The 51,844-nt window shown below is 42.1% G+C and overlaps 1 gene segment (V, D, J or C); it reads right to left on the reverse strand.

Moving 5' to 3' along the window:
• Positions 1–212: 212 nt before the first annotated feature.
• On the reverse strand, positions 213–21,604 carry LOC132806817 (Ig heavy chain C region, membrane-bound form-like). The segment is given in 9 exon segments: positions 213–584; positions 724–851; positions 3,681–4,010; positions 4,458–4,766; positions 6,727–7,038; positions 10,143–10,451; positions 20,622–20,662; positions 21,026–21,344; positions 21,474–21,604. Coding segments are annotated over 9 exon segments (1,806 nt in total).
• Positions 21,605–51,844: the final 30,240 nt, after the last annotated feature.

The following is a 51,844-nucleotide window of genomic DNA, read 5'->3' on the forward strand; positions in this document are numbered from 1 at the left end:
GGATGAAACACAACCAAACAGAACAAGTGAAAGTATTTGGCTGGGAAAGGAGTAGGATGTGGGAAAATGTTTGATTACTGGCTGGCCTTGAAGAAAGAATTAAGCAAACTCAAGGTTAGTGCATATTCATTCGAGATTTATTAACCATTTCAGAAAGCATTTTTATCCAAAAAGCTGATGTAAAAGCTAACAGAAGTGAATATAATGGCTGGATGCCACATTGAGATGAGAACACATGCGCTGTGAGGTGGGAATTTTCTGTACATCAGTAACAGAACATCAGTACATCAGGGAATACAAAGGCTCATCAGAAAGGGTAGGCAACCATTCTGAGTAAGGAACAAATAAAAACAAAACAAATGGGCTTCAAACAACAGGGAAGCTACAAATTCTTCCAACCACAACCATTTCAAAGATATAAAGTAAAAATGAAAATCCATCAATTATTGTCTCAGTTACACACTGATAAACTGAAGTGATCTCACTGTGAGAGTCAGCAACAGGACAGATTGTAGATTGGGAATTCAGAGACCTTGATAAGCAGATCAGGAACATCAAAGGGGTCCACAACTCATTCACTTAACCTGGAAAAGAGAGATAAAGCAATGACACAGATATTTATGATCAGGGACTTTCAGATTTAATGTTTATTCAATGGCACACTTAGAAATTTCACAAAACATATTGGGCTGTTTGGCATGAGAAAGATGTGATTACTCTCACCTTCACCAGAGTGACGGCAGCGCTGTAGAAAATACTCAGGAAGAACAAGGTGATGAACGTGGAAGCAGTTGTCCAGATGTTGCTGTTATCATCCTCATAGTCTTCAATCCAAGTGCGATCTATTGAATCTATGAATATAAAGCCGAGAGAACGCATTTAGATCGTTTATTGATCCAGATCGATCTATGTGTATCCAAGTCATGTAATTAGAGACCATTACATCTTCATAAAGCATTCAGGTATTTCTCAAGTGTGACTCTTATCTGTATCCATCAGTGCATTATTGGCTCTCAGCAAGAAATTACAAATACTGACTGCACATGTTCTTTCTTCATTGTCCATGTCAGAATGTTTTAAATTAATTTTCTTTTAATCTATTATTTAAAGATATTATTATTTGAGGAATGCTTATTACGAATGATTATTTTAATTATATCATTATATTTTAAATATAGGCTGTGACAGCACTTTAGTTGAAAATTGTGGCCATCACTGAATAAAAGTTCAAATGTGATTCTCACCTTTATGTATTAGAGACCAATTGCTTGGCAAATCGTGAATATAAGTGACATCACAGTCAGGACATTGCTTCATATTTTTGTTTGTAGGATCTGTATATTTAGGAATAAGTTTTTGTACGTGTCCCTTAATTTATTTGACCTACTGCTTGGTGTGTTTGGTTTCCCTTTAATGGTTGTGTATGTGGTTGAGTGCCTCTTACTTCACTCTAGCCCATGTTGGGGTCTGTGCATGAATAAACATATTCCTGTTCCTTTACTGCTAGTGTTCTCATGTGTTTGTGCACCGAAATTTTGGTCTTTTCACATTGTGTAAGCATCATTATGCGAATATGCCACTTCATTGTTGCCTATGCTTATCTTGAAATGTCTTTGTGAGTGTTCACTTTTCATTAGTGCTATCTAAAATGTGTGCTTATGTGTCTGTTTCAGGTCCTACCTAAACTAGGTTATTTTCATGTTATGCTTAATAAATGTTAGCATGCAACGTCATGTTTTGATGGATGTTTATATTTATATGATGATGTCTGCTTGTGTGGCAATCTTTCCCAAACCATCTCCTGAGAAGCTTGTTTGTGTTAGTGTTTGTGGATGCTTGCTGATGCTTGTGCTCATTATCCTTATTTAATAAACGCCCCTCTATTTATTGATCTATGCACTTGTGTGTCTGCATGTGAGACTCGGAATTTGTGTGTACGTGTGACATTGTATACATGCTGATCAATGTGGTTTAAAAATAACTAATTAAGCTGCCTCTGTCATCGTATGTTTGTGATTCTGAAAATGGGAAAATAATTATATTAATGTTTATCTCTGTGCACTTACGTGCCTGTTTGAGTTGACATGTGGGAGGACATTTTTTGGAATTTGTATCTGTGTGTTCATGCGTGTATGTCTGTACGCATTGTGCTGTATGAATGTATATGTATTCATGCCCATTTGTGTGTTACCGTGTGTCTATATTTCTCATGGTTATGTGTGAGTACCTCTGATCATTTGTTCAAATAATTTTCTTTTGGTGTATGTGAGTTTTTGTATGAGCTTAGGTGAGTGTTAAAGTACCACTTGCATGTGTGGCTCTGTGCGAGTATGCATGTGTGACATCTTATCTGTATGCACATTTGAGTGTGCACATCAATATGTGTCTTTAGGTGAGAGCCCATATATGTGTCATTCCGTGTGTATTTGCGATCATCTCTCTGTATCTGTTCTTATACCAGACTGCAATTTTTATTATTCTAATTTATTGTTCTAATTTTAATGGATTGCCTATAATTAGATTTGACCTTGGTGTTGTAGGAAACATTTCCCATCGTCGTGAAGAGATAAGCGTTTTATGAGCAACTCTTCTCTTGCAGTGATAGAATTTCTGTCTCTGAGAGAAAAGGCGTGAGTTCAAATCCCCACTGCCCCAGAGATAACATTTCTGAATATGTTTATTAGAAAATGTCTACTTGTGTTCTGTATGTGAAACAAAATGATATCAGGTATTCGAATACCAGAATTGATCCCATGTGCTCCAGATAACTGAGACAAAACTACAGAATTCAAACCGGGACAATGCAAACACCAGTTTTGGATTAGGGGAATCAATGTTAATCATTTGTTAACAGAGCCCAAGCATGTCCAACATGTTTCAAAGGTATTATTTTGCATGGAAATGTTAAATCTTTGGACAGTAAGCAAGAAGCTGACTGTTCCTGTTAGTAACGGGGTTACGTTACAGAGGACATCTACCATGAAAACTCTGCACAGGGAGCAAGAGGACAGACCATTCATCGTTCCCCTCCCCTCTGCTCCACGACAACTTATCTGTCGATTCTCTTTGGTGTGAAAGTGAAGCTACATTCTGTCAACTCATGCACTGGTGCAAGATCCCTGGCAGTTCCCCAGAAACAACGGTTACATTCAAACTGTTCTGCACTCTTTACGATTGGTATGTTCCAATCAAATTTAATTTTAAAGTGTTTTAAATTTACATTTCCAATTGGTGCAATGTGGCAGTTTAAAACTGACATGAATTTTATAAGAATGTCCAATCAGGGGAATCAAGAACACCAAGTTCAAAACTCATGCTCTACCCTGGACATAAAATGGACATTGTCAGATTTTGTCACAGAGGGATTTAGGATGGATAAGGTACTTGGCGGAATCCTGCAATGAGTGAGCTTTACTCTGTCTCTGACCCAGGGTGTATCTGAGCAGAGAACATTAACTGCACAAGACACTTATCCTAGACCTGTTAATAACCCACTTTAACTACACAGATGGAATGTAAGTCAGAGTGAGAAACAACTCATTCAGTATTTAACTCACAACTGGAGGAAAAAGAAACTTTATTACTTCTGTTGAATTATTAAATGCAACTTTGAGATTTTTATTGACATGAATTAACAGTGTCCATCAGTGCAAGTGAAATGTTTACGAAACTCGGTTTACCGCTGGATTTATCGACTGTTCTGTTGATGATCTTCAATGGAATCGCTTCATGTCCCACCACACAGGAGTAAGAAGCACCGCTGGCCCACTCCTCCGCTGTAATGGATAACAGGCTGTACATGAAGAAGGAAGTGTTGTCACTCTCTGCCATCACCTCGGTGTTCTTGTAGTTACTGGGATTCACCGGCTTGTCATTGCTTGTCCACTTGACGAAGATCTCTCGGGGGGAGAAACCTCTCACTAAACAGGTGAGGGAGAGAAACCTCTGAGCGGAGATTTCTTCTGTTGGTGGCAGGAGGACCGACACTGATGGCTCCAGCGGATTAATCACTGCAGAATATTTGAGACAAATATAAATCAATCAAAAACATCCTGAACCAATATCACAATTTGACTCAATATTAAAATATGCCATTTTTAATTTGGGATTTATTCACTTTTGTTTTCTAAAAGAGTACACATTCTATTCAGTAAAAAAAGTAAAGTTTAATGTGAAAGTTGCCTCCATGTTTCCAACCCACAACAAGGGCATTCTGTCCAATTGTCATTGCTGATGGTGACATCACAACCCAGGCTTCTTCCCACCTTATCTGATTTAATCAGAATACAATATCCTTTGGTCCATCTTTTTCTTAATCAGCTACTTAGGTATCCTGCCTTCAGATGCATCATAAATGCTCCCAACGGTGTTTGTTCATTACCAATCAAAGCCTGCCATTGATGTAACTGGATCTGGATTACACATGGGATGCTTTGTGTTTTAATCTCACCGCTCACCTTTCTCCTTGTGGATGGAGTCTCTCAGCGGAGTCGGTAGATTTTGATGGTTCACCACACATTCAAAAGTAACACCACTCAGCCAGGCTTCAGTAGAAATGTCTAATTTGCTGATCACGCTGTCGGGATTCTGTCCAGGCTGGTCAGCAATCTCTGAGCTCAGAGGCTTCTTATCTTGTTTCCAGGTCACGCTGACTCCAGGAAGAAAATTGGACACAACGCAGGTTAACGTCACCGTCGCTTCCAGTAAGACTTGTTCGATTGGCGGTGGGAGGATTTTAACGGTGTGAGGGTGGCACTCGGTATCTTCTATGAAACAAAAATCAAAGTCAATGAAAAATGCCCCTTTATGATACAAACACCTAATCTTCAGATTACTTCTTCACAGGGTGAAGATACCACCTTCAAAATGGCAACTCCAACCATTGCTGAAACAATGCTTACTCTTGTTGATGTATTTTGATTTGTGAAAGCATTTGTGATTACCTGTGACATACCCTGTGTAATTATTCCAAAAGAACACTGGCTTTGTAACAAGTGAAAGCTGTGAAAAAAGTAAAATCATCGAAGATACCATTATGTAACCCATGGAATTACCTTTCTTTCAGAGTTTGTCTCTCACTTAAGACCATCTATAGATACTTGTGACAAGAGTAATCTGAATATAATGAGTTCATTTCCATGTTCATAACCCTTAGGTGCAAGTGCTGCTGGTCACGCTGACTGCCAAATCACATCCCAAATTTTGGACAAATTATAAGAAATAATAATTATTCTCTTTGCAGAGTTATAAAGTGCTACAGGAGCAGTGAATATCCATGGAAATTCTGTTCATTGTATTTAACGTGATCAAAAATACTTTGCGTTATTGGTGTGATGTCATTCTCTAATTTATGTCATTGTTCCTCGTGGGCTGAGTTTGGAGTAGATCTGAAAACAAGGCACTGAGTACAGCATTGGATATCGAGAAGGACACCCATCTCCTTAAGTCTTTCCCTCCATTCAGTTAGTTCATGACTGGTCTGTACTTTCACTTTATTTACCAAGCTGCATTTTTTAATTTCTTCATAGAGCAGGGGAGAAAAAAAACCAAACAAAAGTCTTAAATTAATCTACAAACGTGTTGGAAATGTGCACTAATTTTATAGACATCCACTACCCACTGTGTAAACATCGCCACCCCAAACCAGGCTAAATCAGCCTGTCTCGAGTTCCTCGTTCATTCATCCCTATTGTAGCATTCTTACCAGAATTTATTCTCCTGCCTCATCCACTAATTACAGAGAGCATCTTAAAGAGGCTCAGTGGGATCACGTTTATCCCAGTTCATCAAATGTGATACCCACTTGGTCTGTGGTCTGATCCCATAAATGAAATTAAAGAGCTCAGTACCAGATAAAAATCGATGTCGTACAATGTCCAAGGCCAACAGGTCATTCCTGAGCAGGGAGTGAAGCATTGAACGCATTTTGATTTATTTTCAAGTTAGGGTCACTGCATATTTTAACCACGTCATTTTGAGAGCACAACATCATAAGATAGAGGATCAGAATAAGGCTGTTCGGCCAATCCAGAGTTTAGATCAGAATGATGCTGGAAAAGCACAGCAGGTCAGGCAGCATCCGACGAGCAGGAAAATCGACATTTGGGCTCAAGCCATTCTATGGTCTTCTCCCCACAATAAACAAGAACCGATCCATCTCTGGCTTGAATATACACAGCCCTCTGCAGCAACAAGTTCCACAGATTCATCACCCTCTGGCTGAAGAAATTCCTCCCCATCTCAGTTCTAAACAGTGCCCCTTTGACCCTGAGACTGTGCCCTTGGATCCTAGTCTCGCCTACCAGTCAAAACATCTATTTACATTCACTCGACCTCAGTCTCTCAGTATTTTCTATGTTTTAATTAGATATCTCTCCAATATCCCCCTCCACCCCCAAACTTATCCTTGAAGCCACTACCAGGCAAGGATTCAGCACTCTGAATGCCTCTCCCAGCATGGTCAGGCAACAAACTATTTAACAAACTATTTCACAAAGCTCACTGTCTATATATCTACCTTCAACAGAGAGGAAACATGCTTTTCTGACTTGCCAAAATGTTGAATTATGAGCAATGCTAATGTAACATTCAAACTGAAATGAGATACGTGACATGCTGGGAAATGAGAAGCTGTACCGTGCTGTTTACTACGCCTGATAAATTAGTGTGTTTGATTCACATCAGAGTTCAGAGTGATTTGTAGCTCTCCCAGTATGTGTCTCTTACCCTGGAGTGCGGTGATGTTTTTACTTTGAATGTTCTCTTCGTGAGTGACCTGGCAGGTATAGACTGCGCTGTTGTACCATTCACCATAAGGGACCATCAGCCGACTCGTCACCGAGAAGTTCCCGTTCGCCTCACACACGGGAGACGTGATGAAGCCGGAATCCAAGCGTCGGCCATTTTTCAACCAAGTCACGTTGATTGCCTTCGGATGGAAATCGATGATTGAACAAACGACAGTTGCAAACTTGCTGCTTGCGATTTCTTCACTGGAGCTCACAGTTAGGAGAAGAGTTGGTGGGAGAGGACCTGTACCTTTAGGAAACACATCGCATAAATTATCTGATGAATTTCATAACAAATACAATCAGTTCTCATATATCAAGGTTTCTTGTGATTAATGGATACAAGAATCATAATTGTGCAGAGTGCTGGAGAAGCTGGGATCCACACAGAAAGATCATCAGGACAATGTGAAAGGCTAAAATTATAGGACACAGCAAGGGAGTCAAGGAGGCATAGAAACTATAGGCCAGTAACATCAGAAGGGAGATAGCAACATTGGATGGTATTCGTTTTAATGACAGAGTCTGATGATCAAGGCAGATGAATTACCGGCATAAATGAGGAAATGATGCTGTTGCTATCACGGAGACATATTGAGAGTGGGGCAGGAGTGGCTATTCAATTTTCCAGGATTTAGTGCCTTCAGGCGAGACAGGGAAAGATGGAAAAGGATGGGGGCAGGGTTTGCGGCACGGAATGTTGCTTCTGTCACAATTCTGACAAGAGTATTTTAGGCTGTAAAGAGAAATGAAATCATAGATACCTCCTCGAACAAAGGCAAATGGACAGTACTTCAAAACCAAAATACAGCAAACATAACTACTGGGAGAGCACGATAGGCCTTACTATAGATCCAAAAGACCAAGTGCAAATACATGGATAAATTTCAGAGATATGTAAATTAAATAGGGGAATGAGAAAAGAGGTTTTTAACTTCCTCAGCATAGGCTTGGATATTCATTTTGTCTAACGTTTAGAGGGAGCACAATTCTGAAAATGCCCCCAGGAGAATATTTAAACAAAGTATGTGTTAATACAGAGAATTTTAATCCAGACCTTGCAAGAGAGGGGTGAACCTGAACTTAACTTTTGGGAATGAAGTCGACCCAGTGGGTAAAACATCAATGGTGGTGCACTTTGCAGACAGTGATCGTAAATCAGTTGGATTTCAGATTGTACTGCAAAGGAATAGAAATTGGCCCAAAGTTCTGAAAAGGGGAAGGACAATTTTAGTAAGATCAGGTAATGACTTAACCAGAGTGGACTGGAAGCTGACACTTATTGGTAAATCTGAGTCAGAGCAGTGTGAAACATTTAAGAAAGAGACAGGAAAATCATAGGGAGGACATTTCCCAGGAAGCCACTGAATGGGACCAAGAATGTAACGTGCTCTGGATACCAAAGGGCATGGAGGGTGAGATAAGGAGAAACAAGGGAGGCTTCCTGTCTATACTGGAATCTCAAAACAATAGAAATTAGTATGGAGTACAGAACGCGCAAGGGGGAGTTTGAAAGAGAAAGGAATTAGAAGAGCAAAAGGGACCATGAGAAAATAATAGGAGTCAAAATAAAGGAAACTATTTTTAAAAGTTACAGGCTCATTCATAATAAAAGAATTATTCGGGAAACAGTAATGCCCATTAAGTGTTATTATTGGAGTGGAGCCGGAGGATTAGGTTGTGGTCAAAACGAATGTGTTGTGTCAGTGTTCACTAGTAAGAGGGACAATGTGGGGACAGAAATCATGGAGCGGGGTTGTGATGTACTTTCAGAAATTAGGGCACATGACGTAATGTTCTGTGTTGTCTTGCTAAATGAAAAGTGGTTATATTTCCAGGGCAGATGAAAAGTATACCAAGCGGTTGAGCGATGCAAAGGACGAAATAGTTGGGTCGCTAACAATAATTTAGAATTACTGTCTGGCCACAGCAGTTGTGCCAAGTGAGTGTAGATCAGCCAACGTTGCACTGTTACGCAGGACAAAGGAAGGGATAAATAATGAAAACACAGATCTGTCAAGCTAGTCTCAGTGGTAGGGAAACTATTGAAAAGTGAAATTAGTCTTCATTTGGAAGATAAATCAACAATTTTCAGCACGGTTTTATTGAGAGAAGTCATGTGTAACAATTTGATAGTAGTTTTCAGAGAGATAACTCGATGTCCAGATGATAGCAATAATCAGAGCCAATGGGATCCGAGTTAATTTGACAGATTGGATCGAGAACTGGCTGAGTGATGGGAGCAGGGGATAATAGTCATCGGGTGTCTGGGTGACTGGGAATCTATGTCTCCTGGTGTTCTGTAGGGATTGGTGTTGATTTCCATGTTATTTCTCTTACATACCAATGATTGAGACTCAAATTTAGGAGAATTAACCAGTGAATTCACAGATGAAATGAAAACTGTCATGTTGGTAAGTCATGAGCATTATGGCTTTAGATTGCAGGAGGATAGAAAAGGGTTGGTTGTATGTGAAGAGAAGTTGCAAATGGAAATTATTCTGGATAAATGTAAGGTAATGTAATTCGGCAGAAGAATCTGTGAGGTATGACATTTTGAATGGTGGAACCCTGGAAAGGCCTGAGGATCTTTGGTGCATGTACCCACCGATCCCCTATAGTACTGTGTCGTCTGGATAAAGAGACTAAGGAGGTGGGAGGATATTTGCTTTTATTAGCCTAGACATTGACAATGAAGAATCGGGAGATGATACTGGAACTGGATAGAACACTGGTTAGGCCATACTGAAGCGTTGTGTGCATGTTATCGAAGGAATGTGATTACACTGAAGGCAGTATTGATGAGATTTGCCAGGATCTTGCCTGGGTTGGAGGGTTTTAGTTATGAAACTAGATGAGATAGACAGGAGTTTTCCTTGGAGCAGAGGAGAATGAGGGAGAAGATTATCATGATGTCTAGAATTATTTTAGGCATAGACTGGGTAAACTGGATGAAACCTTTCCCCTTGATGGAGAGATCAATGCCTCAGGGGCACAGGGTGAAGGTAAGGCCAGGAGGTTCCAAGTGGATCTCAGGGGAAAACAAAATCAAACAGAGGGTGGTGTTAGCCTGGAGCTCAGCACCTATAAGTCATGTAGAGACTGAGCCCCTCATAATAAGTATGAAGTATTGAGATGCATCCTTGCAAGGGCAAGTCACACAAGGCAATGGATCATGTGCTGGCACATGAGACTGGAATAGTTAGGTGGCTGTTATTGATAGGCGTAAACTGGATGGATCAAAGGGCCTTTTTCCTGTACTGTATAAGGTGATTCTGTGAAAATGGTTATAAATAATGCCTTATTCATATTAATGCCAGATGCTCTGTTTATCTCAGTTCCCACAATACGTACCTGGACATGGCATTTCTTTGCTCTTGTGTGACCCGTTGTGTTGAACCTCACAGTAGATTTTGCTGGGGCAATCTACCGCTGACCCGGGCAGGGTTAACTGGCTGCTCAGGGTGTAGGTTCCCTTCTTGTTTCTCACTGATGGGTAAGTCTTCAATCCACCATTCGTGATTAGCACCCCACCTTTCTTCCAGGTTACCTTGGTGACGTCAGGGGAATAGTCCATCACCAAACAACCAAAGATTGTCGAACCGGTGCTGTGCTCCTCACAGGAGGAGACCAGGCCATAAAGCGTAGGGGGAGATGGTGTCTCTACAATAGAATGACCAATTGAGCATGTTAGTTTCTGTTAATTTGACCTTATCAGTTACTCAAATGTATCCTCAGCTGTAACCGTTTGCCAGTATGCTCCCGCTGAAGTCTACAGCATAACTGGAGTTTATTTTTGTTTCCTACCAGTTGCTGATCATGATCATTGGTTCCATCTTGAGAAACATGCCCTCGACCTTGACCATTGCCATATAATTTAGGAAGAAGAACATCCTGATCCCACCCCAGTAACTGTTTGAAGATCTCACCAATTGACACTTTCATTGGATTGCTGTGAAGAGCAGAGAAGTTTCACAAAATACAAACCAAGGAAATGCAGGTTCATTGAAATTCTCCAGTGTGTGCAAACAGGCCATTTGGCCCAACAAGTCCACACCCACCCTCTGAAAAGAAACGCATCCAGACCCATTCCTCTACCCTATTATGCTACGGTTAACCCTGACTAATGCATCTAACCTCCCAATCACTGAACACAACATTCGCAATTTCCCCAGCTTGTACAGATTTGGACTGTGGGAGGAAATGCACACAGATATGGGGAGAAAGTGCCAACTCCACACAGACAGTTACCCGAGGCTGGAATGGAACCAGAGTCCCTAGCACTGTGAGGCAGCAGCGCTAACCATGGAACCAGCGTGCCGCCCCACTAGGTACCGTGCTGCTGGAAATACCCAACAGCTGGCAGTACCCCTGGAGAGAAATCAGAGTGAATCATAGAACATAGAACATCACAGTGCAGTGCAGGCCCTTCGGCCCTCGATGTTGCGCTGCCCTGACATACTAATATGAAGCCCATCCCACCTACACTATTCCATGTACATGCATAGGCCTGTCCAATGACAACTTAAATGTACTTAAACTTGGCGAATCTACCACCATTGCAGGCAAAGCACTCCATACCCTTACTACTCAATGAGCAAAGAAACTACCTCTGCTATCTGTCTTATACCTATCTCTCCTCACTTTAAAGTTGTGTCCCCTCGTGTTTGCCATCCCCATACTTGGAAATCAGGTCCAGTGAGCCTTCCTCACTTCTCAATGCAAGACAAAATGTTCTCTCTGGGAGGAAGGTCACTGCAGCAGCAGCAGCAGCAGCACAGGCAGGAGCTGAGCACTGGGACGGGGAGGATGGCTGTCACGGCTGAACTCAGGCCAATTGTCTGGTAGTTGAAACATCTAATTTACAATGATCTGAATTCTGGAGGCCTCTGAAAAATGGAGGACCATTAAAGTTCAGAGACTTTGGAGTGTTACAGCTAAGTATTTATGTAAATATGATTTGAGAAATGAACAAGTAATCTTTAACTTTAATAACTATCAAACTGATACGCAGTTCACCACCAAACCTCATCTCTCAGACTAACCACTGCACTTACTCTGCCTAGACCTAAATTTCCACTCACATTGACAAACCCCACCCTGCTATACACCCATTCATGCCCGGAACACACAACCCCCTATCACACAAAACACATCCAAGGCAATCCATATTGACAGTGTAGCTGAGCAGAGAGATCTCGGTGCCCATGTACACAGATCCCTAAAAGTTGCCAGCCAGTTTGATAGAGTTGTTAAGAAGGCATACTTTGTGCTGGCTTTCATCGATAGAGGGACTGGGTTTCAGAACCACGAGGTTAGGTTGCAGCTGTACAAAACTCTGGTGTGGCTGCACTTGGAGTATTGTGTACTGTTCTGGTCGCCACATTATAGAGAGAATGTGGAAGCTTTGGAAGAGTTCAGAGGAGGTTTACCAGGATGCTGTTTGGTATGGCGGGAAGGTTTAATGAGGAAAGGATGAGGGTCTTGAGGCTGTTTTTGTTTGAGAGAAGAAGGTTGACTTAATTGAGACATAAAAGATAAACAGAGGGTGGACAGTGAAAGTCTTTTTCCTTGAATAGTGATGGCTAGCAGGAGAGGACATAGATGACAGATGTCAGAGGTTGTTTCTTAACTCAGAGAGTAGTAGGGGCATGGAACGCACTGCCTGCAACAATAGTACACTCGCCCACTTTAAGGGCATTTAAAAGGTCATTGGATAAACATATGGATGAAAATGGAATAGTGTAGGATAGATAGGCTTCAGATTTTTACACTGACCTGTGGAACCATCGAGGGCTGAAGGGCCTGTACTGCACAGTAATGTTCTATATTCTATATTCCAGATGGACATATGATCTCAATTCCTTTCAGTCATTTACACTCCTGCCACCCTGTACCTGGTCCATGGTGAACCTGGCCCTGACTGGACCTGACACCATCATTTCCACAACCTCTGACAAAAGCCCACTACCCAAGACATGACCTCAGCCCTTGATCACTGACCTCTCATCTTACCCAAGACAACCTGTGCACATTGCATCCTAGCTCCTTTGGCATCTGTGCTTTACAACCTACCATTTTGCCAGACTCTGAGCTTTGCATTTTGACAACACGTCCACCTGTCACTTCATTACAGTGACCTTCCACCCCCTGAAACATCCTGGCACCCTGCCCATCTCTACACTAACCAGCCTGGCATCCTGCCCACCTCTCCATAAACCAGCCTGGCAAAGACAGACCTCCTGCATTTCAGCTCAAACTACCCCTCACCTACCAAGCACAATTCGACCAAATTATCCTGTGACCATTACCATTTCCCTTGATGCCACCTTGCCAGACAGAGTGCACGCAAGCTTACCCAGCAGCCAGCCTACCAGCCCAAACTCTCCCACATGCCCAATCTAGCCCCTCACTTGCTCACCACCTTCCAACTTTGAGCCTATCCACCATAAAGTCAGTGAGACATAAAGTCGTAGAGCACCGAAACAGTTCCCTTGGTCCAGCCCATCCATGCTGACCAGAGTTCCCAAATTAAACTCATTCCACTTGCCTGCCTTTGGCCCATATCCATCCAGACCTATCCAGTTCCTGTAGCTGTTCAAATGGCTTCTCAATGTGGGACCTAGCTCTGCATTTACCACTTCCTCTGGCAGCTCATTCCAATGTTTTGGACAATTACAACATGAAGCCCTAACTCCTGCACTCAGTGCTCTGACCAATGAAGGTATGTGCGCCAAACACCTTCAACACACGAGGTACTTGAGACAACGCTTTCAAGAATCTATGAGTCTTGAATCTATGAATTTCTGTGGTGGAGAATTCCAAACGAATTCACCATTCTTGTGTTGAACAGTAAACAATCAGGTTCAATGTTATCAGTGTGTTGGGAAGATTGATGAGCAGCAAGATTAATGATGATCCCATGAATGGAATAGCCTTCTAGAGAGGCCGAGATGCCTTCTTCAGCTTCCATTTTGCATGCTGACATGTCCCTTCGGCAGCATATTCCAAAATTGTGATCCTTGAGGATAAGGGCACACATGCATGTGAAGCTTTCCTCCATATCAGACTTCAACTTAACTCTCAACTATTTCCCTGCCCGTTTCCTCTTCCTCAATCACAGCCATGGGACTCACTTCCAAACAGCGCTGTGAATATGCTAATACCATACAAACTTCAGCAATTCAAATAGACTGATGACAACTGGTTTCTCAAGGCGATATAAAAAGTCTGACACTTCCACACCTGTCTCGAGATTCAAACAACCACTAGAAGAATTGAAAATTATTTGAGGCACTTGTGTGTCTACACAAGATGACATGATTTCCTTTTTTTAAAAATCACACAACACCAAGTTATAGTCCAACAGGTTTAATTGGAAGAAAACTAGCTTTCGGAGTGACGCTCCACTATCACCTGATAAAGGAGCGTCACTCCAAAAGCTAGTGTGCTTCCAATTAAACCTGTTGGACTATAACCTGGGGTTGTGTGATTTTTAACTTTGTACACCCCAGTCCAACACCAGCATCTCCAAATCATGGTTTCCTTTTGAGTGATTTGACTGTGTTTTCACTGAATGAACAGAGCTATTTCTTAATCATATAATAGGAATGAAGCTTCCCTCATTTTTAGCAACTGCTGAAAATGTATTGCTGGAAAAGCGCAGCAGGTCAGGCAGCATCCAAGGAGCAGGCAGCATCCAAGGAGCCCTTCCTGAAGAAGGGCTCATGCCCGACACGTCGATTCTCCTGCTCCTTGGATGCTGCCTGACCTGCTGTGCTTTTCCAGCAACACATTTTCAGCTCTGATCTCCAGCATCTGCAGTCCTCACTTTCTCCTCATTTTTAGCAAGGCAATCACACATTATATTTCTTGATTCCAGGGAAGTATAGTGTTAAATTAATGAAATATGATGATTGGGATGTTTCAATTGGAAATTGTCAGATATTTAAAGTTTACTTTCATGAGCAATTAATCCCAGCCTCATTGTGTCACAGTACTCACAGGAATGTCTTTCAGAAATGGTGTCTCCCTTTGTTATGGGCAGTCGAATCAGTAAATCTGGGATAGTTTTTGCTTGTTAAACAAAGGTGTTAAAGAGCTTTAGCCAAAGGGAGACCTGTGGATTGAGCTCACAGATGCACCATGATCTAAGTAAGTGGGGGAACAACTAGAGGGGCTGAGTGCCCTCCTCTTGTTCCTACCTTCCTATCATTGTGTCATTCATTAAGCTAGCACTGGCCGTGAATACTTTTGATTAAAATATTTCGATAAATTAATTGTTTCACACATGCTTTAAAAAAAACTTCTGTTGATTATTTTGAACGGGATCACTGACATTCTCTATTTGAGTGATCAAAATAACTTCCACCCAATTACAGCAGCCACTGCACTCTGCAGTGTGTTGTTACTTCATAATAGTTTCTTGTGAAACTACAGCTCGAGATCAGGGCACTCAAATTCAATAACATCTCTGAACATTTGCAATTTGTTCAAATGCATCCTTTCTCTGAAGAACGTGTTTAATCGAACAGAACGTTTTTCAATGAAACAACAAACTTTAAATGCTAGAAAACCAAAATAAAGACAGAAACTTCTGAAGAAACTCAGCAGGTCTAGCAGCTCCTGTGGAGAGAAGGCAAGATTAACCTTTCCCATCCAGAGACCCCCTCTTCACCAAATTGTTTTCATGTTTTTGGCACAAGAGCTCACACCCGTTGAGATAAACAGTGATTCCGTTGGCTTGACTCCTGTTGGAAAAAGGATTCTTAGCAGAGGTACTGGATGGTCTGAGATAGCAATGGAAGACCAACTGAAAAGCTATCACCATCTGCTGCAAGTGTTGGATTCAACGGAAACCCCCACAGTACTGAACAATCAAATTCAGCTACAGCACTGGTTTAATATAAAGTAAAACAGCCTAAGCAAAATCTCATCAAATATACTTTGAAAATGTTTCATTCGGGATTATTTATAAATGATATTGTTAGAACAGCAAGTCAAAAGCTGGGATTTCTTTGAGCACTTACTCCATTAACCCCATCTAGCGATGCCCAAAAGCTTGTGAACAAATATTGATCTGGAAAAAGCTGCTAACCACCAAAATTCTGTTTAATGTCTAAGAGACACAAGTCAGGACAGCGATTGAATAGATTTCACTGGCCTCTGTGAGTGGAATTCCAACAAACACCCAAACATCTCAATCTGCTTTCTTGTACTGAAGTAACCTGATAAGAGATGGTGTTACATACCTCTCTAACAGGTTGTAAGTGAACACAGGCCACCTGGCACAGAATCAGGGACCCTACCACAACATCACAACAGACCTGAACACAATGAGCTCGACACTATCACGGAGAACACAGCTCACCTGTTTTGACAGTTTATAAACCATGTTAGTTATTAACACCTTCCAACAACCAGGGATTGTTCCAGAATGTTTGTACAATGAAAGTAACATTTCAACATTTATCCAAGAATACTTTGACAGCTGGTCCAAATTGTTCAAACTCGATGGGAACTACAGAGCAATAAAACTAGGAATTGCATTGCCATCAATTCACTGTCACTAGATTCCAACCTCGAACTCCCTTCCTCTTTCCCCTGTGAATGTTGCTGCACCAGACGGTCTACTTAGTTTGAAAAAGATTATAATGTTTTGAAGTGTAATAAGACCATTGCCAGTAACATTAAAAGCTGATAATTAGTTTTCAAATAATATGATGCAAAAAAAATTCTGATTTTACATTGTGCCACGAAACATCTCCTGCATAACTGAGGCACAAAGAAAATATGCAGCATATTTCCCTCTGCCTCGCTCAATCAAATATCTCTTGTTGTCAACAACCAATTTCAAAACTCTTGCTATCTGCCTTTTGTTCCTGAAACGTTCGTTCTGATTGGAACAACTTAGTCAGGGCTCTCAATTCTGAGGCACCTAATCAAATATTGTATTTCTGGCAGATAAAAGTGGTTTTGAAGCGCGAGATAAAATTGAACTGTCAGAGACTCAGGTATCCGAACTGGACAATTTATAAATGGTCAGGACCGTGGACAAGTTAGTCAGAGATAGCACTGAAACAAACTATACAACAGACTTAATCCCAGAGGATACATTGCTCAACTCCTCACGTCAAATATATTCACTGTAATTGAATATTCATCAGAGGAACTAACCAGTGGATTAATGTGAACGAGAATGTATTCACAATAAATATAAATAACCACTGAGTTCATAAACTTAATAAGTCATTGTATTTAACAAAATTATTGAGGTGGGAAATATCGCCAATTAAAGCACAGATCTGGAGGAAATGGATTATTCTCTAAATTATTTTTACATATTCTTAAAACGTTCCTCGAATTGTGGAGACTTTGCATGCACTGCATAAACAATACTGCATTCCAGTGTGGAAAGCATTTCTGTTGAAGGAATTAGGGCAAGGTTATTTTCTTGTTAACTGCTTGTAATGAACGAAAATGTTGAAAAAGGTATGAATTGAAAACATGCTTCTGTCTGGAGTTGCCCACTTTAACGGATGTCTAAGTAAATATGGCACTGCTGCCTCACAGATCCAGGTACCCAGGCTCGGTTCCAGCCTCGGGTGACGGCCTATGTGGAGTTTACACAATCTCCCCTGTGTCTGTGTGGATTTCCTCCCAAAATCCAAAGATGTGCAAGTCAGGTGAACTAGTCATGCTATATTGTCTATAGTGTTAGGTGCATTAGTCAGGGGTAAATATAGGGTAGGGGAATGGGTCTGGGTGGGTTACGCTTCAGAGGGTCGGTGTGGACTTGTTGGGCCAAATGGCCTGATACATACTGCAGGAAATCTAATCTAAATGATTGTCACACTGGACTAATGTGAGCAGATTCCTTCAGATCGCTACATTGCAATAAATCGATCAAGTATATTAGTTAAAATAAATATGACTCTATTTTCAGTGTTTGAATAAACAATGTGCTCTGTTATCCTCTAGTTCATGTCTTCTGCAAATTTGTGAACTCTGCATACGCCTGAACACATCGATGTAAAATGAATTTTCTGCGTTTGCAGCAAGTACTCCCATGGTTTTAAGAGGAGAGTTCCTACAGTATGGAAACAGGCCATTTGGCCCAACAAATCCACACTGACCCTCTGAACAGTAAGTAGCCCACCCAGACCCATTCCCCCTAATTTATATTTGTCCTTGACTAATGCACCCTAACCTAGACATCCCTGAACACTAGGGCTGTGCTAAACTGCACAATCACCTGACCTGCACATCTTTTGGACTGTGGTAGGAAACCACAGCGCCCGAAGGAAACCCACACAGACACAGGGAGAATGTGCAAACTCCACACAGGCAGTCACCCGAGGGTGGAATCAAATTTGGGACCCTGGCGCTGTGAGGCAGCAATGCCAATCACTGAGCCACCATGCTGCCCTGGAGTTCATGAGTGGATTACTTTAATTAATTCGAAATTTGGTTGGTCACATAATTCACTATAGCAGTTGTTTCCCGAAGAATGACTCTTCAGTTGATATTTTGTTGTAAAATGTAACTATTTATTTAAAATGCACAGATTGGGAACACCTAAAGCACTGTGCAGGTTAAATAATTCAGTTAATGTTTTATTTTTATCCTGCAAATCCAGTTTAATCAGGGACATAACAATTAATTAACTCAAGTTATATGTGAAACTGATCAAAGCAGTGAAACTGATCTGTTCTTCATAGAATTGAGCAGAATTTCCAAATGGTCTTTGCCAATGATCTTTTCCAGCCAGGAAAATATGTATGTAGTGTACAGCGGAATTGAAAGGTGTTTCTTGATCAATTATAGCACAGTCATGGCAGTGCAAGAGCAAGAACAATTAGAACATTAGACTTTTGAAATTCTATTTATATTTCTCTATGACTTGTAAACTGCTTAAAGACAGACCTTGTGATTGAACTAGATAGTTGAGTTTCGAATTTGGATTGTTAAGCATGGATTAGATTAATCCTTAATTACTTATTTTAAGTGAAAATAGCACCTGAAGGTATCTGTTTTCCCTTCATTTCTAAAACCTTTGCGATTTGCCTTTCACTTTATAGTAGACTTTATGAAATTTTAACTCGCATGCTGATTGCATTGAATGAGGAAAGAGCAGTTCACTGTCACCAACCGTGTTAACATTGCAAAAACAATGTAGAAACCAGAAACGGTTTCCCAAATATAACACATTTAATGTTACCCAAGCACAGTCCCTCCTCAACAGATCAACGATCACCAGATCACAACACGGTGTGTTTGCAGCAGAACTAGCTCTGCAAACATTTTCAACAGAACCAAGAACATGATGTCACCTCACAAATAAAACCAAATTGAAGTCTAACAAAGCTGCTCAGAATCAAGCAAACTAATGATTAAACTGAATAGAAATAACAGGTCATAATAGCAACCTTGTTTGTGAGGGGACTTAACACTTAAAGCTGTAACGTTTCTGGCAATAGTTCAATTTATTTCTAACCTGCACACCCTTCCTGATCATGACAATCTTGTGCAGCGCACAGTAGAGTGGGGTTGAAGGCATATATTGATTAATCACCTCATGGTCAAAACAAAATTACTGAATGGACAAATATTACCACATTATAATTTTAAGTTAGTTTCAATTACGTGATCTGATCAATTCTGCAGTTTCAGATTTAGGTCCCAAATTTTATTTTGAATGAGGCTACTCAAAACAAAATTCAGTTCATTTACAATTAGAACGGAGTTTTTTTTAAAAAGTCAATCCATTAAAAACTCGTTTTTTTTTCATTTCTCACACATCTGGGTTTCTGCCTTAAGTTGTTTTTCAGACCGTTACAAATGGATGTCCTGTTTTCAATCAAGCAGAGAAAAACGTGTCATATAAGTTTAACAAATGCAGAAATGATTCATGAAAAACAAAAGAACTTCACAAATATTGATAATGAAAAGTATTCCAGAGAGTCAATCTCCTCACCAGAAAGAAAACATCGATTCAGAAAGCATGAAAACGCAGATCAATTTCACAAACTGAATAAGAATCCAATCAACTCAATTCAACAGAATCAAGGAAAATAAAATCAGAATCCAATCAACTCAAAACAACAGATTTGAATGAAACATAATCAGAATCCAACCAATTCAATTCAACAGAATCAAATAAAACCATTTCAAAAGTCAATCAACACAATTCAACAAAACCAAGTAAAAACAAAGTCAGAATCCAATCAACACAGTTCAACCCGAATCAACTAAAACAAAGCCAAAATCCAATCAACTCAATTCAACAGTAAAACAAACTCCGAATCTAATCAACAGAATGCAATATAGCACCGCAAGAAACTTTGATGACAGTTTCTAACCTGCTTGTCATCAACAAAATTAACAAAATAAATGAGAAAATATAATCATGGTAAGAACATATATTCAAGAAATGAATAATGATATTTTAGCATATTTTAGTCATGTTTGGTAATATCTTGAACATCTTTGAATTCGTAGCATTTGTTGTTGATAATAAAACTCACAGTCAGGGTGTCACTGACATTAAACATTATTTATAGCTGACTGATTAAGAGACATTAGGTGTTTCAAGTAACCCAGCCACATAGAATGTCCATCTGATCAAAAAAAAGAGATACACTGAGCAAATGACTCCATCATCACCATTTTAACTATTTGCTGAGCCTTAACTGAAGTCTATAATCAGTCTGAACAAAAATCAATCCGAACCAAACCAAACTCAGCACAGAATCTGAGTTTCATTTAATTCAGAAATTAGTCACATGAATAGAAAGTTTTTAAAAAGTCACTAAGAATGTTCAAAGTTCTTACCTGAAGTCACTGTCACCATGGTCCCTTGGCCCCAAATATCACTGTGAGACACGTTGTGTCAAATACTATGACAGACTGTAAACTGTAAAATGCAAATAATTTCTTCACTTCCTAGAAAGCAGTGATTCAGACTCCTCGAAAAATGATTTGGTGCATTATTTCAGCGTTTACTATTCATTGTATTTTGAAAGCTTGGAATACTTTTCCAGGTTTGGTCTGCATTTAACTTGACAATCAACACGAAGAAGGTAGAAAACAATTCTACATTTGTACAAACTAGCACGACTGGATTGTGTTTAAATTGCATCTCACATTATTTCTCGCTCCTGCCACGGTAGAAATCACCAATTTGAGATAAATCCTTGTCAGTGGTTATTGTATGAGGATGTCGCTGTGCACAGCACTGTGACCCACTGTAGTATCTTGCACAGTAATAGATGGCGGTGTCTTCGATCTTCAGGTTAGTCATCTCCAACGCGAAAATGATGTTTGAAGTGTCTTTGGACGCACTAAATCGACCCTTAATCGCTGGTGCATAGTTATTGTCGGATGAACTATAGTAGCTAACCAGCCACTCCAGACCCTGGCCGGGAACCTGGCGGACCCAGTGCATGTAGTAGCTGCTGAGATCGAACCCGCTGGTTTTACAGGTCAGTGTCAGGCTGCCTGAGGGACGGCCAGTCTCTGCCTCTGGCTGGGTCAAAACAACCTCCGACTGGACACCTTTAAAAAAAGACAAGAAATAAACCATGAGCGTTAATGCTGATGAAAGGATGGCTGTGCCTTTTACATTCCTGAGGTAGACTAACATTGAGACAGCAACAAAGACAGACTTAAACAAAAAACACTCACATGATAAGAAAGTCAGTAATAAACTGAGAAAAATTGTCGACACAATCATTCTGATAACTTCTGGGAAGCGGTTCTGTCAAGATCTTTCTAAACAAAGCCGACCCAGGCGTGTTGAATTACGGTCCAGTGCCTAGGATTTATATGGCTATCGGAAAGGGCAGGCTCACAGCTTCCGCCTGTTGGTTTCCTGCTGGAGACTGAGACTGGATCCTGGTCTCAGCTTGCACAGCCCCAACACATGGGCTCATGTCTTTACGAGGTTATGCTTAAACATGGATATATACACATCTTGGGATATTTATTTTGCTGAATAGCTTCTTTGGGAGTTTTTTTTTAATGGTGGAAGTAAAATTGAGTACCTTCAGGTCTATTTCACATGATAGTTGCAAGTATTTTGTTTTAAAATAAATTCATTCGGAAGTTAGCTCCCTTTATTTCTACATTCACAAACAGATAAAACTAAAATCGAAGTTCAAACGTATTACTAGCTAGTAAAACAATTGAGTTTTTTCCCAGGACACTGCCAGTCTCTGTCCCACTACAAAATAACATGTAATTCATACTAAACATTTCAAAATTCAATTTAGGCAACTGAATACAGAGCGTGTCCAAAGTGATTATATTCAGAATATTCAATTAGAAGTTAACTCCCTTTAATTCTACATTCCACCACAAGCAGATAAAGCTAAAAAGAACTTCAATCATATTATTAACCAACAAAATGAGTGACTTTATTTTTGCTGTCACTCAACGTCTCTCTCACTTTACAAAATAACATCCCATTTCTAATCTGCGTTTCTAAATTCCATTTAGGCAACCTAATATGGAGCAGGACTAAAGTGATTATGTTCAGAATGTGAGTGGATATCACGAACCAGTTTGGACCCGGAGATTAGAAGCACCTCCTTACATTGCAGAATGTCTCTCCTTGCATCTTTTTTTTCAAATTTTTTAAAATGCATAGTAAAGGAAAGCTGTGTGCCTGAGAAACAAAAAGTGAGTTGGCAGTGATACATAACACCTAGGTAAACTTTTGAAAGAGCATCTAATGAACTAAAACAGGACAGTCCATACTTTTTTTTAAAAATCCTCAACATCTAAACCATTGCAGGTAACTGTCTGGGTACATCAGGAGTGTTTGGTTAAATTAGAGAGTATTACAATAATCATTACCACGAATGTAGGTTATAAACAGTACATTTCTCTGCTCACTGATAGCTCTGACAGGGGCAGTTAACTCGTAAAAATAAGCAGAAATTCGCTGTTACACGACACCAGTGTTAACCATGTATAAAGGGCCCACTCAGTTTTAATGAGATAAATGAATCAGAGAATGGTGTACCAAGTGATGTGAGTTTGAACCAATTCAAGTTTGTTAATTTACTTTGAGATGATAACAAATGTTACTGCAATGTGGGATTTTGGATCCATTAACTTCATATTCAGGAGCTTTAAAGATACTCAATAAACAGGCTGAACTAACCAGAATGTCACTGCATTCAATGTCCTGTTTCTGATAGTCATACAGTGAATGCTGTATCCAGTGACTCCTTTTTAAAGAAGAAATGCCAAGTGAAATGTATCCATTGTGAGTAAATGGGAAAATATAGTTTGTTTGGCATGATTTTACTTTAGTTGATTCATTTTCCCTTTAATCGGCCAGATACAATAGTTGGCAGCAATTAAGCTGACAGCAGAAAAGGTCCTTGAGTTTCCAGGTTCATTGACTGGAAGCAGGTGGAGTTTCTGCAGGGGATCAAAGATATTTTGTCTCACTGTTGACCAGTTGGTGGAAAACAAACTGCAGACCATAACCACTGCCTCTGCAGAAACAAATCTACTCAGCAACAATACTGGAGAAAAGTTTATTTTTCAGTTGTGAAACTTGGAGAACTAGTCACTCCTCTCATTGAAGGAAATATTCGCAGAGTCTCAGACACAACCTAAACATCAACAGTTCATTCGAGGATCACTACAGCACTGTTTAATGTTGAGAAAAATTGATAAATAGTCATAGAGTCATGGAGTGATACAGCATGGAAACAGACACTTCAGTCCAACCAGTCCATGCCAGTCATAATTGTTTTTGTATTCACTAAAATTGTATGCAAGAATGAAACGTGACTGCAAAACAATGGTAGATATTACAGACGAATAGATAAGATGCTGTGAGGGGAGGGAGTTAAGCTAGATACGCCTGTACAAACAATAGGTATAAACATTAGATATTCATTTACTTATCCAAATGTCTTCTATAGGTTGTAAGTATCCACCACCAGATCATCCCAGACACAAACCATTCTCTGTGTAAAAAGTTGTCTCTGATATCATTTTAAAAATTTTTCTCCTCTCATTGTAAAACATGTTCCCTATTGTTGAAATCCCCCACCATAGGGAAAATACAACAATGTCTGGGTCAAAAATTGAAAACAATCCCAGCTCCAAACATTTACAAAATATTACTATGGATCTTCCTTGAGTCCAAAAAAGATTGTCCCCTTTGATCAATGATTTGTAAAATTTATTCGCGTATCTAATGTGATGGACGTTTTCAATTAACTTCTGAAATGCAAGTGGTTCACATCAATCGTATTAAAGTGACATTTCGTGTGTGACCCCACACACAAAAAAAACAAGTTTGTTGACATGAGTTGCTCTGAGGAAGTCTACGATGAATTCTTTTATCAAACAAAATCATTTCCAGTGTTGTGAGGGCTTGTCTATCTTCTGTGCAATGGTCTGAATTTTGAAGTTGTGTCTGACTGCAGATGAAACTGGCTGCTCTGGGTAAAAGTACAGTTTGCGCCTTTCACATTGTTAATGTATATTGCTGACTTTAGTTGAATAAAGGGATGTTGCCCCAGGCATCGTCTGGCACCATTAATTAGACCATTAATTTCCACATCACTCGCCAGAGGATCAGGTGGAGTTTATTGATATGTGATATTTTTGAAACGAAAGTTTCGCACATTTCCAGGATGAATCATGTAAATTAGAGCCATTCACCTTTCCGCTCATGGCTTTATAAACTTATATGAGGTCACCCCCCGAACTCTCACCCTCCAGTGAAACAAGTTCCAGTCTATCTGGATTTCCAACGGTAACTTTGTTCCCTCACATTCTGCTGTTAAAGATCCTCCTGCCACCCCAGGTCCACAGAGAGTGTCCCTTGATACTAGTTCAAAGAAATGAAAGGAACTTGTCCCAGCATATTGTTCAATTTTATTTGGCTTCAAACACCATAAAAAATAAATGTTCATGTCATTGCTGATTTATGGGAGAATTCCGTTTACACAGTATCTGCTGAAATACCTGCGGTACCATCCTGAATCTGGTTCGCAGGTTCACCTGTTGCTCACAAATGCAACCAGACATCAGGGAACAGTGTGTGGGATATAGGTAAAGTAGTGTTACTTCTGCATTTTTAATTACTTATACAAAGTAAATGAACTCACACCAGTGTGTAATTGTTTCAGCCAAGAGCTGAGTCAACAAGAATGGAAATGATGTGGAGGAAATACATAATTGTTTTTGTATTCACTAAAATTGTATGCAAGAATGAAACGTGACTGCAAAACAATGGTAGATATTACAGACGAATAGATAAGATGCTGTGAGGGGAGGGAGTTAAGCTAGATACGCCTGTACAAACAATAGGTATAAACATCTGTTTCCCACTTTTACTGAAACACAGGAACAAACCCCAATTAAAAGGGTCATAAGGGTCAGTATGGTAGGGGAAGGCACAGATGGAGGGAATAGATAATAGTGAAGAAAGGATATGCCTAACAATGACCCACAGCGGGATGAGGTCAAACAGCCTTGTGAGGCCAGAAATAAGCATTTTGTCACAGACAAGGCTGGATAAGGCAAGAGATAAACAGGAGTAATGGGTACCGGTCTTAGGGAAGTGGAAGATGTAAACAGGGGAGGAGCAATGAAATAAAAAAATAGAAACCAAATTACATAAATATTGTGTATTAGTTGAATTCAGTGTGTGTGTCCCTGCCTTGTGGACATGGACATCACACCATCTTGCAAGAGTAAAGTAAAGGGCACCACTGATTCAGATTTTGTCTCGGACTGAAATTATTGAAGTGTGTGAGCTTTGTTTCTCACAAGTGAACATCGTCCACATCCACCCCTCCACCCTTCCCTTCTGTACTTTTCACTTTGTGAAATCCGTGTTGCCAATAATCAGTTAAAAGAAAGATTTTTAAAAACTTTCTTAATTCATCTTGCTGATCTTGACTCAGTAAAGGTATGTTGCTGTCAGCATTTCTGGGGAACACGTCTGCATTTTTTTCATGTCAGTTAACAATGATATTAAGTCAAGAATTGTCAAAACGTCCTGAGAAACAACGTTTAGAAATGGGCGTTCTGCCCCTACTTTTTTCCCCATAAGCCAGGATTTACAGCATTGGAGATCATATCTATGTTGATAATGGATTAGACCCTACACAATGTTCCTGAATGTTTACTTCAAGTGCTATCACCTGCAGGGTTATGGACAACATGCTATAAAGTGGGTGTTGGCTGGAAGGTTCTGTTTTCACATGATACAGGTGTGATGGGCGAAGTGATCTCTCTCTGTCGTGAAAACTTCATCTTTCCTCAATTCATCTTTCCTACTTTGTCTCATTCAGAGGCTCTAATTCACATGATTCATACCGGAAATATTCCAAGCCTTCGGTTCAATGATATTAATAAACTCCACCTGACTCTCCAGCTAGCAATGTGGAAATTAATGGTCTAATTAATGGTGCCAGGCGATGCCTGGGACAACATCACTTTATTCAACTAAAGTCAGCAATATACATTAACAATGTGAAAGGCACAAACTGTACTTTTACCCAGAGCAGCCAGTTACATCTGCATTCAGATACAAAATTCAGACCATTGCACAGAAGATAGACGAGCCCCCACAACGTTGAAAATGATTTTGTTTGATAAAACAGTCCATCCTAGACTTGCTTAGAACAACTCGTGATAACAAAATTGCTTGATTTTTTTTTGTGTGGGGTAACACATGAAATGTTACTGTATTCCGACTGATGTGAACCATTTGCACTTCAAGTTATTTGAAAACGTCCTTCAAAAAAAGATATGGGAACAAATTTTAGAAATCATTGATCAAAGGGATTTTTTTTGGACTCAAGGAAGATCCATAGTGATATTTTGTAAATGTTTGGAGCTGTGATTGCTTCAAATTTTTAACTAAGACATTGGCATACAGTGGACGACATCACAATTTGCTGTAACATGAAACTCGCAACCACTGTGAACCATCGCCTGATGGTTCAGAATTTAACAAGGACCTAGCAAGGTTCGTGGAATGGACCGACGAGTGATACATGAAAATTAACAAAGGCATTTCTGAAATGATTAATTTAGCTAGGAAGAATGTAGAGACTTCACATCTCTGTTTGCATTTCAATATACTATAAATTACTTTTCTATTATATCCTAAAATACTCGAGTCTTTGTTCATATTTAATACACTCTATCTTGTTCCGGGGTTAAGATAGTTTCTTTATTTATTTCACTCAAGACTGGATGCTGTACTTTTGCCTCAGTATTGACCAAACTCGGTTTGGTGCCAGCTTATATCACTTGAGCTGCTTTTTCAGGAAGTGAATCTCTCCACCTGTTAAGTCAAAATAATCTGTTCATGCTTAGATTGAAATAAATCCTATTAATATCATCCCAAATTCAGACTCGGTTATTTTGTATTTATTCATTGGAATTGAACAGGAATATGACCGGCTGTTCTTGGTGGAGTGGGAGGGGGAGTTAAAGTGTTCAGCCACGGGGCCGTGAGGTTGGTTGGCACGGGTGTCCCAGAGATTTTCTCTGAAATGATCCGCATGAGTGTCCTGTCTCCCTGATGCAGAGGAGACCACATCAGGTGGAACAGACACAGTGGATGACATTTGTGGAAGTATAGATAAGTTTCTGTGGGATGTGGAAGGATCATTTGGGGCCTTGTCGGAGGTGAGGGGGAGGTGTGGGCACAGGTTTTGCACTTCCTGTGGTGACAGGGGAAGGTGACAGGGGTGGGGAGTGGGCTGGTGGGGGCATGGACCTGACGAGGGAGTCGTGGAGGGAATGGTGTCTCCGGAATGCAGATAGGTGTAGGGAGGGAAATATACCCTGAGTGATGGGGTCTGTTTACAGTGGTGGAAGCAGCAGAGGATGATATGATGTATGCAAGGTTGGTGCGGTGGAAGATGAGGACCAGGAGGGGTCCCTGTTGCGATTGGAGGGATGGGGTTCAAGGGCATCATCGACCACGTGGGAGGGGAAATTGCATTCTTTGATAAAGGATCTGGGATGTTTTATGGTGGAACTGGACCTCCTGGGAGCAGATGCGGTGGAGGCAGAGGAATTGAGAATAAAGGATGGCATTTTTACCTGAGGTCGGGTGGGAGGAGGTGTAGTCCAGGTAGCTGTGGGAGTCAGTGGGCTTGTAGTAAATGTTTAGTTGGTCACTGGAGATAGAGATGGAGAGGTCTAGGAAAGGGAGGGAGGTGTCCGAGATGGTCCCTGTAAGGTTTAGGTCAGGGTGGAAGGTTTTCATAAAGTTGATGAACTGTTCAACCTCCTAGTGGTTGCATGAGGTGGCATTGATACAGTCATCAATGTAGCGGTGGTAAAGGTGGGCAATGATACCGGTGTAGCTGTGGAAGATTGACTGTTCCACATATCTGACAAAGAGGCAGGCATAGCTGGGGTCCATGGCTACCCCTTTGGTTTGGAGGAAGTGGGAGGACTGAAAGGAAATGTAGTTGAGGTTGAGCATGTACTGCTTGGGTTGGTGTGACAGGAAGAAACTGAGGGCTTCGAGGCCTCCATCATGGTGTTTGGATGTGTACAGGGCCTGGACATTCTGTTCATTCTGGGGCTTATCAATAGCTTGCAGTTATTATGGAACTGCAAGGGCAGTGGCTGGGAACTCGGAGAAACCAATGGTTCAGTCTTCTGCTTGAAGCAAATTTTGACCAGAACATTTAAACACCACAAAGCTCACTGTAGGAAATGCCAGTGCTGCAACTTTTAATAATATTTGAAACTTGGTTAAAAATAGGGATTTTTAGTTATAGTTTCTGAAATAATCAAGACAAGAATTAACTGTTAGAACAAGCTCTATCAAAGAGAGAAGATTTGCAAAGTTTGAAACCACACAGTGCTGTGGTTTATTTGAATTCAATGTTGGTCAGATTTAGATACAGCCAAGGTGATCTCTCCATATATTGATTCTGTTAATCGGACACACCAACATACCTGTCTGTACTAAACTGTATTATTTGTTTAGTTGATCAAAATTTAGGAAATAGATCAAACAGAATGTATTCGGCTGGGAAGGTGATGGATACAGAAGACAGAATCAAAAGCTGGGAACATTAAATCTGAAGAGAGAGTAACAAGTAGTACACGATCAAAGACATGAAAAGGTGCATGTCAATGTGTTCCAGACATTAGTGAATCGAATGAGCTTGTTAGGTAGTCGAGAGACTCGTCCAACGACATCCTGGAATCAGACCGTGAAATAGAGATCGAAAGGTCGATTTGCAAATGTCACTTCAATGTGATCACTTCACACTCTGTGTCCTGATCTAGGCCACATTGGCAGGTGTTTCTGCCAGATTGTATCCCCTGGGTTTATTTTCTGATCAGAAGTGAGATGTGTGGCTTGCTGCTGGCACATAGAAACAGGAAGTTGCGCGCCAGCTGAGAATGATACACCAGGCGCTACTTTCCGTATTATCAGCACAGACAGTCTTCCTACCTCTGAGGGTGAACACACTGACAGTGTCAAGAACAAACAGACAGTTTGCTGTTGGTCTCAACATTGTATTCAATTCCATTCCCATTTTCCAGAATGAAGCAGAAGAGATTATTTCAGCTAGAGTAAATTATCTGTCAGAGAGATAAGAAGAGATATCATCGGGTGAAAGGAGCGAAATGACAATATGTAGTTTCGCTCATAAACCTATGTTTAAGAGTAGAAAGCTTGAGGGAAGGTAATAAATAAATCTAAGAGACAGCATTCATTAAAAGTTGGAATTGTAAGGTTTAAGCAATAAAATTCAGCAGGGCTTTGGTGGAAGTGAGACCATCTGGGAAGTGGTTGATTCTGTTTTCCGCAGAGGCAATGAGATGTGCCATCGGGTGTAAAAAGTGGATGTGATGCTTCTTGACTTCAATCAGGTTTTTGACCAGATCTTGCATCTTCAATATACTAAGGGTTCATGGGATCTGGTGCAGTTTGGCAAATGCATCGAAGGTTTATTTGTTGGCAGAAGGTAATGGTCGAAGGTAGTCATTGTGAAGACATCTTGTGTCCAGTGGCTTACTATACGACTTGGTGATGGATCCTTTGCTGTTTGCAGCGTATATAAACGATCTAGTCAAGAATGTAGCAATTTTGATCAGTAAGTTCAAAGATGAGGTGAAAAACGTTTGGTTTTGCAATTAATGAGGAGGAAAGCCAGTGTGACATCGATGACCTTGCCTGTTGGAGAGAAGAATTGAAAACAGAACATTATATCCTAAAGTCTGTGAAGTAAAGCATTTTCAAGACTAACAAATGAAGTGAATATACGATGCATTGTTGGAATCTACAAATACAATGGATAAGCGATCTTCTGTTGTGCATATCCACATCATGGAGTGTGGGTTGGAGTTATAGTCTGGAGATATTGTGGCTAGACCATTACTTTAGGAAACTGGGGTCTGAGCCTGCAGTGCTGCCACATCAAGTCATGAACTAAAGTTGATAATTAAACAACTCATTGAAAGAATAAGCTCCACAGATATCCCCTTGCTCTGCTTTGGAGAGCACAACACATCAGCGCAAAAGTTAAGGTTGAAGCATTCACAGCAATCGTCAGCCAGAAGTGCCAATTGTCTGATCCATCTCGGCATCTTCTATAGATCACCAATATTACAGATACCTGTCTTCAGGGAATTCGCTTCTCTCCATGTGAAATCAAGGCACTGTTGGGCGGGGGGCACTGGTTACTGCAAATGCTATGGAGCCTGACAAAATTCTGGCAATAATACTGCTGACTTGTGCTAGCCAAGCACTCCGAGTACAGCTACAATACTGGCATGGACAATGTGGAAAATAGGCCAGGCATGTCCTGTGCACAGAAAATAGGTCAAACCACCGTGGCGAATTACTGCTCCATCAGTCCATGCTCAATCATGAGTTAGGTGTAGGAAGGTGCTTTCAACAGTGCTATCAAGCAGCACTAGCTCAGTAATAACCTGCTCAGTGACATAAAATGTGGGTTACGCAAGGCCTACTCAGCTCATGACTGAATTACAGACTTGATTTAAACATGGCTTAAAAATGTGTTGCTGGAAAAGCGCAGCAGGTCAGGCAGCATCAAAGGAGCAGGAGAATCGACGTTTTGTGCATAAGCTCTTCTGAAGCCTGATTCCTGAAGAAGGGCTTATGCCCGAAACTTTGATTCTCCTGCTCCTTTGATGCTGCCTGACCTGCTGCGCTTTTCCAGCAACACATTTTTAAGCTCTGATCTCCAGCATCTGCGGTCCTCACTTTCTCCGAGTTGATTTAAACATGGACAAAGAACTGAATTCCAGAAATGAGGGAAGAGTGACAGCCCTTCACATTAAGGTCACATTTGACAGAGTGTGATATTATGGAGTCCTAGCAAAACTGGATTCAATGGGTATCAGGTGACAACCTCCCTGCTGCCTGCAGTCAGACCTCACACATTGGAAGGTGGCTCTGCTTGTTAGAGGGCAGTCGTCTCAGCCAAAGCAAATCTCTGTTGGAGTTCCTAAAGAAAGTGTCCTTGGCCCAATCATGTTCAGCTGCTTCAGCAATGACTTTCCCTCCCTCAGAAGGTCAGAAGTGAAATCTGCATTGATCTCGCATTTTTTTTGTGACTGCTCAGTCCACATTCAAACGCAACAAAATCTGGACAATTTCCAGACTTGAGCTGACAAGTGGCAAATAGCATTCACACCACAAACCTGCGAGACAATGACCATTGACAATAAGAGACAATCTAACCAAAACCCCTTGACATTCAATAGTGTTACCATCACGGAATCCCTCACCATCGACATCCTGGGTTTTATTGTTCATTAGAAATTGAGCTGGACACTCCATATAAATACAGTGGTTGTAAGAGCAGGCCAGAGGCTAGGAATACTGCAGCGAGTAACTCACCCTCCTGACTTGCAAAGCCAACTGACTGTCTAAGAGACAGAAGTCAGGAGGGTAATAGCACAGCTCGCCCTTTGACTGGACAGGAGCACCTTCAACTGCACTCAAGAAGCTAGGCATTGTCCAGGACAAAGCATCCCACTTGATCAGCAGCACATCCACAAGCGTCCATTGCCTCCAAATCTGATGCTTAGTACCTGCCATTTGCTGAAAAATGTGTTGCTAGAAAAGCGCAGCAGGTCAGGCAGCATCCAAGGAGCAGGAGAATCGATGTTTCGGGCATAAGCCCTTCTTCAGGCATACCTGCCGTATGCACTATCTAAAATACTGCACTGCAGTAACTTAGCCACTTCCTTACACAGTACCTTCCCACTACCACTTGCATCTCGATGGATAAGAACAGCAGATACATGGGAACAGCACCATTGTAAACTCCTCTCTAAACTACTCAGCATCCTGACATGGAAATATATCATCGATCTTTTACTGTAACTGGGTCAAAATCTGGAATTCCCTTCCTCAGGTCATTTTGGAACATGTTATTTCAGAAAGGCAGCTTTCTGCCATCTTCTGAAGGACACCTACCAACAACTAAAAGCAACCACCGTGTTCCATGAGTCAATAAAAAAATCATTGAGGCTAACATGACAGTTTGAGAAAGTGGTTAAGGAGGCATTATGAGCATGTAATAAGCAATCAAAAGGTTTGGAGTAAAGTTCCAGAATCAAACTATACCATAGTAGCTTCAATTAATGAAAGAGTATGAAATGAAACTGCTGAAGTAACGAATGATAATCACAGACCTACCAAAGTTTTGAAGCATGTTACATGGTTCAGTATTATCCTTCAGAGGAGGATGTGCGACCTTCCTACCTGGCCTTCCCTACCTGTTCAACAAAAAGGCGATGGTTCCTTTCCTGTGCCGAACCTGACTAAGAAACCCATCAGGAGAAAGTGAGGACTGCAGGTGCTGGAGATCTGAGTTGAGAGTGTAGTGCTGGAAAAGCACAGCAGGTCAGGCAGCATCCAAGGGGCAGGAGAATCAATGTTCCAGGCATAACAACTACATCAGGTATCTTAATAAAGGCTTTATGCCCAAAACGTCGATTCTCCTGCTCCTCGGACGCTGCCTGACCTGCTGTACTTTTCCAGCAACACAGTCTCAACTGAGAAGCCATTTGGTTGTAATAAAGCTTCTTAAGAAAGATCAACCATAATTAGCCGAGCAAGATGGCAGGCCTCAAAAAGGGAGCTGATGACCATCTTCTTGGGATATGTGACTAACGCTTTCATAATTCAGTGAAGAAGTCAACAAATGCAAATGACGGTGAGTCAGGCTCTTCAGACAGATTTTAGATTGGTGATTGGATGCAATGTGATGTTGCTGTGAACAGCAAGAGAGTTCTTGCCAGTATTCCGCTCCAATATTTGTTCATGATGTAAAGTGTCAGATTTCTTGCATTTCTGTGCTTTCTGCGCATTTCCAACATTAGGATCACAGTGATGATATCATGAGACCAGTATTCTCGAACTCCAGTTTGATGTTGAATGGCCAGGGTTTGGAATATCATCGTTTTGCATTTGAGTGAAATTTGAATTTAAAGAAATCCTGGAATCAGAAAGGAAGGCAAATGATGACCATGTAACCCGAGTCAATGGAAAAATACAAAAACAGCTGGTTCACGAATGACAAGGCATCTGTCACATCTACATGGTCTGGCCGACATGAGATTCCAGACCCACTGGGAAGTAATTGACTGTGTTCTGAAGTGGCTTTAGCAAGCTATTCAATGGGCAGTTGGGGATAGGGACTCATTGCTGACCCTTACCATTAAGTAATACGTGTAACGAAACCTCGTAACAACTATATCAATTAAATGTAATTGTTGCGGCAGTTCCTGTATTTCACGTGAATATTCTAAATTTGCAGAATTTTCAGCACTGAATTGTTAACCTAAATAAAAGTTTTAAATTATTTATCTTTCAGAAATAAATAATATCTGTTGCAATTCGGCTTCATAAATTTTTATTCACTTCTGCAAATGGTCAACATTCTTAAAATAAACTTGTTTCGATTTGAAACTTACCAACAAATCACTTCATTCACCTGGCTTTGCTGCCATCATCACTTCCTTGAAGCCAATTAAGCATTTATGTAAATAAACACAGAAATAGAATTCTCAGAATAGATTACAGAACCACAAAACCCTCATTTATATTTCCCTACAAGCACAGCACACGAATTGTGGAAAAAATGCAAATAACTCAATGGATTCCAATACTAATTGATGTTAGGACTTTTTTATACATAAGTTGTATGATTGTTGAATGACAGAGGTATCAATTGTCATGTTTAGTCAAAAAACTATAATTAAGAGATACATTGGCACAGCTAATATTTCTGTGTCTCTTTTTCTCTCTTCCCCTCCTGCCTTCCCCCTTTTTTCTTTATCTCTGATGCCTTGTTTTGCCTCTCCACAATCGGACAATGTTTTCCCCAATAACATGAAGCCAACACCTCACCAACATTGCCTCTCAGCCAAATTCATCCATTTCTTTCGAGAGATTTGAGTTAGGACAGCAAGATTTTCTCATAAATCTGTCTGAGCATTGAGTGATCTGGAAACGCTTGATAGGAATGAGGCTGCAAGACTTTACTGTGTTAGTGTTTTCATTGTATCTCTGCACTATTATTCTTGTCTGAGGAATGTTTAATGGTTCAATGTAATGCATATTTATAATTAACCTTACGCTGCACATCTCATGGAAGGTTTAATATTACAGAGGTCAATTTATTCTGTATCACTCTGGGAGGATGTCTTTTAGGGAATCCTGGATGCAGCTCTACTCTGTGTCTAAACGAAAATATATTTGACATGATTGCATTGGACAACACAATATAGAGGGAGATTTACCCAGCACATTACATGAGCTGTACAATCACAGAAAACATTTGATGTAGCCGTGTAAAGGGGTTTGAAGTCCTACCCACTGTCTTTCTGATTTTGAAATGCTTGACACCAGAATAAAAGGGAACAACACTATGCATCGAAACTTTGTTATACAAGTAGACTATCATTTACAGGCACAGACATACGCACACACATAAGCAAATCATCTCTGAACAACCCTTGCAGTGTTTAATGGATGAGTACTGAGAGAGCTTTAATATGCAATGTGTGTGTATTCCATGCAACACATGCTGACAGTGTGCTTGATATGGTAGTTTAAATGTAGTTTTGATCTGTCTTTAACCTTTTCTGTGACAGATGTGGTTGTGTTTGACAAATATTTAACAGAACTGAAGGACTATAAATGTAGTCACTGCATTAGAGGCAGAATGCAATGCCACCAAACAGTGAGAAAGATGACCCCTGTCTTTTTTCATGATGAGGGGGGATTGAAGCAGCTGGGCTTCAAACATGGAGGTTAATTTAGATGAGACCTATATAATTCTGAAAAGACTAACTTAGAGCAAAGGTCAATGAGAGGGAACCAGAAGCGGTCTGTTCAGCCAATGGGGTTTGGGCTTCCAAACAATGACATCACAGCTGAGCTGATAATCCTCACCTCCATTTTTTCAGCGTTTAACTGTAAGCATTGGTTCAATTCCCAAATCAAAACCTGCCCATTTCAGCCTTCAAAATACTGAATGACCCAGCCTCGACAGTGTTCTATGGAAACAAATTCCACAGATTCACTACATTCTGGGAGACAAAATTCTGTTCTGCCTGACATTTGTGACCTCTAATTCAGAGAGTTTACTCACTGGCCCGAACCTCTCCCACAAGGGGAAACTACATTTCTGCATTTACACCATCAAGTTTCCTGAAAATAATAGATGTTTCAGAATGTCACCACTGAATCTTCTATGTTCTAATGAGTATAGGCCCAAACGACTCAGTCTCTACTCTCAAGACAGTCCCTCCATCCTCAGGATCAGTCGACTAAACCTCGTGTGGATTGTCTCACAGTCCAGTGTACCTTTTCTTTGTGAGATGAGTCCCAAGAACAGTCCACAGTATTCCAGCTGTGGTAAAAATAGAGCTTCTTTTCAGTTTTAACAAACATTATAGTCATACAGATATCAGGCACAGAAACAGACCCTTCGGTCCAACTGCACTGCCCAGATATCCCAACCTGACTGAGTACCATTTGCCAAACATTTGGCCTATCTTTCTCTAAATGTTCCCTGTTCATACACCCATCCAGGTGCCTTTTAAATGCAGTAATTGAACCCACCTCCACCACTATCACTGGCAACTGTTTCCAGTCACACACGTGAAAAGGTTACCCCTCAGGTTCTTTTCAAACGTTTCTCCTCTCACCTTAATCTGCTGTCCTCTAGTTTTGGACTCTCCCACTCGAGGAAAAAGGCCTTGGCTATTCACCATATCAATGCCCTGCATGATTTTATAGGGTCTTGTTCAGGCCACTCCTCAGCCTCCTTTCCTCTCACTGTAGGGAAAAGAAAAGCCCCAGCCTATTCAGCTTCACCTGAAACCTTAAGCACTCCAGTTCCAGCATCATTCTTGGAAATCTTTTCTACATCCCCTCAAGTTTCACAAAATCCTTCATAGAAATGGTCAGCCAGATTTGTCTGTAATAATTCTAAACGTGGCCTCACAAATGTTCTGTACAGCTGAGAGATGACATCTCGACTCCTACACTTAATGTTATGACCAATGAAGGAAAGCATGCCAAACACCTTCTTCCCCACCCTGTCTACCTGCAACTCCACTTTCAAAGAATGATGCATCTGCTCCCTTTGGTTTCTTTGCTCAGCAACACTCCCCAAGGCCCAGCCATTAATTGTATAAGTCTTGCCCTGGTTTGCCTTACAAAAATGCAGCACCTCACATTTATTTAATAAAGTTTGGGTTCATGAAAGGCAGGTCATGTTTAACTGATTAATTGGAATTCTTTGAGGTCATAATGAGTGTGGTAGACAATGGGGAACTGGTGAACGTGGTGGATCTGGATTTCCAAATGGCATTCAGCAAGGTGCTGCACAAAAGAGGCGGCACGGTGGCACAGTGGTTGCACTGCTGCCTCACAGCGACAGGGACCTGGGTTCGATTCCCGCCTCAGGCGACTGACTGTGTGGGTTTCCTCCGCACAGTCCAAAGATGTGCGGGTCAGGTGAATTGGCATGCTAAATTGCCCATAGTGTTAGGTAAGGGGTATATGTTGGGGTATGGGTGGGTTTCGCTTCGGCGGGTCAGTGTGGACTTGTTGGGCCGAAGGGCTGTTTCCACACTGTAAGTAATCTAAAAAAAAGGCTGCTGCATAAGATAAAGATGCACAGTGTTACAGGCAATGCATTAGCATGGACAGAAAACTGGCTAACTAACAGAATGCAAAACATGGGGATAAATGGGTGTTTTTCTGGTTGGCAATCAGTGGCGAGTGGTGTGTTTCAGGGATGAGTGTTGGGACTGCAATTGTTTACAATTCAGGTCGATTGCTTCGAGTTAGAGATCCAAGTGTAGTGTGTTGTAGTTCGCAGAAGGCACTTAAATGAGTGATAGAGCAAAGTGTGCAGGAGGATATAGACAGGTTAAGTGAGTGGGCAAGAGTCTGGCAGATGGAGTACAATGTTAGTAAACGTGAGGTCATCCATTTTGGGAGGAATAATAACAAACAGAATGCTGCTGTGCAGGGGGACTTGGCTGTTCTTGTGCATGAAACACAAAAGTATGGTTTGCAAGTACAGTAGCTAATTAGGAAGACAAATGGAATAGTGTCCTTCATTGGCAGTGGATAGAGTTTAAAATTAGGACTTTCTGCTGCAGCTGTATAGGGCGCTGGTGTGACCATGCCTGGAGTACTCTGTACACTTTTCATCACCTTACATGAGATGGCATTGGGGTGGGGTTTGCTGAGGAGGTTGATTATGTTGATTGTGGAAATGAGGGGGTTGGCTTGTGAGGAGAGATTGAGCAGACTGGGATTATACTCATTGGAATTCAGAACAATGTGGGAGGGGGGTTGTAAAATTATAAATGGGATAGATAAGACAGAAGCAGGGAGGCTATTTCCACTGGTGGGTGAAATTAGAATGACGGGGCATAACCTCAAAATAAGGACAACAGATTTAGGACTGAGTTGAGGATCAACATCTTCACCCAAAGGGTTGTGAAGCTGTGGAATCCCCTGCCTAGTGAAGCAGCTGAGGCCAACCTGTTGAATGGTTTAAAGGTAAAATAGATTTTTTAACAGTAAAGGAATGGAGGGTTATAGTGAGCGGGTGCGTAAGTGGAATCTTAGTCCATTGAAAGATGATCCATGATGATATTGAAAGGCAGAGCAGACTCGTGGGGTCAGATGGCCTACTCCTGATCGTATTTCTAATGTTTGGATGTTGTTATGTTCTAACAGGCCTCCAATCCAAAACGTAATGCTCTCTGACTACTATGTAAAAACTGAAAGAGCAGTGGATGCTGTGTATCAGAAACAAAAACGGAAACTGCTGGAAATGTTCAGAAGGTCTGGCAGCATCTCTGGCGTGAAAGGCTCACCAGTTTATGGTTCCCTGGCTTTTCCACACAACTTTCTTCAATAATGCTGCCACATTAGTCACTCTCCAGTCTTCTGGCATCTCATCTATGATTATCGATGATACAAATATCTCAGCAAGGGGTCCACGAATCTCTTCCCTAGCTTCCCACAAAGTTCTGAGAAATACCTAATCAGCTCTCCAGGATTTATTTCCATTTTTTACTTTAAGACCCCCAACACCTCCTCTTCTGTAAGATGAACTCATTTGATCTTTAAGGGCTGTATTCTCTTCTTAGTTATTCTTTTAACCTTAAAATAATTTTAGAATCTTTTCGGATTCTCCTTAATTCTATTTGCCATGCAATTTCATGCCCCCTTTTTTCCCTCATGATTTCCTGGTGAAGTATACTCCGACTGCCCTTACACCCTTCTCAGGATTCACTCAATCCCAGCTGTCTATATCTGATGAATGCCCCCTTCGTTTTCTGGACAGGAGTTGCAATTTCCCTCATCATTGAGCTTTTCCCATGCCTTGCCCTTCACACAAACAGAAACATACCATCACTGAACTCTCATTGTCTCATTCTTAAAGGCCTCCCACTTGTCAGTCGTCCCTTTACCTGTGAATAACCTCCCCCAACCAACTTCTCAAAGTCTTATACCATCAAAACTGGCCACACTCCAATTTGAAACTTTCATTTTTAAATCAATTCTATCCTTTCTCATCATTATTATCAAACCAATAGAATTATGATCACTTTCCCTGAAGCATGCCCCTACAGACACCTCAGTCACTTGTCCTGCCTTGATTCCCAACAGAAGGTCAAGTATTGCGAACTGTCCAGTAGGTCCATCCACATATTGAATAACAATATTTTCTTGTACAGACTTAACCAATTTCTCCACATTCCAAGATCTTAACACTACCCCAAACTCTGGTTGGAAAGTTAAAATTCCCTACCATTATCCTCTTTCCTTACAGATAGCAGAATCGCTTGTAATTTTCCCACTGACTATTAGGAGGCCCATTTTACAATCCCAGCAAGGTCATCACCTCTTTCTTATTTTTAAGTTTCATCCATATAACTTCACTGGGCAGTCTCCAAGAAATATCCTCTCTACATCCAGCTGTAATGTTCTTTCTAACCAAGAACACTCCTCCACCTCCTCTCTTGCTCCTCTGTCTATCCATTCTATAACATCTGTATCCTGGAACATTAAGTTGTCAGTCCTGTTCATCCCTGAGCCACATTTCTGTAATGGTAATGTTATCCTTGTCCCACATTCCCATCTATGCCCTATGTTCATCTGTCTCACATGTCAGGCCTCTTCCATCGAAGTAAATGCAGTTTAACGTTCTTACTTTGCTCTTGCCAAACTGTTGTCTGCCTTGACCCCGAGAATTGCTCACAGCATCTCACCTCAAACACTTCTCTTTTCTCACTATCTTGTTAGTTCCCACCATCCACCTTACTAATTTAAAACCTTCAGCATACTGCTAGCAAATTTCCCCACAAGAATATCGGTCCCCTTCCAAGTCAGGTCCCTCTTATATAGGTCATTTCTATCCCTGAAGAGATCCCAGTGATTGAAAAATGGGAATCCTAACCCCTGCAGCAGTTCCTCAGCTACACATTCGCTGCTCTATCTGACTGTTCCTAATCTCAATATTCCATTAGTTTTTAAACAAACCCCAACATGACATTTGCCATCTTTATTGACAGTTGAAATTAAAAGCTAACTTTTTGTGGTTCGGAGATGCAGACTCCCTGTAGATTTCTGAATTCAATCTCTACCTTGCCTGTTAAAATGCACAAGTTCACTGTTTATGTCTGTTCTCATTTATTTAATCCACATTACATTAATGTGCAAAACTCCTTGTTCACTCCCATCCTATCTGTATCGCTCCGCAAACTTCTTTTTGTGTCATACTCACCACTTGTCTCCGCTCCAATTTTTGTGTCATTCGCAAACTTGCCTACAATATACTCACTTTCCTCATCTAAGTCATCAAAATACTTTGTAAATTTTTTTTGTCCTCCAGAACAGATTTATGTGGTCCTCCATACTTTGACATCCTGTAAAATAAAACACTTAATCAAACTCTTCGGATTGGGATTTCAAAAATCCTCTCTCCACGTTAATACAGTCCCTCCAAAGCCAAGGCTCCTTTCTTATTCAGTAATCTTATGCATGGGTGCTATCAAACACCTTCAGAAAATCAAAACATATTACAATCACCGTTTCCTCCATTTTCTCCAAGAATTCCAATATATTTATCAGGCAAGATTTCCATTTTGTAAAGCCATTCCCAGTTTTCTGCTGGAACATCCTTTTTTAAAGACTCCACCATTTTTTTCAATAAATGATGTTAAACTAAGTAGCCTCAGTCAATCTTTTGTGTGCCTTAACTTTTTATGAGTGAAGGTGTTGGTTGAAGGATCTACTATCAGCCGTCACTTCCACCTGCTGGAGAAGCACTGTCATCTACTGTGAAAAACTCAACAAATTGTGTCTATGTTCATTTACTGAGAAAGCAATTCCACAAATGTTCTAGCTCATCACCTTCTGCTGGTGGTCCCAGATTTTACGAAGCTATTCATTGAAAGTCGACAAGGCTAATTAACATCAAATCAAGATCAATAATTGAGCAGAAATATCTCAATTCCTGGTCACGTATTTTTGTTCATCTCTTTTTAGGACATTAGCTTTGACAATGTGGAGACTGTATGGGTGGAGCTGTGAAATACCAAGGGACAAAAAACATTAGTGGGTGTCATAGACAGACCCCTAGACTGCAGTGGTCGTATCGGAATAGTATTAAACAGGAAATTAGCCAAGCATGTGATATGGAGACATCTGTGACCATGGGTGATTTTAATCTGCATCTAGATTGGACAAATCAAATTAGCCACAATGTCTTAGAGGAAAAATTCTTGGAGTACATACAGGATGGTTTTCTTAACCAATATGTGGATGAACCAACTAGAGAGCAGGCCATCTTAGACTGGGTACTGTGTAATGAGAAGGGAATCATTGCCAATCTAGCTGCGTGAGACTCCTTGGGGATGAGTGACCATGACATGATACAACTTTTTTTATCAAGATGGAGAGTGAGCCAGCTGATTTGGAGATGAGGGTGCTGAATTTTAATAAAGGAAACTATGAAGATATATAAGGCATGAGTTGGCGTTGATAGATCAGTGAAAGTTGCTTAAAGGAGTGACAGTAGATAGGCATTGGCAAATATTCAAGGAAATCATGGGGGAACTGCAACAGCTATTTATTCCTGTCTGGTACAAAAGCAAAATGGGTGACAGGGCCAATCCGTGGCTTATAAAGGAAATTAGATAGCATCCAATTGAAGGAAATGGGCCAAAAAAATAACAGGTCTGATATTTGAGAGCAGTTTCGAATTCAGCAAAGAAGGACCAAGGGATTGATTAAGATGGGGAAAACACAGTACAAAAGAAAGTAAGCTTGCAGGGAACATGAAGACTGATGCTACAAGGTTCTACAGTACATGAAGAGAAAGAGATTGATGAAGACAAATGTTAGGTCCCTATAGATGGAAATTGGGGAAATGTACAACAAAGGACAACGAACAGCTGAGCAATTGTATACATCCTTTAGTTCTGTCTTCACAAAAACCGACAGGTATACAGGAGGTGGGTGAGGCTGCAGTTGGAACATGTGTTCTGTTTTGGTCACCTTGCTCAGGGAAGGATGTTATTAAACTGGAAAGAGTGCAGAAGAAATTTATAAGGATGTTGCTCGCACTCAGTGTTATAAGGAGAGGCTGAACAAGCTTTTTCTTTTCTTGGCAGTCTAGGAGACTGAGAGGGGATCTTATAGAACTGTACAAAATTATGAGAGGCAGACACTCAGTCTTTTTTGTCTTGAAGAAGTTTTCCTCCTCTGTCTTTCCAATCTGCAGGCTCCCTGCCTCTATTCCTGATGAAGGGTTTTTGCCCGACACGTCGATTTTCCTGCTCCTCGGATGCTGCCTGACCTGCTGTGCTTTTCCAGCACCACTCTCATCTAGACTCTGGTTTCCAGCATCTGCAGTCCTTTTAACGAGTTGGTTTATATCAGACAGGCAGAGATTGGCGTCAGTGACTGTGGGGCTGGTTTATATCAGACAGGCAGAGATTGGCGTCAGTGACTGTGGGGCTGGTTTATATCAGACGCGGGAGATTGGTGTTAGTGACTGTGGGGCTGGTTTATATCAGACTGGAGGAAACTGTTGTCACTGTCTGTGGGACAGGGTGAAATCAGACATGGGGAGACTTGTGTCTGTGGGGTGGTTTATATTCGACAGGGGGTGATTGGTGTCAGTGAGCGAGGGGCTGGTTTATATCTGACAGGAGGAGTTTGGTGAGGATGTTATAAAGCCAGAAAAGGATCACTTCATGTTTTAATTCTCTTTCAAGGCATACTGGGCACTCAAGGGTTAAACACTCCACTGTGAACAGACTCACTCCAGGATCAATTACAGAATAGACAGAACATCTCAGTAGGATAACTGAATCTTCGAGAAGGAATCCATTGCAGCCACACATGTGGATTCCTCTGCAGCCTCAAGCAACGGTATTTGTCCTCCCCAGCCAAGACTGATAGCCTTGGCCGCAACCCTGTTCAACTGCCTCCTGCTCCTATTATCTTGCTTCTCTTCGTATTAGCATTGGGATGTGAATTCCCCATTGAAAACAGGCAAAACCCTTCAGTTTTAATCTCTTCCCATTGACACATGATCATGAAGAATACGATAATCAGTTGTTATCGCAGGACATCAACATTCACCGGACCTTGTAAAATTATAATTGCCCATCTTAAACAATGTAACGACAGTCAACCATGTGGATTATAGACCTTTTGTATCACCACAAGTAGATACACAACTACTTTCAGGGACATGGAGAATCTCACGCTGCACTCCGATAATAAAGCATCTGCTGTTGTACTCAAACTTGTGTCGTCTGGATTTGTGGAACAAAATATAGATTAACAGCCTCACAATTCTATGTTTGATTTTTCATTTTCAATCAGGAAGTGTCTGCTTCACCTTCCCATATCTAACAAACCATCAGATTTCATCTCTGCAGCCTCAGATCCTCTCTGTAACCACAAATAAACACTGAGTGCCGAAGATATTTAGCAGGTGCAGAAGCATCTGCAGAGAGCGAGAACAGAGTTCAAACCCAGGTCTGACAGTGTGTCAGAATAAAGCTCAATCTTGTGGTACTGCCACATTGACAATTGTTAGGGCCAACACCTCAGTCAAAGTCTCTTCATTGTCCTGTTTTTTATCGAATGGCAGTGGTCTACAGTGCAGAACGAGTCCCTTCAGCCCATTGATTCTGTGCCAGTCAAAAACAACCATCAAACTATGGTAACTTCATTTCTCAGCCCTCGGCCCATCACCTTGTATCAGGTAAAAACAATGACTGCAGATGCTGGAAACCAGAGTCTAGATTAGAGTGGTGCTGGAAAAGCCCAGCAAGTCAGGCAGCATCCAAGGAGCAGGAAAATTGACGTTTCGGGCAAACAGTACAGACTACAGATTCAAAAACACCAGCAACGGTTCTCCTTCAAGACCCATCACCTTGTATGTCTTGGCATTGCAAGTGCACATCTGAATACTTCTTCAATGATTTGAGAGCTTCTGTCTGTAATGCCCTTCCGGCAGTGAATTCAGTTTCTCACCACCCTCTGGGTGAAAGCCTTTTTCCTTCATTACACAGACCATGAGTATAGGAGTTAGGACATCATGTTGAGGTTGTACAGGCCTCTTTTAGAATACTGTGTCCAATTCTGGTCTCCCTGTTATAGGAGGGGTATTGTTAAACTGTTCAGAAAATATTTACAAGGATGTTGCCAGCACTGGAGGGTTTGAGTTCGATGGAAAGGAGCTTGAAGGTTGAGGGGTGACCTTACAGAGGTGTATAATATAATAAGGAGCATATATAAGGTGAATGTCAGATGTCTTTTCCCTCGGGTGATAGACTTCAGGGTTTGTATATGAAGAGGAAGTGATTAGCGAGATATGGAACAAGTACAGGTAAATGGGACTAGGGTAAATTAGGATATCTGGTCAGCATGGATAAGTTGGGCCGAAGGATCCGTTTCTGTGCTGAAAGTCTCTATTACTCAATGACATGGTTGAGATGGATAAAATAATGAGGGGTGTTCATAAGGGAGACAGTGAGGAAATTTTCCCCTTGGACTAGGGAGCTTATTCCCCCCTAGACTTCAGCACTAGGGGACATACTTTTAAAGTGAGAGGAGAAAGATTTAAAAGGGAAATGAGGGTCAGCTTTTTCTACACAGAGAGTGGTTCGTGAGGAATTAATGGATGCGGGTACAGTTCCAATGTTTAAAAGGTATTTGGACAAACAGGAAAGTATTGAAGGGATATGGGCCAGGAGCAGGTGGTGGGACTAGTTTTGTTTGGGATTATGGGTAGCATGGACTTTGGGGGGAACCAAAAGGTCTGTTTCCATGCTGTATGACTTTATCACTGACATTCCCCTTAAGTCTCCTGCCCCTTACCTTAAATATCTGCACTGCCTTCCAGTCTTCACAACATTTGTCTTAATTGGTTCCTCCATCAAGGGGAATATTTCCTTACTGTCTACCCAATCAACACCGCTCATTATTTTGTACATCTCAGTGATGCCATAGAGTCAAACAGATGTACAACACAGAAACAGATCCTTCAACCCAACTCGTCCATGCCAACCTGATATCCAAAATTAACCTCGAGCCATTTACCAGCACTTGGCCCTCTAATCCCTTCCAGTTCAAATTAACAATCACCCAACACCAGGTTATAATCCAACAGGTTTATTTGGAACCACTAGCTTTCCGAACACTGCTCCTTCATCAGGTGGTTGTGGAGTTTTCTTCTACCCCTCCCGATGTCTTTTATATGTTACTAGCCTTGTACTGGCCTGCACTTCCTCTTGCATACATGCACTGCCTGTTGCATGAAAACGTTGCCCCTTAGGACCCTTGTAAGTCTTTCCCCTCTCACCCTAAACCTATGCCCTCTAGTTCTGGACTCCCCCACCCCAGGGAAAAGACCTTGTCTATTTACCCTATCCATGCATCCATGACTTTATAAACCTCTAGAAGGTCACTCCTCAACCTTCGACACTCCAGGGAAACCAGTTCCAGCCTATTCAGCCTTTCCTGTAGTTCAAACCCTCCAACCCTGGCAACATCCTTGTAAATCTTTTCTGAACCCTTTCAAATTTCACAACATCCTTTCTATAGGAATCAGAGCAGAATTGCACACAATACTCCAAAGGTGGCCTAACCAATGTTCTCATACCGCCACAACATGACCTCCAAACTTCTTTACTCAATGCTCTGACTAATAAGGGAAAGTATATCAAATGCCTTCTTCACTATCCTATCTACCTGTGACTCCCCTCTCAATCTCTCTGGTCTCAGGAAAACGAACCAATCTTTCCAGTCGCTCTTCATAACTGAAACTCTCCAGCTCAGACAATATCTTTCCAAGTCTTGAGTGCTAACACATCCCTCCTTAAATGGGGATTCCAGAAATGCAGACAACAAGCTAGCTGTCCCCTAGCCAATGTTTTCGATAGTTCTAACAGAACTTCCCAGCTCAAACTCGGTGCTCAACAAGGAAAGGCGAGTTTATCACCTGAGCTGGTGTTTAAGTGACTGGGGGACATGCACAACAAGGTCCCTCTGATCTTCAGTGCTTCCCAGGGCCCTATAATGCATCACGTATTCCCTTACCATGATTGCCCTCCTATGATCTAAGCCCATCTTCCTCACTGTTTGCCATCACACTGGTTTTCATATCATCCGTGAACTCACTGATCAATCCTCCAACTTTCAAGTGAAAGTTATTTCAATAAACCTAGAAACTGCGAGGTCCCAATACTGGCCTCTGCAAGATCCCACTGGGAGAAAGTGAGGACTGCAGGTGCTGGAGATCAGAGCTGAAAATCTGTTGCTGGAAAAGCGCAGTAGGTCAGGCAGTATCCAAGGAGCAGGAGAGTCGACGTTTCGGGCATGAGCCCTTCTTCAGGAATGAGGAAAGTGTGTCCATCAGGCTAAGATAAAAGATAGGGAGGAGGGACTTGGGGGAGGTGCGTTGGAAATGCGATAGATGGAAGGAGGTCAAGGTGAGGGTGTTAGGCCAGAGTGGGGTGGGGCGGAGAGGTCAGGAAGAAGATTGCAGATTAGGAGGCGGTGCTGAGTTCAAGGGATTTGACTGAGACAAGGTGGGGGGAGGGAAATGAGGAAACTGGAGAAATCTAAGTTCATCCCTTGTGGTTGGAGTGTTCCTAGGAGGAAGATTAGGCGCTCTTCCTCCAGCCGTCATGTTGCTATGGTCTGGCGACAGAGGAGTCCAAGGACCTGCATGTCCTTGGTGGAGTGGGAGGGGGAGTTGAAGCGTTGAGCCCACGGGGTGGTTGGGTTGTTTGGTCCGGGTGTTCCAGAGGTGTTCTCTGAAACGTTCCGCAAGTAGGCAGCCTGTCTTCCTAATATAGAGGAGGCCCCATCAGGTGCAGTGGATGCAGTAAATGATGTGTGTGGAGGTGCAGGTGAATTTGTGGTGGATATGGAAGGCTCCCTTGGGCCTTGGAAGGAAGTAAGGGGGGAGGCAATTTTGCATCTCTTGCAGTTGCAGGGGAAGGTGCCGGGAGTGGAGGTTGGGTTGGTGGGGGGGTGTGGACCTGACGAGGGAGTCACGGAGGGAATGGTCTTTTTAGAATGCTGATAGGGGAGGGGGAGGGAAATATATCTCTGGTGGTGGGGTCTGTTTGGAGGTGGTGGAAATGACGACGGATGATACGATGTATATGGAGGTTAGTGGGGTGGTAGGTGAGGACCAGTGGGGTTCTGTCCTGGTGGCGATTGGAGGGGCGGGGCTCAAGGGCAGAGGAGCGGGAAGTGGAGGAGATGGGGTGGAGGTCATATTCGATCACGTCTGGGGAGATATTGCAGTCTTTGAAGAAGGAGGCCATCTGGGCTGTACGGTATTGGAACTGGTCCTCCTGGGAACAGATGCGGCGGAGACGAAGGAATTGGGAATATGGGATGGCGTTTTTACAGGGGGCAGGGTGGGAGGAGGCGTAGTCTAGGTAGTTGTGGGAGTCGGTTGGTTTATAGTAAATGTCCGCATTGATTCGGTTGCCTGAGATAGAAAGGGAAAGGTCTAGGAAGGGGAGGGAGGTGTCTGAGATGGTCCAGGTAAATTTGAGGTCGGTTGGTAAAGTGGATGAACTGTTCAACCTGCCTCCACGAGGCAGCGCCGATACAGTAATCAATGTAGCGGAGGAAAAGGTGGGGGGTGGTGCCAGTGTAGTTGCGGAAGATGGACTGTTCCACATATCCTACGAAGAGGCAGGCTTGGCTGGGGCCCATTCGGGTGCCCATGGCAACTCCTTTGGTTTGGAGGAAGTGGGAGTGTTGGAAAGAGAAGTTGTTCAGGGTGAGGACCAGTTCAGTCAGTCGAAGGAGGGTGTCAGTGGAAGGGTACTGGTTGGTACGGCGGGAAAGGAAGAAGCGGAGGGCTTTGAGGCCTTCATGATGGAAGATGGAGGTGTACAGGGACTGGATGTCCATGGTGAAGATAAGGCGTTGGGGACCGGGGAAGCGAAAATCATAGAGGAGGTGGAGGGCGTGGGTGGTGTCCCAAACGTAGGTGCGGAGTTCTTGGACTAAGGGGACAGGACCATGTCGAGGTATGCAGAGATGAGTTCTCTGGGGCAGGAGCAGGCTGAGACAATGGGTCGGCCGGGGCAGTCAGGTTTGTGGATTTTGGGCAGGAGGTAGAAACGGGCGGTGCGGGGGTTGTGGGACTCTGAGTTTGGAGACGGTGGATGGGAGATCCCCTGAGGTGATGAGGTTATGGATGGTCTGGGAGATGATGGTTTGGTGGTTGGAGATGGGGTCATGGTCAAGGGGGCAGTAGGAGGAGGTGTCCGCGAGCTGGTGTTTACCTCAGCGGTGTAAAGGTCGGTGCGCCAAACTACTACCGCGCCTCCCTTGTCTGCCGGTTTGATGGTGAGGTTGGGGTTGGAGTGGAGGGAGTGGAGGGCTGCACGTTCTGAGGGTGAGAGGTTGGAGTGGGTGAGAGGGATGGAGAGGTTGAGGTGGTTAATGTCGCGGCGGCAGTTGGCTATGAAGTGATGAGGGCAGGTAAGAGGCCAGCACAGGGTGTCCAGGTGGATGGGGTGTGTTTGGAGGCGGGAGAAGGGGTCGTCAGAGGGTGGGCGAGAATCCTGGTTGAAGAAGTAGGCACGGAGGCGAAGCGGCGGAAGAATTGTTCGATGTCTCCGCGTGTTGAACTCGTTAATCCGAGAGCGTAGGGGAATGAAGGTGAGGCCTTGTACAGCTTGGGGAAGGTAGAAAGGGACAGTGGTAGCGTCTTTACCTCTGAGCTAGGAGATTCAGTTTCAAGTCCCACCTGGTCTAGAGGAATACCGTACCATCACTGAACAGGTTGGTTGAGAAACTATCTCCAAGGTGTTTTCTCCTCTCCTGAAATCCTGAATAGACATTCCAACAACACCTCTGCACCTGAATGGCACTGTCTCTTCTCAATCTAATCTTTCTTCCTTCCATCCGAACCTCTTTTGGGAGATTTACAGCATTCACTTTACCCCAGGGAAGTGAGTTTTGCAGCTTTTAAAAACTTTTACGTTTGTGTCTTCGCTGAAACAGCAGCAGGAATTTATCTTCTTGGATACACACACACACACACACACACACACACACACACACACACACACGGACTGAACCCTGATCTCGGATGATGACCTCTGCAGGGAGACAGACATCAACTGTAAATAACCTCTTGGATCTTCCTGTACATCGACAGCATTGGTCTGTTTGGGTGCCTGCTTTTCTAAACCGTGTCTAAGCAACAAATGATGATAGATTCATAACAGTTTTCCTCCAATCCATGTTTAAGGCATGTGTTTGTGTTATTTTTCACTGAGTGTTGATATAATCTTCTAAAATGGGGAGTGGCCTCCATCTCAGATGACCACACCAGCGTGCCTTGGGGACCCTGAGGAAATGATTAGGGAAGTGTATCTGTACCATTCCACCTTCTGCACCCTGTACTGCCAGATAGTGCTCCCTCAGTATCTCAGAAAGCACCTCCTCTGTATGTTTATCCCCAAAGCACCTTGACAGAACATTCATGCCCTCAACACCTCAGAAAACAAACCTGTTACCCCCTTGGACCGTGTTCATCCCCAAACCTGTTCTCACTGTGGTGACCCACAGCCACCCCCAAGATTGGAGCCCTTATTTGGGTCTCGGATTGGTTATAGAATGTGGAAGCAGGCCATTCGGCCTATCAGGTTCACACTGACCTCGGCAGAGCATCCCATCCCCCCCACTCTATCCCTGGATCCCTTCATTTCCTCTGGCTAATCCACCGCCTGCACATCCTTGGACAGTGGGAGGGAACTGAAGCACCCAGAGGCTGACACGGGGAGAATGTGCAAACTCCACACAGACAGTCGCTCGAGGCTGGAATTGAACCTGGGTGGGGTGAGGCAACAGAGCTAACCACAGAGCCCCTGTGACAATCCCACTATCTCCTCCCTGTTGATGACCGTTTGATGTGTATACCCGGGGAGTATCTAACTTGTCTAGCGTTTATTTAAGAAAGATTAGGGAAAAGGACAATGCCTCCACAAGCTCAAGATGCTTGGTCCCCCTCTAAAAAATATTTGCATTAGTTTCAAACAGAGACTTTATTCACAAAAAAATGATGTACAAACGTGGTAACTAAAGTTAGGTTCTGTACAGTCTTTACAACAAGTCTTTATGATGACATAAATACTTCTCTTGGCTGATTAACTGAAATGTTAGATCTGAGCTGTTCCTTCTTAATTAACATCATAAAGTTACATTGATAAGGATTTTTGTGAAGTGCCGTAAATCTTTATCTGTTCCCCATGCACCCCGCCCTCCAAATACAATGCCTTACAAAGGCTTAAACCTGAGCAGAAAATGTGTTGCTGGAAAAGTGCAGCAGGTCAGGCAGCATCCAAGGAGCAGGAGAATTGACGGAAACATCGATTCTCCTGCTCCTTGGATGCTGCCTGACCTGCTGCGCTTTTCCAGCAACACATTTTCAGCTTGATCTCCAACATCTGCAGTCCTCATTTTCTCCTAAAAGCCTTAAACCTGTTTGTCAACTTTCAACAGAAGCAACCTCAGGGCATGAACACAGACTGAGTTGCTCAGTCACACATGATTGATTGGGTCAGATCAAATTCTCAAGCAAACACCCGCACAGATTGCTGGGGAAATTCAGCAGATCAGACAGCAACGGTGAAGAGAGAGAGGAACAATTCACATTTCAAGTGATCCTTCCTCAAAACGGTCTGTTCTGAAGGAACTTTTCCGCAGAAATCACTGGATTGAAAGGTGAACTCTCTCTCTCTTCCCTTCACAGATGCTGCCGGACATGCTTAGCTTCTTCAGCAATCTCTGCATTGATGGTTCAGGTTTCCAGCGCGTCTGTACAAGTTGATTTTAGTGTCGAATTCCCAAGCTTGCTCTATTATAGGGATTGGATTCCTCTGCTACAAAGGGGGGTCTCAGGTACCTCAGCTAACTGGTTCGTGATGCCAACATTGTTGGCTCAATTTCTATCATGTCTGAAATTACCATCAAGGTCCCAACTTCTCCACCTCGCCCCTCCCCTGAGGTGTGTAACCCACCAGTCCTCTCTCTCTGACAAGAAAGCAGCTCTCGGGTCCTCCTGGTCTACAATAACTTCCCAACTTTAAAAAGGCACTCCAGTAAGAGAGCTCTTTACATGATTCAGATCAAAATCCTGGAGTTCACTCCCTAACATCAACGTGGGACACCAAGGGCTATAGCAGGAGAATACAGCTCACCCCCCACCCTCCAGGCAACTGGATGGGTGTGGTAATCTCATGCAAGTGAAATTTGCAAGTAACCTTTATTACAAGGTCACGGTGGATGGTCACTAAGACTGTTTCTTTACCTCTGTTCAAATCAGCGAACGGAGAACCAAAGGATGGGGGTGAAAATGACAGTGATAGCATTTCGTAGGTTGGTGTTTGTTTGAGGTTGCATCATCTCTATGAATGTTTGAACACTTATTCAAGGGCATGCAGTTAGCTGCCAGGGGATATGGTGGGGGCTGGTACAATTGCAACATTTAAAAGGCATCAGGATGAGTATGTGAATAGGAAGGGTTTAGAGGGATATCAGCCAAGTGTTAGCAAATGGAACTAAATTAAGTTGGATATCTGGTTGGCATGAATAAGTTGGGCCGAAGGGCCTGTTTCCATGCTGTGCATCTCTCTGAATAGACTGTTGCAGAGTTTCAGACAGGGCTTGGATTGTGTGTCTCTCTCATACTTTCTCAGAATCTGCAAACGCAATGTCTCCATATTTCCACAAAACATTAAGAAAGAGAAAAAAAAGGTCAGTACTGAGGGAGTGCCACACTGTTGGAGGGTCAGTGATACGTTAGTGTTGCACTGTCAGAGGATCTGTACTGAAGAAAAGCTGCACTGTCAGATTGTCAATACTGAAGGATTGCTGGACTGTCAGAGGGTCAGTAGGATGGAGTGCTGCACTGTCAGAGGGTCAGTACTGAGGGAGTGCTGCACTGTCAGGA

Source organism: Hemiscyllium ocellatum (genome assembly GCF_020745735.1).
Source record: "Hemiscyllium ocellatum isolate sHemOce1 chromosome 15 unlocalized genomic scaffold, sHemOce1.pat.X.cur. SUPER_15_unloc_3, whole genome shotgun sequence".
Classification (NCBI taxonomy): domain Eukaryota; kingdom Metazoa; phylum Chordata; class Chondrichthyes; order Orectolobiformes; family Hemiscylliidae; genus Hemiscyllium; species Hemiscyllium ocellatum.